Genomic DNA, 72,089 nt, shown 5'->3' on the forward strand with positions numbered 1-72,089 from the left:
TATCACCATAGGCTGGAAAGAGAAGGACCTTCCGACAGAGAAAACATGGGCCAGAAAAGCCAGAGAACTCTACGCAATGGAAAACATTACGAGGGCCATGCACAATATATCCCCTAGCAGGGAAAGGGAATGGGCTCCCTTCCTCGAAGCCTACAAAGGAATGAATGAATAGCCCGAGCCCCAAGTACACTCATTGAACAACTTGCCCGTGACCCAAGGACCAAAACGCACGGCCTGTCTCGTCTCCATTGCGGGGCAAGGGGGGAATAAGGGAGGGAGGTGGGAGTTAAAATCAAGTTACATTTTAAATGTTACCCAAACTGATACTTTTGCCGAGATTAATGTTTGAGCACTGTTCAAGAGAGGTGCAGTTACGTACGCTTTGAAAACAATCCATAAAAGTAATTTTGAAAAAAAAAACAGAACTGCTACAGTCTAGCTGCAAACATTATAGAAAATACCCTAGTCATTTACACGGGAGCCACGTTTCATATGCACATTCAAGAGACACCTCGCCTGACAGCAAGGGTAGTTTCTAGCAAACTTGGTGCCCAAGGCGAAACCTCAGAATGCGCCCCCACCCCACTGACTGGCACACGTCACTCCCAAACTACACCTCTGCTGTGCGACAAAACCCCTCCTCAATATGAATAAATAATGCTATATTAATGAAGCTGGTATCATTACATAGAAATTCAAGTACTTTACAGAAGAATTCTAACGTGAAAACACAGCTGTTGCTGCCCAAGTAAATGTTTTTTCTGTCACCTGCTCTTAGGGAAGGCCTTGTCTGAATGCAGTTTTAAACTGTCCGTACTGGCACACTGCGGTGTGAACAGCCTATAGGGGTCTGAGGGCCCACTGACCTGGCCCTGTGTTGCAGGTGTTGTGTTCGTACCACCTCACTTGTATTTCGCAAGGGGCAATACTAGACTAACCATATGAATTATTTTCTGATAGAAGGTTATAACTCCAAGATGGACAGTCTGGTACACTCTTATTGTGCTCTTTCAAAATACCTCTCTGAGAGTGGGAAAGGGGACAAATAGCACCAATGGGGATTCCTGTATACTTTGCATTAAATCACAGAGCCTTTCAGGACTATAACAGTGATCAGAGATCTCTACATTTGATAAACAACTCTGTGATAAAAGGATTGTATGTGTGAATCTCTAAATGCATAACTGATGGATGTCTTGGTGCTCACATCACGGTTCACAATACTCACCCTAACATTAAAATGTTTGTACCTTGAACCATACATGCTCATTTGGACAGCTTACGTTTTTGGATGCGAGTATAAAATGGCTGCAACATCAGCCACTAAAATGGGGTACACCGTACAAGGGCTCTTTTGCTTCTTGTTTAAGTGTGGGGACAGTATGGCATGGACAGTCAGAGTCACATACACAAAACAGTCTGGTGTGCTCCTATATGGACATTAGGCACATCACACAAAAACAGGTATATGTACTGTTACATAAGGGAGCACCACATAGACACCATTAACCAACAGGATCAGGGTGGTGACTTGTGCAGTACACAAATCATTGCTGCACACATCACTGCATTGATTTGCCATGGACTACTGTCTGCATGGTGACACACAATGAACTCCACTTTCCTAATCAAGGTGCCAAGTGACATTGAGTTGCCATCTGGTCTGTTGTGCGCCTGGGCCAAGAAACAGGGCTGCTGACAACCATAAATGGAAAGATTCCCAACTGACTAAGTTACAATTCTATTGTGGGAAAAAAGGCTCGGCAGTCTGGCTCAGTTGCACATATATCATCCAATAAAGTAACACCAGGTCAGGGTGCCACACACAGACACACTCTGCTTACCTCAGCTCTGTGAAGTGTGGTGGAAATAAGTATCTCGGCGCCGCAGGGCAGCACAGGTCTCCATCTCCTTTTGCAGTGCCACCAATCCAAAAATATTGGCAGCATGTTAACTTTGCCCCCAAACTGGCACTTCAGCTTAGCACCTGGCACTGCGGCCAGTTGCTAATAGCTTTACTGCCATGGACCTGCATGGCTTCTGGGCTCATAATAGCCTGTGTAGCTCTGAGCAATAATGCTTAGTTATCAACAACTTGTGAAAGAAAGCCTGGTCCTACCATCATTAAAGAAACACAATTTAGATCCATCCTGAGGGCCCATAAACTATAAGGTCATATCAATGTTTCATTTCACAGCTGCAGTTATTGATTCAGAGGTAATGGTTCTGAAGCTGTCATTATGGATGTGCATAGGGAATGAGTATGTCTTAGGGGTAGAGGTCATCCGCAACATAATTAGCATTTGACACAGTGGCATACATACAGTAGTCTCCTTGACTGGGCGATGGGGATTATTGAGGCGGCAATGCCCTGGATGCACTCTTATCATGAACAGAGATCAGGGTGCCAGCTAAATAGTTCTCTTTCTGCTTCCGTTGGTGACCGCACCCAAGTCAGTATAGCAGGTTAGCCATGGAGGGTTACTTTTTGATACGCTTCTGCCATTGCAACCATAGGTACAGAGATTGGTGAAATCCTCCCACTGTCTGTCTGTACACCATGTCAGATGTTAAGTAGGCAGCATCAAACATTCTAGTTACAGGCGGTCCCTTTATCTTGTTTTTTATACTGCTCTGCTATGTTCCTAAACATCTCCAAGAAGGTGAGCTTCCAGCTGTCCAAAATAGGGCTGTTTGCATTATGCTTGACCTCGAGAATTACGGCAATTTGTCTATGCATCGAAAAGCACCTGGCTTGTTACAGTCCATGTGAGTTTCCAGATGCAGCTTCGGGTTGCCAGCCTGGTCATGGCGTGAAAGAACACAGTTTGTGCTGCGCAGCCGGCACAACAACCTACATGCAGCCAGAACTTTGGAAACACGGAAATAAATACAGCCTGGGAAGCATGAGCCAATTGCCAAAGCAGAAATGCGCGCCTCCAGGCTCAGGCTGTATTTATTTCCGGGTCCGTCCACTGTGGGCGGCGGGCTGCGGCAAACCGCAGCAAAAGAGAAAAAGCAAAAAAATAAAATACTTTTTTGTTCGCACTGAACTATTGGGCATGCTATTTTCCGTGCACAGTTCAGTGCGAAGAAAAAAGAAAAAAAACTTTTTTTTCTTCAAATTTCACCGGGTGGCCGATGGGGGGGGCCAGCATTTTTATAAGGGTGGCCATGGCCCCCCTTGGCCACCCCTTCGGGGCGCCCTACTGCATCTATATGATGGATCCAAAATAGCTCTATCTGAGCCAATTTATTTTACCAATGTCACCTCCCCTAGGCAGGGGATGTACAATCTCTAGAACTACACATTTCATTTGGGCTACTGCATGTCTGTTGGCAAGGAGGTGCCTATACACTGGTGATTTGTTGTTTGCAGTCCTGATGTTAGATGTGTGTTCCGTCCATCTTTCTTTTACTTTAGGGATGGTTTGACGTGCATAATATTTGTTGCACGAGCATTTTATAGCATAGATTGCATTCTTGCTATCTATCACATGTTGCAAAGTCTCTTAGTGTTATTTTTTTGCCAGCGTTCGGATGCCTGATGTGGTCTCCCTTTAGAATGTTAGAACAGTGCTGGCAGTTAAGGCACACAAAGGTGCCCCATTTAGGTTTATGTAGTTGTCTCTGAGCTGGTTTCTTCACCTTTTCTGCTCTTATCAAAGTATCTCTGATGTTCCTTCCCCTTTTGTAGGCCATCTCCGAGGGGTTTGGGAAGAGTTTATATAGTATGGGGTCCAGTTTGACCAATTTCCAATTATTTTTTATGATCTTTGCCACCTGATACATTGTCATGGGCCCAGGGGAATGTGGGTGACTGTCCACTACGTAACCATCTTGAGGAATCTGTGATCCATTTTATGTTTTTCTGCCCCACAACCCGAGACCTTAGAACTTTATATCTGAAGCCCCTACTAAGATCTTCAGGTGTTCTACTACTAGAGAGGCTTTTGAGCTGTGTAAAAGACCTGAAGATCTGGGAACAGTATACAGAGTAGCAAAGTATATCTATCGTGCCTGGCTCCTTAGAATAAAAAAAACTTAATTGAGAACTATTAAGTTAATTCTTATGGTTTTAGTTTATCTTAGTATACTTGTTGAAGAGGGCTGCGAGTAATTGGCCTCCCACTTCTCGCCCCCTGTCTTCAACGAAATGCCTGTTGTTAGACTCTTTTAATTGAATATATTTTATGAGTCTCTCGGCATTCCTTGATAGATTTATTTTATCCAATGTATTTTTATACGTCTCTTGTGATCACGTTTGTTTTTATCTTCCTGTTTTATACTTATGTAGCCTGGTGCGTTGTATTAAAATGTATTATCCTGATCCCCTTGTTTGGCTTTGGGCCGAATACAGGTTATTATTGATTGAGAACATCAGAATTATGGCCTAAAGAGTGATACATGGGTTAGATTTGAATGAATCATCATCAACTAAGCACTTCCAGAAAATCATTGTAATACAAAACATTTGTTTACAAACTCTCATCATAATCAATTTCCCCAGTCCACCTGCATGAGTAACTAATGTGGCGAAGTATATGGTCTTTACATTTAAAGAAATTACAAATGCGCTTTCAGCACAAAAAAGGGAGAGCGCCCATGGCCTGGTTACCTGCCTATTGAACTATTTATCACAGAACCTAGAATATGGGTCCTCTTTTTACATGAACTGGTTAATTGTATACATAGCAACCTTTTGTTCCACCGGAGCTAGCGAGATGCCATTGCAGTCACAATTCATAACAAGTATTAGCAATGCCAACAGTTTGGGCTTTTGTGTAGGCATGGCAAAGGCACTTGCTAGGCACTGCTCTAGCAGTATTAACTGGCCATTGATGCTAGCAAGTGCAAAATGGTATGAGTGCCTGGGCATCCAATAGCAGTGCCTGGCAGATGCCTTATACATATACACAAGCCAAAACTGTTGGTTTACAACTCCAATTAAGTAATTGGGGCTCTTTACGGGTTTGCCAGTAACCCACTGATGATTTTGATCGGTTACCGGCAAACTCGCCTTACAGTTACCAGCGCCCAATATCCCTGTATTACCGGGACATTACGGGTTCTGGCAAAGGCGGTAAGTTCCCAATCCATGCATGGAGTCTGATAGGACTCCAAGGAATGGGTTTACCACAATCACCAGCACCGATAGTACCAGTGCAGGTGATTACAGCGATTATTTGTCGGTAGGGGCCCAAGCTACCGGCAGGACAGGCCTGCCGGTGGATCAGAGCCCCTACAGCAAACTGAGAGTGTGCCAGTCTGGTAAATATGCCAGAGCTGGTATTACCAGAATTTTTTCCGGCATTTACCGGACCGGCACACTCGTAATGGGTCCCATTAACACTCGTAAGACTGCTTTGACAAAACACTGGCAGACACTTCGAGTGCAGAGTTTGATGGTAAGGCCTGATTAAAGCAAACTCAAAGAGTCCCATTAGGAAGTGTTTTGGGCGGGGAGGTGCAGGAACTGGGTGGGGATGGCCATAGGGATTAGCATGGGCATGGGCAGCCAATGAGGGGCGGGGCAGCAAATAACGAAAATAACACCTACAAGCTGTGTCTCCTTCATATGCCATTTCTCCCTATCCCTACTCTAATGTAATACTTTGGGCGTTTAGGTGGCACTGCCACTTCAAAGTCCACACTAAAAAGGGAGACAAGGGAGATCCTTACACCTAGAGACCCGTTTATTTGTTGGATGCACTGGCAAAGATATATAGTGAGGTCTTACTCAGTTGGGTAAGGGCCTCGGGTGGCTGAAACCGGGGCTTGGGGGGATTGTGTATTCTTGCCCGCTGTTCCAGCCACCTGATTGGCTGAGCGCCCTTCCCAGGTGCGAAGGTAGACATAGACAGCTTCTCTAGCCTTGCAAGACCATTTCCCCACGTGTGGTTCTTTATGCTCGTCATGAAAAAAACAAAAAAAACTGAAGCACTCTCAAAATCTCGGAAACTTGAACTCAAGCTGATCAAGCAGTGCAACGCTGCAGCTGCGCTCTTCCATAAGACCTGCCTCCTTCCTCCCCCGACCCGCCTCCTTGCTCCCCCAACCCCAAAAAAAACAGGCAGCCTCTGCCTTACATCAGCACGTCAGCCAACTGCAAAATCCTTCATTAAAGCGAGCTCGCAAGCTCAAAGAGTTCCCAAGAGGAGGAGTTTGGGGCGGGGAGTGGCAGGGATCGGTGGGAATGGCCATAGGGACTAGGATGGCTATGGGCAGGCAGTGGGTGGCCTCATAACCAAACAACACCTATACACTGTGTGTCCCTCCACAAATGTCATTCCATAGTGTCCCTCCTCATATGACATTCCTCCCTATCTGTACTTGAGTCAGTACCCGAATGCAATAGATTGGGCTTTGTAGGTGTCGCAAGTGACAACTAATAGCCCAAAGTAAAAATGAAGTATTAGAACACTGCTGCTTGCATATACTCCACAACACAGAGAGGGAAACACATGGGCAATAAAAGCTTTTACTTGTGAACATGCGAATGTAGGGTACAGCATGTGTTGGAATGTTACAGGAAGTCCCCCAGTGTAACTGAGCGTAGATTTCAAACGCCACCCACGCTCATCACGCTCACTCACACTCAGCCACGCCCAACTGTTATCACTTCTATCACATTGCCAGAGCAGATGGACGATCAGGTAATATATATCGGTAAGTCCACAAAATGTAAGGAACAGAACGCCACACCTGTCAAAACATACGGTCATCATCCGATGTGAATGCGAGACTCACTTCCATCACTGTCTTTCTGCAGAAAATGGCGGAGCAGAATGCTGCCTGACACCATAGACGACCGGAGCAGTCATGTGGGTAAGTGTAAGGCATACGCAGTACATTATGCAGGGGTGGTGGGGTGGAGCGGGACATACACATTGCACTCAATAACAGGCGAGTGAAATGTTATATATATATTTTTTCTGTGTTGGTGTATATAGTAAAACCTTCCACAATTAAAATGTATACGTTCAAGAATAGAACAACAGAAAAGACAAAAACGTAGAAATTATTAATTACCTAAAGAATATCCTTAAGAGAAAGATTGTACATCGTCATCCCGCAGATGTTACTAATTTGATTTACAAATCTGCATAACTTTAAGATCAATTGAACATTATTCCCACATAAAAGACTTTTACAAGCGTTGATCGACCCCCCAATAGTTCATGTACATAAAATCCTTAAAGTGCAGTTCGGCAATATATCAATATATGTTTTAAAGTTTTCATTTTTGCATTTAGTTCACACCATCTGCAGAATCCTAGCGCATTTGGAATGCCGTCCCCTGATTTCCAAGGTAGGCAGTACGTTTAGTTTGAATTTCAAATAGAGGTATCGCCTTTCCTGACAGCGAAAACAAATTCAGTATTTCGGCCAAACCTCTCTTCTTCGTGATTTCAGCATATTCTGAGTACTGAGAATAAGATTGTAATGCACCAATCGTGTCCTTAGATTTTACTTACTTTGCGTACGGATACCCTTGACCGCATTCCTACATGTCAAAAAACACCTGCGTATTTGTGTGAGAATATTCATAAGGCACGACGACATTCCCCTTAAACACTTGCCAATGAAACATGTTATGCTGGTGAATTACACACTTACATGTGTGTGAAGGTCTGGTGTATCGCATGCAACTTGGGTATTGAAAAGGCTTTTACATGACCCATGCTGGGTGTGTATACTCTTACGTCTGTACATGTGTTCCAGCGGAGCAATGTGTTATTTTATTACCTACTTTGGGTTCGGTTTCAAATTCCATACACTCGGATTACACAACACATGTGTGTCTACAAAAGGAGGCCCATGGTGAATGTGTGTACAACGATGGCACAATAAAGCAACAGTCACGAATTATTGCACTTTTTGAAATGTAATACACTTTCATTTGATTTTTACGGAATATTCCATTCCTTCACCAACACCACAGCAAGCACTACAATGTGTGGAAGACCTGAGCACATTGGTTGTGTGACACTCTCTGCCTTAAGCCTGTTCACAGAGTGTAGTGCAGTGGAGACAAATACACCGAAGAGCTCCACTTTTACACGAGAATGCAGTTCGGGTCATAGAGAGTGTGAAGGGGATGGGGCAAACGTGATGGTCTGTGTCCTCGTCCTCCTCATTCGGACGTCTAGGAACACTCTCGTTCACGCGCTGCAAGGAGGTCTACCTGACTAACCCCTGGAGGCAGTGCTGGGATTTCTGCATTACATGGAGGGACTGTATTCTGATTCAGACCTTGGCCACCAGGTTTTCAAAATGAACTCTAGGAGTGAAGACCTTTGGTCCAGCATCCACTGTTGCTGGGATACACAGACGAAGTAAATCAACTTGTACACCATTGCACGCTGCTTGGACTCACGTACGGAAGAGGGCCGGGCCCATTTCTTTTTGTGCTAGAACGTGGACCATTGTAGTGGCCCGAAACGCTTGAGTCGACGACGGACAACTTTGGGGGTTGTTTCCCTATCCCGTCTCTGACAGTACTTTGTACTTCAACTAAATCGGTTGCTCTTGAAACATATTTGATAGATTCCTTTACCTATTAATTAAACTTGACATTCTACTGTATGTCTTGTATACTTTTCTATCGTTGTGTTCGGGGTTCCTTGTCATGCCCTGCAATCTCTTTTAGTAATGTTTTGATCGACTTTTTTTTTTTTAAGCATGTAATAGGTCCCATTGTTGCACTTGTTCAATGTTCTTACTTCATGTGTGTTGGCTCCCCGTGTATGTACACATTTGTACGATGGTATCTTTTGATTCCATATTTCTGTGTTTTCTAAAAACTGTTTTAGAGAACAATCTGTGCATGAACAGTAGATTTGTCTGTTCCACTATTATCATGTGTGCCACTGTTGAACATTTTTCACGTTGCATTAAATAACTATTATTGTATGCATCTGTACTAGTGCTTATATTTTTGTTTGGGTGCATGTAGGACTCAGGTCCAGACTCTGTAAACGACTGCTCACATCCAACTTTTGAACCCGATGGAGTTATGTGATACACGTATTCCAAAGCAGCATACCTGTGTTCTTTGCTAATAAAATAAATATTAAGGTCTCACTAACTTTGGGCCATATATGAACGCATACACGTGTGTTGAAAAATACACGCGTGTGTGTGTCAGTGTCTAAAAGGAGCAATGGTGTGTTTGTTTGTGCATTTATATAGCGCTATGAACCCTCAGGTATCTGAGCGCTCCTTATTTCCCACGGTGTGTGGTGCTCATTTATGGACCTCGGAAGGATGAAAGGCTGAGTTTGGCCCTGCTGGGATTCGAACCTGCGTCAGGTTCTGCACGGATGTCAAAAGCGAGCGCTCTACTCGCTGTGCTATCGGACCGGTCATCGCCTTAATCGTTTGCCAGTAAAACAGTTTGCTTTCTGCACCTGGCACATACACACATACACCTAGGCACATGATTGAAAGCTTTTCCTGGTAAAAGAAGCAATGGCCTTCAACTTCAAGAGTTTTATTTGTGTTCATATATTGCAACTGTTTTTATCTGCGGCATTATTCAGGCTACAAAAGATGGCCCAATAAAGCAAGAGCCTCCTCCTGGAGTCTTCACCCTTCTGGCTTCTCCCAGTCTCCTTTATACTCCCAGGTCTGTGGCTTGGGTTACAATCTCGCCCCTAATTGGTTATTCCTCATTGTCATTTGAATTCTTACTTGGGAATGGTTTTCATTGAAGATTTATTAATATTGGTTAATTGCTTTATGAGCTTTTGGGCGGTTGACACTGCAGACCTTGGAGGGTTTAGAGGTGGTAGCAACATGCAGTGCCACCCTGGAGTCCTCGGTGGCACAGAGAGCAGCTCTGCATTGCTCCTCAGGCAGCTTCTGCACGCTGATCTGGCATGGACCACGTTGGGCACCTTTGCGGTCTGGGCCCGCGAGGAGGTAACATTAGTTGGTTCTCTGTACGGTAAGACATGGCTTCTGTTTCTGTGTGTCCAGTGACTCAGCAGAATGGTTGTTCTTTGCCCATTACTGACTGTTCCTCTCATCTCTCGTTTACCACTGTGTCCCGCAACTCATACAAAGAGCTTAACAAAAATGCAATCTATTAACACTGGAATAAGGAAATGTTAGTCCCTAAATAGAAAATATCCCACATGTAGTACTGCACCCCGGAACTGTTAGAGGAAAGGAACTGATAGGGCAAGTGAACAACAACCTAAATTAAATAAGCGTCAGTGCCAATATGCACAGTTCCAATACTGATGATACCATCAAATAACTTATTTTTCTGTATCACAAGCAAACAGAAAACTTCCCCCCTGAACTGGCCAATTGCCTGAGGAAAGCATTCACTTGTCAAGATCATGTGATGCGTTTGTGATCGGTGAGTGCGTAGCTGCCAAGTTTCCCAGTTCCATGTGGGATCTTTGAGCCAGTCCTGTGTTTTTTCGCACTGCATGCTGGGCCTTGTTGGCCCACCCTTGTAATGGGAAAAACAAAACTACAAGTTCCAGCATGCAAATGTAAGCAAAAAGCAGGACTGGTTCGAGGTGTCACGCATGGAACTGAGGAACATGGCACAGAGCTAAGTGGTGCATTCAAATCAATTGTAACACCGAGTCACTGCTTTAACAGGAGACACAGGTACTTGGGCATTTCTGTGGTTAATTTTCTTTGAGACCATAGTAACTCCTGCATCAACCACAAGTCCACAGAAACGGCAGCAAAACCACAACATAATAAGATGCCCCATGGTAGCTAATCCAGTAAGCATTTAGACATTGGCTATCGCCACAAGCAGGAATGCGTATATTAGTAATGTTATACAAAAAGAGGGGCTTGGGTGTGTGGCAGGGCCGTGAACAGACACCTGTCATTGTCATAGTGGAACTGGGACAAAGTTTACTTACAAGGGTGTTTATTCAAAGGACCTGTCAGGATGGTGGCAAACTCATCAAGGAAGGTGCCGGGAAGGTAGTTCCAAATGTCAGAGTATAAAGTGGGGGAATGTGCCAGTGGGGTTCTCAAACAAAGGTCCAAAAGAATGTCAATCCCCTTTGCTCCAAAGGGGTTCACCAACCAAGTGCTCTGCATTCCAGTTATACAACTTCTCTCTCCTGCACACGATGGTCCGCATTTATCCCCCTCTCCACCGGCTCGGCCCCTTCTTCTCTCTTCTGATGGCATCTTCTCTTCTCCTCTTGCTCACGATACTATCTCATCGCAAGATGTTGCTTCTTCCACCTATTAGCCTCTTCCTAGCCGCCTTCCCTAGACACATTCCCACTCTGATCTCCTTGCCCTCTCTAATCAGAAAGTATCAATGTTCCTCCTGTCAACAATGCTCTCTCCTCTGATTGAAACCTTTCTGGCCTATCTTCAGAACACATCTCTCTTTGCTTCCATTGGTCTTTGAGCTAGGGTTTCTACCACCACTTCGAGAGCTAAGGCCTCCACCCTTTGTCATGCCAGGTGTTCTTGGGTCATGACTTCAGACTCCTATCTTTCCAGATCTTAAGCCTCTTCACGGTCCAGGTTTCCAGCCTCTTCTATGACCAGGACATCCATATTATTTCTGATCAGAGCTTCACTGCTTTCTCTGGTCAAGGCTTTAATCTGTTCTTGAAACTTCTCCCGGCTTCCTCTGGCAGGAGCCTCCCTATTCTTTCTGGCAAGAGGTTCAATCCTTTCTCTGCACAGAGCATCTGCTTTTTCTTGGGGCCAGAGCTACAGACTTCTCTCAGGCCAGAGTTTCAGCGTTCTCTAGGGTCAGGGCTTCCATTTTTACTCATGCTGGGGATTTGGCTATCCTTTGAAAAGGCCTTCTGATTTGTCCCATGCTTGGGCTTCTTTCTCCTCTTGAGTCCTGGTCCCGGTCTTTTCATTCCCAGTGTTCCCTGGGACTATGCCATTGCTCTCTTCCCTGTGACCTCTTGGAGGGCTAGGGATTCCATTCCCTTTGTTCTGGTCTGCACATAGGACAATGCTCAAAGTTGGCCCCTCTTTCCTCTCTTTGAGCTTTTCATGAGTGCTACGCTCTCAATGGCTACAACCATAGCACCTCCTCCGAGATGGCACAGGACTTGCAGAGAGGCTCTCTCCGAGCACCCCTGTGGGTCCGCATTTTTTGGTTCTCATTCCTGTTTAGCCCACAGGGGTGCTGGCTTCAGCTGTCCTTTCAGAATGACTCACTATGGCTGTCACCTCTTCCACCTCAACTTCATAGGACAGATCTTACTCAATTTCTTTGGGGACTTGTACAAGGAAGTTGTCTCTTTATTCTTTCTTCTGGCTTCCTCTCTCTGTGAAAGTCACTGAGTTTGAATCTTCTGGGGCAGAAGACCTCCTTTGCTCTTCCCCTAGGATGGTGGTGTCTGGTAGAAGAGCAGACTTCATGTCTGGTCTATGAACGTATCTGGTTTAAAGTCCTCTCAATCACCAGTTTATATGTTCCTCCCACCTTGGGACACCAGTGTTGTTAGTCATGACTAACATAGTCGTGCTGGTAGCCCTTTACTTTGCAAATGGGTGCCAACCAAGCAGGGCCAACATCTTTGTTTTAAAAAAGATTCTTGGGTTCTCTACTGGGCGTGACTGATGTGATTTGCCCCCCTCAGACCCGAAGGTTTCCCAAGATAACACACATGTGTAATGTGTCTGGTCTAATTTCCAAAGGTCAACCATCTAGTGTAGCATTGCCCCATCCCACATCTGACACCACATATGACAGACCAATGGACGACCTGCCTGTTACTGGGGTAGCTGAACTGGGACTAAGAAACCAACGTATATTGCCACAGGTGTTTATGAAATAAATATTAAAAGAAATACCATTTCAGGATGGTGACTTCACTCAACAAAGAACATGTCAGGATGGTAACTTCAAGCATCAGGATATAATGTCCTAGAAACTGGAGAATCCCTCCTTCTGCTTCAAAGAGGTTTGCCAGCCCAGTGCTCAGCATTCCAAAGTTCTAATATTCAAACAGCCACATGGCAGGTGCAAATAAAGCTCAAAGTTATTTTGTCCCATAACAATTACAGTGCCCAAAAGGTATCTCCAAACCCCCACCAAAGGAAATCCCCAAAACTGTGCACCAAACTTTTCTTTCTCCAAGGATGGCAAGTCTCCCATTACAGAAGTCTGTAGGAGAGGATGGTGTATTTCCCTTCGATCCTTTATTTTGTTCACTGGACATTGGACCCACAATTCTTGAACAGATAAGTGTTCTGAGGCCCTCCCGACTGCTGTCTTCTGGGCCTTAGCCTCGGGGTTCCCTTTGAGTAAAACAATGGGAGCTTCCTGCAAGCCTAGGTATAAGGTCAGCACATTCAAGATGCTCTGGTTCACTGTGGTCGGGCTTGGAAGAGAGGCATGGCATTACCCGCACCATTCTAGCCCTTTTCATCTTATCGTTCTCTCTCTCAGGCCCTCATTGGTCCTGGCTATCCTCAGGATATCCTTCCCGATCCCTAGCATAATGGCACTTGTGTGTTTTTCCACCCATCTCCACGCCCTGCCCTGAATCAACATGGTCCTCTGGAACCTACCTACTCTTGCCTTCTAGTTAGGTGGTCTCCCCTTCTCTCACTTGCCTAGAATTCTCTGGCTCTAGCGCACTCTCTAGCTGCTCAGTTCTCCCTTCGGATGGGGTTTTGCCTCCTATTACTCACAGTGCTTCCTCCTCCGATTATGTTGCTCCTTCCCACTATCATCCTCCACTCCTAGATCTTGACTCTCCTACTACACGAGACAAATTCCTATTCCAATCTCCTGAACCACTCGCCCAGTATCGAATCATCTTTCCCCCGCCTACACAAAGCATACATTCATGCCTTCTGAATCCGGCACTTCTAACATACATCCAGAAACGAACTCACACACAAGCATAACACAGAAAGGGGCCCCTGTCATAAACCCTTCTTACTAGAACAGATGACATTCCATCACAAATGCCGCCCCAACCTACAACCAAAAAGTGTTTTATAAAAAAAAAAAAGCAAAACACTTGAAAACATGCATACTGGACCTAGCAATCCAAACCATTATATCCTCCAAAAGGCAGGTTTTCCAGGAGGGAGACATTGGGCCTCATTATAACTGTGGCGGCGACGGTATGAATGGTGCCGGTGAGGCTCTGGCACCGTTCATACCGGGCCGCCGCATTACGAGTTCTGCTCACGGGTCCCTGACAGCCCGCCAGGTCTTACCTGCCGGGCTGTGCGGCACCCGCAAGCAGAAATCGTGATTGCACCAGCACCGTTACCAACGGTGCCGGTGCAACCATGCTCCCCACCCCCATTCTGCCCGATCGGGCAGAATGGGGATCGGGAGCCCTGCATTACCGCCACCCACGAATGGGCAATTACTGGCCCACTCATTTCGTAATGGGCCAGTTATTGCCCAATCGCAGAAGGCGGTGCCTGAGGCGAGCATGGCGGTAGCCGTGCCTGCCATACAGGCACGGCTGCCGCCATGCTGGTAATGAGGCCCATTGTGTGGGATGCAATTCCCCAACTACAGTTTTGCTGATCCAGAGAAATTGCTGGTAAAATTGCCAGTAATTCCGGCACCAGCAAATTTTTCTGGACCGGCAAAACTAAAGTTTGCTGCTGGGGGGTCACGGATTTACCACCAGCCAAGAGTTGGAGGTAAATCAGGCCCCTACTGGCAAATAAATACCAAAATTCATGGCACCAGTATCAGGCGTCATTCTGTCAATTCCCGCCATGGAGTCATATGGGACTCCGCGGAATGGGGATTTACCTGTGTTTATGCCACCTGGAATATCTCAGTAATAACGGGATATCAGGCAGCAGAAATGGTAGGGTCAGTTTGCTGGTATCCCCCCGGAATTACCATCAGGATACCGGCAAACTCATAATGACCCTGAGTTCCTTAATTTTGGTATTAGCTGTCTATAGTGCCTGAAGTTTGCTAGTGTTGTTGAGGTCATTTAGAAACTAGACTGGTTAAAAAGTGTCAACATGACTTCACACATAAGAAAGTTCAGCAAATATGTGACACTTTCCTATGGGACTATGACAATACTGGATACAGTGCATGCTATTGCTTTGCTTCACCATTTTTCATGTTTTTACAAAGAAGCATTTGAATCATACATACTTTAGTATACGAAATTGTCAATGTTGTCACTATACAACAATATCTATTATTTTCTTGTCAAATTGCCCCAATGGAAGTGATATGGGTGTTGTTTCAAAAGAGTGTACCACTAAATTGTGAGGTATTTTAGATACAAAATGTCAAGATTCACTGATCCATGACGTTTTCTACTTTGGTTTCTGTCCGGAGTGTAAATAAAAAAAATGTAAAAAGATGAAGCCCATATACCCCCAAAAGTTGCTACTTGCTCACACTCATATTGATACATAGGACGTCTCTGCATACAAAAAGCCAGTGTCAGAGAGACAGCAGTACTATGCTAGGCGATCTGCTGGGTAGAAACAGATTAAAGAGGGTCATCTAAAATTCGCCTGATTGAACAAACACCCATTGCAATTTTTTTGACAATGCACAAGTAAAATAAAAATCAGTAAGTGTGTAGTGTCATAAGGTGCGACGAGTGGGGGACACAAAACAAGAACAAGGGCGTTGTCAAAATAAGGAATTAATTCGTTTTTTATTGGAAAAGAGTGAGATTTTGGCAAGGCAATGGTCAGGGATAACTCAAAGTGAGAGAGGTATCAGTAAAGAAATCTAGACATGTGGTTTCTTCAGCAAGACCTGTTTAGGCCTCATACCCTCGGCTATCATTGTTCTTGGTTCATGAAACGAACGGTATATGATAGAAAGGAGATGTATAATCTGTACTTTCGAAATACATTCTCTTATTGAAAGTCAACAAACATCACATAGTCCCTTACAAAGTTGCAGGGGTTGGACTTAGTTTTGTCCTGTTTGAATAACCAACCAACAAACCTGGTCTTTGTCTTCGGTTGTTGATTTTCCAGTGTTACCAAACTCTATTTGGTTGAGTACATTGATCAGTGACCCTGTGACCAATGGAGAATGAGCTTGGGAACAGTCTAAAGAAGTCGTCCAGGAGATTGTCCAGGTGGTAATATCACTTCGGCTCAGATGTGTCTCGCTCAGGTCTCAGGATCTGGCTCAAGGTGGTCTCTTTTGATTGCACAGCTCCATGCTCTAGGGCTTTGTTGCATGGTCTTCAACTGTCTGTTTCCCCTATCATACTCTCCCTTGAACCATTATGGGATTGCACAGCCTGTTATCTTCTCCCACTGACTCTAGATTCTACCCCGTACCAACCGGGTCTGCTGGAATCTCCCTAATCTTTCTTTTTAGAGGCTGTGAGGAACTCATGGTGACAACTGTAAGACAGACACAAGTGATCACAGTTCAAGGGTGTTTATTTAACTGTATGCACGGTGGAAAAATGCTCACTCTAAACCAGGGGTGCACAACATGCGGCCCGCAGGCCGAATGCGCCCCTTCGGGACATTATTTATGGCCCTTCAAGTCACATGAGCTTAATGATATAGGGGCCGATTCATGGAACAAATGTGTGCCGAAAATCTTGGCGCAAGCGTGAAAAAGCAGGCGCACGCACGTGCGATTCATGGAAGGCCTTGCGCGTGTTTCCCTCGGGATGTGCGCCAAATCCATGCGTGGCGCACAACTTTAGCGCACACACCAAAAAGTGGGTAGTAACGCGCAGAATGGGGAACAAAGCGTGAAAAAGAAGGTGTAACTGGGGAAGTACTGCAGGGAACGCCCACACGCACACGAACAACACATATTCATGGAAAAGAAAATGGGAAACCCGCGCACGGCAAAATACGCGCACAGGCCTAAACACGTCTGCCACACGAAGGCAGGCGCTAGGGTCCCTGCGCATTGCAAAAGTGCGTGCAAACAACAAACACGTATATACAGCTACGATGAATATCCCATTCTGTGGCCCCCTAGGAGAAATGACATGTCACGCAACGCACAGGCATCCCACAAAAGCAAGAAAAAGAGATAAGCAACCCCTGTAGCCCACGTGCGTGTAAAAAAACACACGCAGTACGCTGTGGCAGCCAGGAACCCCAAAAATACATTCGCGATCAACATGCAGGCTAGTATGGTAGGAAGAACAGGGACACCCGCAGTTGGAAAAATAGCGTGTGTGACTCACCGTCTGCTTTGTGTGTAGAAGAAGAACGCGGAGCCAACACCCACCTGCTGTGAACTAATCGCGTGTGAACCTCAACGCCTGGAAAACACACGCACGCTTCCCACGAAAAGCACGTACAGAGCAATGTAATCCCACGTGGGACCCTCAACCCATGCCAGGGAAACGCCCGCGCGTGTTATGTCACATACGCGCTTACGCGCTAAGGTCCTTTCCTCGAATTACACGCTGACGTGCAGATTTTTTCACATGCCAAATCACTCTGTATCAAGCTGGCCACGCGACAATACACGGAAGACCACGCTCCTGCCCAGAAGGCCATTTTCCTGCCCCCCAGAGCCCTGAGCAGCTTCCCACGAGCCAACTGCTGCTGCCTGCCTGTCTGCTGCCACCGTGCCCTGCCATTTGGTGCCTGCACATCCGCCATCTGCAGGGGTCCAGCTGCTGTGACCACCCCTGCTGGAACAGAAGACTCCCGACTGGTGTTCCATCACTCCACAGCCCAGCCCCAGGACCCAGTTGCCCACCCAGACCCGCCTTGGGAGTCGCCATGTCGGGGCAAACACCATCAGAGACCACTGGCAACCCCCAGCCAGAGAGGCAGAGGGCTACCAGCTTCAGCGATAAGGAAGTTGGTAACCTGGTGGAGCAAGTTCTGGGGCATTATGATGCCCTCTTCACACCATCGCGCGCCGACAAGGAAAGACGGGAGAGGATCTGGGAGGACATAGTGGGTGCCATCAACGCAGAGGGGGTGGCACCCCGCAACATCAAGCACGTCCGGAAGCGCTGGGAGGACTACAAATCCAGGACCCTCAGGAAGGCCCGGTGTCTCTTGGAGGCAATAGATGCAGTGGGGCACCGGGCCCGGCTTACCACCCAGCAGATGAGGGTCCAGGAGCGCATTCGCCCAGTGCTTCACCACAAGATCCTCAGGATGCAGGCCCGTCTGGAGTCGAGCGGTAAGTGCCCATGCATTCACATTTGAAACAGTGCATGTTGAAGCGTGGTGGTAGTTAACTATTCGGCTGCATGTGTCACATGGGTCATGTATGGATGTGTGCGTGTGCAGGGAAATTATGGTGCTGCATGTGAGTCTAGTCAGGCGTGACCCACATGGATGGTGTATGTGTTACAATGCATCATGCTGAGCAGCATGCGGAATGCACACATGTATGCATGCCTGTGTCTGTACCGTGACATGTTTGTGGTGTGATAGATGTGTGCTGTTGTCATGGACATGCATGATGTACATGTCCGTGTGTCAGAGTAGTGTGCATGCCATGGAGGCGGAGCGAGATGCATAACCCTCCGGTCATGCATGTGTTACGCTCACCTGGCTCCTACAGGGGCGTCGATCGGACCCGGACAGCTGCGGACTCCACCAACGTGATGCGTAGTGCAGAGATGACAGACTGGACTGGCTCCCCTAATCTCGTCTGCTTGATCCGTAGAAGTATTCTCCTGCAAGTGGAGAGAGGAGTTTAGCCACCTGTGGATTCTAGCGTTGGCACCCCGCTGTTCTCCCCACCAATCACCTCCGAAATTCCCTTTCAGTAATCACACCTTATATTCTTGAAAGATGAGCTCTCCATCCAGCTTGGATTGCAGGGGCGCGCAGATACCAGTTACTTCAATGGTTCGAAGGGGTTGGGAGAGTTCCGGATGAGTATTGACTCTGAGGTTCCTGGCAAGGACCAGTAAGTATACAGTTCATAGAGTTCAATATGTCCGATGTTCACTCTTGTCCCATTCCTATCTTATCTTACAGCTGAGTCCGAGAGAAGTTGGTCTCATGGCAGCTGATGGCGTGCAGGTAAGAGTCTGTATTACCCGACGCTGTCCGGTAAAATGATGCATGTATTTGATGTGTTGTTTTCTCTCCGTTTACAGGTGCGGCGTATGAGGATGTAGAGAGTTAAAGAATAATGCCTCCGGTGGTAAGTCAGGTAAGTCTATGGTGGCAAAAGAGATTGTATTTGTTGGCTCTCTCGGCTCACCTTGTTGTTTCTTTTGTCCCCTAGGTGTCAGAGTTTGGCGAAGAAATGATGGAGGCAGCGCCGAATCAAAAGATGCTGTGAGGACTGGTGAGTATGGCGCGGCGCTGCAGCTGGCGATGCGACGCGTGCCGAAATAACTTCCTTTCCAGGTTCAGAGACGTGATGGATCCGGAATCAGGTGAGGAAGTGAATAATGTTCGTTTTCTAACCTTGCCTCTTCTTTCCTCTTCTTCTAGGAGCTCCTGATTCAAGACGGGCGTGGCTGGATGCTGACTGGCAGGCACAGTGAGCGTTACGCTGCTGAGTGCAGAATAACGCGAAGCGTGTGCTGCTGTTCGGGTGTGGCTTAAATAGCCTCCAAAGTAGTCCCAGGTAAGAAGTTCCCCAGAACCACACCCGAGTAAAAAAATAGTCCCTGTAGTAAAATAGTCCCATCCAAGCCTCACGTTGGCTTGGATTCATTTGCAGCATGGTTTGCATGAGGTAAGTAATGTCTATGAACCTGGCGCTTATGGCACCAGGACTGAATTCTGTTATGAGCCTGGTGCCTAAGGTGCCAGGACTGAACCCAGACAGCCCCCAGCCGGGGCTGCTGGGGTTTTAATAAATATCTGGATGCCTGCTCCCGGGGCTGATGGGCTTGATCCGGATGCCCGGGGGTAGGCATCATGACAGCATGTGCATGTGATCAGCATGTCCCATGATGCATGTGAGTTTCAGGCCACCATTGAATGTATCTACGGTGCGGTGGACATGGATGCAAATGATTGTTGCATGTGCCATGCCGGTTACTGCATGTGTGTTGCCTGCACTGACCCATGTGTTGTTGGGAGACATGATGGAAGTGACGATTGACAGTGGCACTCATCTGCTATTGCTTCCTGTCTAGGGGACTATTGTACAGTACCCTGATGCTTGTGTTCAATGTCTCCCTTTACACAGCGGCGATTGAAGAGGGCGGAGATGGCGCTGTGGAGGAAAGAGGCAAGGATGCCTCCACCGGCCGGCGACGCAATTCCCAGTCACCCTCCCAGGAAATTCTATCATCCGGGAGCAAGGGAACTGGTGCCGCATCTGCCACTACGGCTGCAGCGGAAGGGGCGGATGAGCCCCCACAGGGGCTTGCTATGGCGGAAGACGGTGTGGAGCCATCCAGGTCGGTGGTGTGTATAGAGGAGGAGGCCGCTACAGAGCTGGACATGGGGCCTGGTGGGGGAGGTACCACTGGTGCAAGTGGTGCAGTCCAGGGGCAGGGGCAGGAGAAAGCACAGGTCGCCGCGGAGGTGCCTGTGCATGTCTCTCTCCCTGACACTGTGACTGAATCACCATGCACCAGCAGCGATGCCCCGTCCCAGCCACGTCCGCAGGTAAGGGGGAGGTCCACGTCATATGGCACTCCTCTACCTGCGGAAGAGGGGACCTGTGACTGGATGGAGTCCGTCCTGATTGGTGTCGCATTGCGCACACGTGACATTCGTGATGACGTGCGTGGTTCCTGGGGGGACTACGCACGTCATCACGAAGAGCTGTGTGCCAAAGTGACCCATTTGGGAGGGGCCATGGTCAGGGGCTTCCTCCATGCGTCAGCCAGCCTTGCAGCCCTCTCCTCCTCTTTGCACACTGAATGCCAGTCGTTCTTCCTGCCATCTTCCGGCCCAGATGCCACCAGGGCCCCCTGTGGATCTGCCCCAACCAACGCAGCCAGCCAGGTGGAGATCACATCCCTGCCGCAGTCGGGAGTCGGAGGTCCAGCAGGGGTGGCCACCCCACAAACTGGACCCCAGCGGATGGAGGATGTGCCGGCATCATCGGCAGGGCACGTGCACGACGGCGCCGGGGGATTCCATCAGCCCGGATGTCATCGTGGTGGCAGAGGTAGTTGCATCGGAGGCAGCAGCAGGCTCAGCGTGGGAGGCATCATGGCTCGGGGCCATCAACACCCTGGGGGCAGGCATCAGCCTAGGGGCAGGAGGACCCAGGACTGGGAGTGTCTTCCGTGAGGCAGCGGTTGGGCCAGCAGATAGATGCGGAGAGGCGGCGCGCAGAGAGGGCACGGCTCAGGATGCTCAGGGCGGAGAACTCCATGCACCGGGCTTTGAGGCGGGTGGAGGGCCTCGAGGAAACTCATAGGGAATTGAGGGATTCAAAGGCTGCATCCCTGCGAGACCTCGAATCCAGGGAACAGGCCTGCCTCCGGAACATCGCCATGGAGTTCGATGATGCCCTGTGCCGGAACATCGAACAGTGAGCCGTGGGACTAGGCCGCCGCCTTTGTAAATAGTTATGTAGTTGTAGGTTTCCTTTTTTTTTTTCCTTTGGGGCGCATGGACTTTGCCCCGCCTTTTTGTATATAGTTTTTCATTAGGTAGGTTTGTTCTAAGTTTTTGTTTGGAATGTTGGGCTCATGGACCCTTGGATGTTCATTTGTAAACAATTTTTGACCTGCATTTATTTTTCTTTGACCCACGGTGGAATGCTTTGATTTTCCTGAACTCTGATTTTTGTTTGATGGACTGACCCATTGGAGCCATTTTACTTTGGATTTTATTGATTCATGCATTCATTTCTACCCCATCATTTCGCAAATCCTGGCTATTGTCGGGGCCTGTTGGCAGATGTCCATCACTGGGGGTGGGGTGGGGGGCATGAGGTGGGGCCTGCTGGCAGGTGCCCGTCACTGGGGGTGGGGTGGGGGTCATGAGTCGGGGCACCCAAGTGCACAGTGCAATTTGGGCTGCCTGCGGGCATGCCCAGGGGTGTAGGGTGGTCCCCTGTGATGTGGGCTGCCTGCAGGGCATGGGCAGGGGGGTAGGGGCACACCCGGGAGGGCCCACACTGCAAAATCACGTGTAATACTACACGTGCACCTCCAGAATACATGTTCCCCACTCGCGCTAGGCCTATCGAGTGTGAAACTAAACGCGCACCCCCAGAATACATGTTCCCTGCTCGCACTAGGCCTATCGCGTGTGAAACTACACGCGCACCCCCAGAATACACGTTCACCGCTCACGCTAGGCCTATCATGTGTGAAACTACACGTGCACCCCCAGAATAGGCGCAGGCAGCCCATCCACTCTCCCCATGCCCCGCAGGCAGCCCATCCACCCTCCCCATGCCCCGCAGCCAGCCCATCCACCCTCCGCATGCCCTGCAGGCAGCCCTTCACACCTGGGTATGCCCCGCAGGCAGCTCACTCCACAGGGGGGACTTTTCCACATTTTACACAAGATTTCACTGGCGCGAGCGGGGTACGTGTATTCCTAGGGGTGCACAGGAAGTTTTACACGCTATTGGCCTAGCGCGAGCGGGGTATGTGTATTCCTAGGGGTACACGGGGAGTTTTACACGCGTTTTCATGGTTGGGGGGCTGTATGCTGGTCCACTGGCCTTCGCGCCATGTACTGGATTTGTGCGATGTTTTTGGCGCACGGGGCGGGGTTGGGGGCGTAACTGGCGCTGCTACAGGGTCGCTGCCCCACTCTGCGCCACGGCTGTTTATGGATGTATGAATCCATGAATACGCTGTGCGCCTAAATGGATTTTGGCGCACGCGGCTTGTGCAGACTGCCGCATGCGTACTCTGTGCGCCAGCCGCGTGCGCCACTTGTGCGCCAAATTCCATGAATTACCCCCTAAACCTACTTTATAACAGTGTGTGTTGCAAGGTAACTATATGCATACTTCAAATGTAGTAGGAGGATAAAGCCTCAAAGGAAAATGGAATACTGGGATGTCACATCCATGTTATCAACACATTTTTGGAAATCATTCTAGTGTACTTGACAAAAAAAATGAAAAGCAAACTTCATGTTAAAATTAATTTCCGTATATGTGAACATGAAAGTCATAAAACTGTGAAAACCTATAAAAGAAATATTGGATTATATATAAAATGAAAAAAACACTACAGAGTTACCCTAATGAAAAAGCACAACGTGTCTCTTGGTATTGAAAGCATTAAAAAGACAACATCCCAGAAGTGCTGCCAAACCCACCGGTTGTTCTAAATGGTGACCAATTACACAAAAAACCTAAACCTGTCACATAAGAACAAGCGGAATTTTGGGTAGACACATTTATACTCACTTCCACTTTGTACTGCTTCTCATAAAATCCACTTCTCTTATTAATCACAGCCCTAAAAAGCAAATACGTATTGGTATACACAGTGTGAATGGAAAAGTAAAAGAGGTCCCTCTCCAAAATCACATTCACTTACAGTTGGTTAATCTGAATAGAAATAGCACAAATCGTCACAGAAAAAAAGAAATGCAGAGTGTTCTTAGCTAAAATCATTAATTTCAAAAATCTCTTGCAACCTATTTACTACTGTGCTATGAGTTTGTACCCCGTGTGATGTCAAGAATCATGCAATGTTCATGGGGAATGTGAAAGATGCAAGATTTTCTTGTAAAACCTGTCCAGAATGTGACTTCAAAATTGTGTGCAACACATTAGTCACACACTAGATAAAAACATACACCGCGTGTAGTCAAAAATGTCCAATTAGGAAAGATGATTAAAAACAATACATGCAATGCTTTTAATTTAGCAACAGAAAGGCATTCAGAAGCCCATGCATATAATTTCGCAAAATGTAAACTTATATGAAAGTTACAGTGCGCAGTGTTCATGTTTTCATGTCAACGCAGATTTTACTAAGAAGCCATGTTTGCCCTTGACACCTACAATGTCATAATACAATAGAAAACAATTGTATTGCATGTTCTACAAAACATGTACATTATAAAACGTTTTCATATTGATCCTACATGACAACAAAGACAGTCAACATAGTGAAAAATACAATTCTTTGTTTACATTTTTGAAAAAAACAAAATAGACACACTGAAATGAAATGTTTGCCTGACACTTTTAACTGGGCGTGGACATGGCAAAAGGGCCACAAAGTAAAGAGAGAAGAATAGCAACAAATTTAGGGGGTGCAAACTAAAAATTAAACATAATTTTAACATGAGTCAAATACTTGCAAATAGAAAAGAAGCAAACAGAACATGTGCGAATAGCACTACCCATGAAATGAATGTGGTACAGACAATAAACGCTAAAGAAAAGCAGATACTTCTGACAATGCAAACCTTCTTACCCAACATAGATCTCCCAAGAATAAGGAGTTAGAAATGTGTGACAGCCGTTAACTTCGACACAACTTCAATGTGCAAATGAAACAATAAAATATGTTAGCACAGCAAAAGTTTACCAAAAGAAGTTCGTAACCATTGTATTGTCTAAATGCCTTTTCCCATGAGCTTTCAATAGATATATGAAAATAAAAAATCACACCCAAGCCATAGGTGATAAAGCATGCAAAAGAACATATTTAAATATATGGCAAATTCACTAAAAGTTGTTAACAAAATACTTCTAATAGTAAAACCACCAATTAAAAATATGGGATGATACACATTATCAAAACTAGAGAAGTTGGGTGGAAAGTAGATACACACTCCCTCCACTGAGTGATACTAATCAGAGGAGAAATATAAAATAAAGGTGGACATTGTGTACACATTCACTATGGAAGAAAATGCATTCCAAGTAAAGCAAGTGTTAGGAAAGCCAACAGGTTTGGCATTTGTGTGGGATAGGCATCTGCCAGACAAATCATAATGATACTACTGGTCATAAGATGGCAACAGCTGGAAAATAGTGTGACTACCTGGGCATAATATAGCAGCACCTGACAAATGCCCATCTTATACCTATACACAATCTGAAACTGTTGGTGCTATCACTGCTTGTTTTTAATAGGTCTTTAGTGCAGGGAAACAGCTAAAAGTCAAGTGGCTGAAGGCACACTTGCTTAAGTCATCTTTATTACACCGATAGCATGTTAACAGCTGTGTGTAAACCGTTAACACTCAGCAGACTGCTTAGAAATAATACTGGCAGGTCCTGAAAAGCAAAAGGTTTGGTATGACTGCTTAATAGAGTTAGCTTATGGAAAGCACAAGAGGATGTGTTTTTGTCAGGGAGGGGCAGAATGCACACAAGCTGAGTGTTCCTCCTAATGCCCCCATCTTCCTCCAAGCTGTAATGCAATGCATTAGCTGCGGCTTATAGGTGTAATTTTAGGGCCACCAAATAGCCAAAACTAAAATATCTCCCTTTCACCATTGGTGGTTTCTACTGGAGGGAGCTCCAAACAGATACATGAGCCTCCTTTTGGTTTGGTAGAAGGTCAATTTGTATTGCCCTGTGTGCACATAGTCATTGTCATTTGTTCTGCCTCAAACTAAAACAGACAAAACCTGCATAAGATAATATATTTGGAAACACAAATAATTGCCACCAAAACGACAGTTTAGGGGCTTTATTACAAGTTTGGCAGTAGTGGAAGAACACCCGGTAAGTACCATTAGTGTGTGTTTTACCACTCTGCCTAACTACACTTCTGTTACAAAAGTCTTTTACCCGCCTGCTTTTGTGTGGAGGTTAATACATCCAAGGGAACGCATTAGTGGATGCAGTAATTATCGGGTGTGGTAACTACCAAATGCAAAAACTATTGGACTGCATGGAGTCCTATGGGACATAACAGAAAGGTCTGTTTGACCTGAAATCATGCAGCCTTTTCCAGGCACCTGGTAATTAACGCATGTGGTAACTGTAAATGAGCTTGGAGGTGGTAAAGGTCGTAATACCGCCAAACTCGGATGCATTTTACAGTATTCATGTTTGAAAAGCAGATTAGTTTGACAGTAACTATTAGCAAACATTTTAAGAATATAATAACATAGTAACAGACATCAAAGAAAATTGGGAAAATTCACAACATTAGTCTACTAAAAAGAAGAAAAAAAATCATTCATTTACACAGAAGGGACAAAACTTCAGAAGAACTAAATAGAATACAATTAAACTTTTGAAAAAACAACCCTAGATCCAGACAACCTACCCAACTACCAGCCCATTAAGAAAAAGCCTGTTTATTGGCAAAATCTTGCAAAAAGTAGTTGCTACACAACTACTCACCAGAATCGAGCAACTCCACCATCTAAAAGACCATCAGTCAGGGATCCGCCCCAAGTGTAGCATTGAGACAGCCACTATCCAGGTGGTGGATGATTCCCTCCTAATCATAGATAAGGGTGACTCATGCCTCCTCGTCCTAGTTAACCTCTCGGCTGCATTCGACACTGTCGACCACTGCATCCGTCTCTCCCTCCTTGCTGACAGGATGGGATTCTCTGGGACTGTGCTGAATTGGTTTACCTACTACCTCTCAGGCAAACACCAGCCTGTTCAAATTAACTTGTTGCATTCTCACCGACTCCAGGTCTCCTGCAAAGTCCCCCAAGGCTCCATACTCTCACCAATCCGTTTTAACCTTTACATGGAGCCTTTGGGCACTCTCCACAAAGATCCCAATATAGCCAGCCACCAATACACAGACGATTCTCAGTTTTATATGAGAGTAAATAGCACACAGGACATCATTCGGCTATGCGATCACCAAGTCATCATCCAGTCCTGGATGTCCAGGCCTACCTCAAATGAAACCTATCCAAGACAGAATTTGTCCTCGTCGGTCTATGCACTAAAAAACAACTTGTCCAACAATGGCTCAATGATATGCGCCTAGAAGGATTTGATCCACAACTCTCAGACTCAGCTAAATTCTTAGTCTTCACCATTGACAGCAGTCTGTCCTTCCAGAAAGTCCACCATGCTGCAGCATGTCTTATTACAGAAGCACAGAAACTTGACTGAATTAGCCCCATCCTACGCAAACTACATTGGCTTCCACTCCAGGCCAGGATACTGTTTAAGACAGCATGTATCATCTACAAAGAAGTCACAAGAAGCACACTAGCATACCTGGCGGCTAAGCTCGACATATCTGGTGGCACATGCTCGACGCGCAGCAAATCCACCAAATGGCTTGAATCACAACTTGTCCGCAAAGAGAGGACTTACAAACAATCCTCCTCTTGTCATGCACCCCTCCCTCTGGAACACGATTCCCAGTGTCGGCACGGAATGCCCCCACAATTCTCTGATTTCTCAAATCTCTCAAAACATGGCTCTTTCAACAACACATGACCAAGGACTCATTCCAATGGACGCACATACCAACGCAAAGAGACCTCACAGTACTGCGCTACTGTTGAAAGATGGCAGCCCCAGTGCTGGTTAACCACACTCTGTACAGCGCTCCGCTGCTCTCGAGCTGGGTCTGCGCTTTAAACAATGAATATATATATATATAAATAAATAAATAAATACAACAGCAGGGGATTCATTTCATAAAATGCCCCTGAAGAATTCTGCCAAATGGGTCTTCACCTGGCAGAGATCTAAATTGAATAGCTCATTAAGTAATGTACATCCGAGTGCTAGCTCAATAAAGTCCATTCTGCTTCGGTGTGTGTCTGCAGGCCGGTGCCCTAGTAACACTCTTACCCACCCATCTCTAATGCTGTGCTGGCATGTAAATCCCTGTGTGTACACAACAATATTTGGGCCTTCACTCCTTTTTTTATTTTAATTTTAACTATAGATTTATATTGCACCGAAAGCCTACAGGCATCGGGGCGCAAACATATACACAATCAATACAACATGTATATGACGGGACAAAGGCCCTACTTAGGAGCATCAAGTTTGACTAAAATTCCTCACCTCACTGAAAGAGGAACGTTTTCAGCTTTTATCTGAAGGTTACATAATTTGGCTCAAGTCTGAGTCGTAGTGGAAGGTTATTCGATTTTTGTGAGGCTAACACAGGATATGCTCTTCCCAACCCGTTGGAGCGTCTTTGAGGTACGACTGAGATCAGACCCATAGCCTCTGATCTGAGAGACCGCCTGGGAACATGTTGAGTGATCCTTTCCTTTAGTTATGTCAGTGCTTTCCCATGAAGGCACCTGTGGACCAAAGTCATGGATTTGTACTGGATCCTGTTCTCGACAGTCAGCCAGTGTAGCGCCTTTCTATCAGCAGTAATGTGACCGCTTTTAGTTTTGCTTTTTATTATTCTTACTGCATTGTTTTCAATGACTTGACATTTTGCTATGTAGTGTTTATTTGCGCCAAGAAATAGTGCATTGCCATAATCAAGTCGGGAAAGGATAGTGGCCCTCGCAATAGTTGCAGCATTCTCTTGTGTTAGATATAGTCGGATGCCCTTGAGAAGGCGTAGATGGTAAAGGCAGTTCTTGTTAAGATTCTGGACCTGAGCATCTGCGTCCATTGAAGCTTCCAGGACTAGTCCTAGGGTTTTCACTTTCCCTGACACCTGAATGGGGGAATCTTTGATGATGAATGATTTATATTCAGGTCTGAGTTTGGCTTGTGCCTGCTGGGATCCGAAAATCATCATCTCAGTTTTAGTGCCATTGAGGCACATCCAGTTTGTCTCCATCCATGCCTCGATGATGTTGTATAATGTTGCCACATTAGGACTGTCCTCAGAGCACTACGCAGAGACACCTGAGGTAGAGGTTGAATAACAGGGGCAACAGACTTGTGCCCTGTGAAACGCTGCATAGTATGGGTGCCTCTTTGGAGAATTTTTCTCCCCAGTGTATTTTAGATTTCCTGTCTGCTAGAAATTAGACCAACCATCTGGTGGAGCAGTTGGTGACTTTCTCTAGTGCCCATTGGAGTTGCTGGTGAACCAAGAGGTCGAAAGCTGCACTAAGGTCCAGGAGTATGAGTAAGCCTGTCTTACCTTTATCTAAAATACTTAGCATGTGAGTTTGCAAGTCTAGCATTACCGTTTCCATACTGTGTGCTGTCCGAAAACCTGACTGTTGGCTGTGCAGTATGTTATTAGATTCTACATGTTCTTGCAATTGTGCAGTGGCTACCTTATCCAGCACTTTGAGTAAGAAGTTGCAATTGGTAATAGGTCACATATTTCCATGGTCCTTTTGATCCAAGCCAGGTTTCTTTACCAATGGTGTGACGGTGACCGTTTTAATGCTGTTGGGTATAATTCCGTCTCTGAAAGGCGCATTTACCATTTTGGTGAGCACGGGTGCAAAAATATATTTGTTTTCCAGAATAAATTTTGGGGGGATGACATTTTCTTCACATGATGTGGGCTTCAGGAAGGACAGTACTTTTATCATGTCCTCTTTTGTGATGGAATGGAAGTTGAAATTTCTTTACCGGGTCTGTGATTGTTCCGGGTACGACCCTTCTGGCTGGGTATTCAATATTATTTGGGCTACTATTATTTTTCTCCCTTGCTTTCATGATTTTGATGATGAAGGCATCATGAACCTTTTCACAGTCCTCCTGGGACAGGGTTAAAGGTGGGGATAGAGTCTTGGGTTTCTCAACAGATTTAAGGATATCAAAAAGCTCACTGGTTGAGTTGGTGGCTACCCCAATCTGCCTGTTAAAGTAATCTTTCTTGGCTTTGTCAATGCCCTTCTTATAGAGTTTCTCAGTTCTCTTCCAGCTATCGTTATTGGCCTGCGAGGGTTGTTTCAACCATCTGCCCTCCTTTCGCCTCTTTTCCCTCTTAAGTTCGGCCAAATTGATAGTAAACCATTTTTGATGGTTGTTATTGGTTCTAACAAGTTTGGCCCTGAACGGTGCCAATTGCTCCACAAGCTCATGTGCCCCTTGCAGATATTTCAGGATGATGTCCTCACATGAGTCACTTTCTTTATACTCTCCCAGGGCCGTGTCTACACACTGTTTTAATTTTGTGCTGTCCTAATTTTCTTGTAGTTTCTGTAAAATACTTTCTTTGGTTCGTTCTTACATTTCAATTGGTTGTTTTTTTAGGTGTACTGTGAAGATCACATTAAAATGATCTGACCAGATACACGGTGTAGTCTCTTTCACCCGGGTATCGAAATTGTAAGTAATGACCCAGTCTAATTGATTTGCTTTGCCCGTGGTAGGTTCCTCATTGATTACCTTGAAGTCAATATTATTTAGGGCTTTCTCAAAATAGATGGCTTATTTGTCCTAGGGGTTACCTCTCCATCTGTTGAAGTCTCCCAGTAGCAAAGTAGCAGTGTTTACACTTTTTAGGTTAAGTTGTTGAATGATTTCATCTGTGAAATCCGATGTTAATGAAGGCGGTCTGTATAGAACAATGATGTTGATGCAGCTGTTCTCTGTAGGGGTGTGCTTAAGATGGAATACCTCGCAACCTATGCAAATTAACAAGGGGGGGTCCTGGGAGTCCCTCTGCCAGACATTAGTCCTGGTTACAAGAGACTTACCCAGATTCTTTAGGCATGTAGTTGTGGCTGGGAACATGTGAACTGAGTCCCTAGCTATAACCGCAAATGCCCACCCACCCCCGATCACGGACTCTCTGTTTTTGTGAAAAATAGTAAAGCCCTCTTGGTGGTCGCAGGTTGGGCCAATGGGGTCTTGGAGCCATGTTTCGGTGAGAAGTAATCGGTTTGGGTGCATGAGGTCATACGCAGTGAGTGTGGATTCACTCAGCTGTTTGCAAAAGTGTAGTGCCCCCCAGAATTTCTTTGGTCTGTTAGTCTCTCCTACCCACTTTATAAAGGTCTCTCCTCCTCCTGAACCCACCAGAGAGGGGAGGTACAAAAAGGACACCTTCATCTTGATGGTGGGCATTGGGTGCACCTCTATGGATGAAAAGCTTTTGACTGGGGAACCTCTAGAGAAGCACCCAAAAGTGACACACAGTCTCAAACTCAATCCTTGACTACACAAAGCTAGACAAGGGGCAATAACTCAAGTGCTTTTATTGCAAAATCTTTGCACTAGTCCAGTGCAGTTTGCACATCATTTGAACACAGATTCAACATTACAAATGTGAAAAATTGCACTGAATGAATGCCTAGTTGCCAGGGCAACTTTTGGTATCGTATTCATGCGTGTGAAAAGTGCTCTACGGCAGTGAAAAGTCTCTGTAATGCGGTCCAAACAGACCACTTGCACATGCGCAGTGATGCACAACTTCTCATAGCACACTAAATGCATGGCTATGTGGACATAAAAACACACACACATAGCTCTCAACTCACACGCTTTTGGCGGGTGTCACCCGCCTTGTAAACAGCTGACTCACCCGCCAAGCCGCCTGCACGCCCACTTGTTTCAATGGGCCTCTCACCCGCCAAAAATAAAATCGGGTGTTTTCACCCGCCTTTGCGACATAAATGGTTGAGAGCTATGCACAAACACGGGAAGTATCTATCCGTGCGAAAGAATGTGACACGACGATGAACCTTCTGAGGAAAGAGGCACAACATGTGTACGCAGCAGTTAAAAAAAAACACGTATTCTGTTTTCTCAGCAGACTCTTGCATAATGCTCTATTGCTTTCTCAAGAGGTAGGTTCACTCCTTTACCACCTGCGGATGCCGCGCCCGGCCAATCGGCCCCTCCCTTTATTGAATAACCAGTCTACATAGAGCTTCTACCGCTGTTGCGTCATTAAAAGTAGGACACGCCAACCGCCCATTGACTCCGTCTGGTTTCTGCTCTGATGATAGCCTTCGCAGCCTCGCCTGCGTGCCAGCAGCCGGCTGCAGCATGGGCCCTGTTTTCAGCACTAGTAACCGACGGGGAAACGCAGACTGCCGATTTTACAGGCACTGACGTTCTGCTGAGATGAGTGAGGGTAGACGCTTGGGCGGAAATCCCATTACACAGAATCTTTCTCTCTTCCTCGTCCCAGTCCAAACATATGAGGCACCCTTCCTTAGGGACAATCACCCCATTTAACGGCCCATACAAAACAAATATCGTGTAGGTCTGTGAGCACCACCCTAAACGGGGTCGACTGGGAACCACAAGAGGCCCTGGAATTCATTTTGAAAGTGGCCCCATATTACACATTTTCAGCAAGCCCGATGTTTTTCCTATGAGAAAATTTGGAAATAAAATAGGATACCCCACACAATAGAGGACCAGAGTGCAGAGGCCTACCAGGAAATCTCCAGAGTTCCCCATAGTCCAGTCCACCCCTGGCCCCAAAGGTCAGGGGTATAAGGATAGACTGGCTGCCCAGCAATATATGTCAGTCTAACCTGTTATCCGCTGCAATATCCATCCCAGGAAAGGCAAGTGGGTTGTAGGACTGGGACAGGAAAACAAAATGGGGGAGTACCGTTAAGTAATCTAGGCATTACCTGTTTGTCCCTATTCCTAGTCCTAACATAATGAGGTCTCAGAAGCAGCACCCCAGATATTGCCAAGGACTAGCCATCCAAGGAAGTGGTGCACACGTGACAATTATTACTGAAACATTCACAGAGGGCAAAAAAGCTCACCCAAAGGAGGACCCAGATATATCCTGTAGTGGGTGTCGAAAGTCTCTAAGGATGACCACGAGGCTGGGCAGCCCTATAAAATGTCTTCAATGGTGACACCCTTCGAATTCTGTCCAGGATGCTGACACCACCCTTGTAAAGCATCCCAGGACCCTACCTGTAGGGTACAGCAGCTCAATCACATTCCCGATCCACCTGCTCAAGGTAGCAGTAGAAGGCTTCATTCCTGAATGGCCTTGACCAAAGAAGACAAAGAGATAGTCCCCTGCCTGATGGTTGCAGTGCGGTCCAAGTATATTCGGACCACCGTGCGCAAATCCAGAGGGTTAGAGGAAGAGCTGGAGGTAGGGTTCAAGATAGGAGGCCCAGATCCTTTATAGCATGTTGAAGTCTCAAATAATCTTGGTGCGGAACGGGGGTGAAGGCCACAGGATAAGCCCCTTGAAAAGGCAGGAGTGAAAATAAGAGCCGCAAGTTCCCGAACCTCCTGGCCAAGGCAATGGATGCAAGGAAGAGACACTAGTAGAAGAGAAGACACATGGAATGGATTCAAGGGGCTCATACAGCTCTGAAGAAAGGACCACAAGAACAAGAGAAGGGTCCAAGGTGAGAAAGGGAGTACTGATTCGAGGATGGGAACTCCTAAATCCCTTGAAGAGGCAGGTCATCACAGACTCAATGTAGTGAGGGGGTGCCCAAGGCTCCCACACAACAGGCATAGCTGCAAGTTGTGCTCTCAGGGAGGAGACGGCAAGGCTAAGGAAGAACCCTTGTTTCAGGAACTCAAGGGCCTGCTCACATCAATTGAAGAAGGACCTCCAATGCTGAGGATAGATTGCAAGTGTGGGGGGGAGGCTTCTGGAGCCTTGGAAAGCGAGAGCCAGCAGCAAGGAGAAACCCTCCCTCTCCAGGTCTAGCCTCACAAGAGCCAGGCTGTCATGTGAAGACACCTGGGGGTTGTTAATAGGTGATCCAACTACATCTGTGGCTGGCGACAGTGGAAAATAAAAACTGGTTTAGGAAAGTTGAATCAGCAGGGGAGACCATGTCTTCCTCAGCCATCGGGGTGCAATCAGAATGATCCTTGCCTTTCTCTCCTTGACCTCTGAAGAAGAGGAAAGACTGGGAAGGCACAGGGCTGGGGGGAGGGCCAGACTAAGGATAGGACATCTGTCCCCAAGGATTTTGGCCCTTTGCTAGGAAAAAACAGTGAAGAAAGAGTTTCTGGTAGGGAGGCAAACAGATCCACAGTGGGGACCCCAGGTAGGAGCAGACACGCTGGACAGTCGGAACTGAGAGTGGGTAATCCACTGATGGGGGAAACTGTCAGCTGAGTGTATCCGCAATGGTGTCCAGGATACCTGGGAGATAAGCTGCTCTCAGGGATAGAAGTTAACTCTCTGCCCAATGCTATATCTGAGATGACACCTTCTGGAGTGAGGTGATACTGAGTCCCCGCTTTCCAGTTGATGGAAACCTACTTGCCTTTGTGTACAAGGACAACCTTTTCTTAGAGGTGTTAAGTCAGTGAGTGAAGGGTTTCTCAGATTGCCAAAAGTTCACTCCAGTTGAAGGATATGTTGCTGTCTGACGTTGACCACTGCCTTGGATTGGATTGCAAGCTGTGAAGGGGCCCCTAGAGTACCCTCGCGTAGTGGAAACAAGGCAAATCACCACACACGAACTGACACGCCAGACACGAGGTTGTATTCCCAAATGCTAGGGTTTATTGCAAAGCAAACAGTCTCAGTTGGCCAACTCGGTCTCACGCCCGCGACGTGTGTCTCCAGACATTGAGGGATGCAAGAGAGCAAATAACGTACATCAGTTACATATATACAAAATGGACATCCTGCTCTCAGTCATGACATGTTCATTACGCCCATTGTACAGTTTCTTTGAACTGGGTCTGATGATTGACAATTTTGATGAATATGACACCTTCAAAAATCTATTTTAGCAACAATATGCAACATTGCGAGTCTAGAGACATATTTCTTTGTTGAACAGAACACAGTGCTTCCCCCCGTACGGGGGAAGAGTCGCATTCCAGGCCTTGCTATCTCCTATTTGCTATTCTTGTCCTGGGAGTCAGCACGCTCTGCTGGGCTTAGGAAAGGGGGGCTGTAAGAAAAGCATAATTCAAGCCTTTAGCTGTTTCTTTCTAGCATTTCTACCATATTAACAAGACTGGCTGGCATCAGTGAAATGATTAAATGCCATGTTGCTCTCCTCCAAGGCTATATGCGGGAGGGGATTGGGCATTCCTCTCTGGGGCTGCCTACGTTATGTTTCAACGAATAACTCCCGGCCTCGCGGCCTTGCTCTTTCACTTTGAACAACAAAGTAATCAGTGAAGCAGAATAAGCAGAATAAGCTTTCGGCTAAGCAGTTTTGAACAAAAAGCAATGAGCAATCGTTAGTGAACAAAATGGCGATTCTAGCTACATCAAAATGGCCGCACATTGGTCAAACTTATGAGTCTATATTTCTGACGTTTAGTGCATGAGATGGTTGGTCGTCGGCCAATATGATACATTGCCATTGGTCGTAAGAGGTACCTATTTTTCTAGACTGACAAACACCTCCTTTTGGCCGATTGCCAAACGCCTTATCCATACATTGCATCCTCCTCTGATGATGTGTCTGAAATATCTGAATTTGAATTTGAACCTGAATCTTGCATGCCACTATATGCGTCTTCATTCTCACCAATATTTATGGCCATGAATTCTTCTATTGTTTTCATTTCATGAGTATCTTTATGATCTTGGCCATGTTTGTTTTTGGATTACCATATGCATACACTCTTCACTTATCTCAGTGCAAACTAGGGGCAGTCAGTGCATGCAACAACAGCAAGTCATAAATATTCCGAACACTACTACTAGTATTGCAATTAACTTCCATCCCCACGCACATAATATCTCCCTGAACCAGGACCCTGCCTCCCAGTTCCCATTTATGGTATGGAGTTCAGAACTCAGGACGTGTAACTTTCTTATCGCTTCAAAAATCGTAGGGGAGGAGTCATTTACGAATACGCAGCTGTAACGCTCACCTGGCTCCCACTGAGGCGCTGACCTGATCTGGATTGCTGTGACCTCTTCAAGCGTGATGATTCAGGATTCGAAACACCGACTGAACTGGACCCCCAAATCTGGCTTGTCTGGCCCATAGAAAAATCTTTCTGTAGGTGGAGAAAGGGGATTAACTGTCTGCAGAGTATTGTGATTGCTTCCCACCTCCCCTTTTCTCTTCTCTGACCACCTCCGAAATCCCCAATCAAGGCTCACCTTAATGTTTGAATGGATGAGCGTATTTGACCAGTTACTTCACTGGTTTCGGAAGGCGAAATGCCGTAAGTATGCAGTTTAAAAAAGTTCCAGAGTAGAGTCTTCTCTTTGTTTGCTTTTCTTAACCTGCGAGCTGTCCTTATTTTCAGGTGCAGAGTGGAAGTGATGCTTCGAGGGATATTGCCGGATATAAACTCAGGTGAGTTTGTGATAAAATGATCCCTTTAAATGTCTTTGAATCCCTCTAGTAATGTCTTTCTTTTTTCCCCTTAGGGGCCGGGGTGCGGTACCAGGCCAAGAAGTGGCGCCGACCCGAAATGAGGAGTGGTTCCATCAAACATGGCCAGGTAAGTCTTGTGACGGAAAATCAGGCTTTCCTCATTTGTTCCTCCTGCTCACCTTTTGTCTCTTCTTCTCCCCTGCAGGTGCAGAGATGTGGCGGAATGCCCAGAAGGTCGCGGTGGATAGTGAAGAGCCCACGAGGCAGGTGAGTGATGCGCAGCGCTGCAACAAGTAGCGCAATGCTTTTAAAGAATGTCTATCTTCAGGATCGCTGGCGTGATGGTTCCGGACACAGGTAGGAAGTTAGATTAAGTTCTTGGTTTTCACCTTTTCTCTTCCCTTCCTTCCTTTCAGGTATCCCAAGATCGAGGCGGGCGTGGCTGGAGGCAAGATGCAGGAGCAGGCACGGTGAGCGTTCAGCTGCTAGATGCAGAGCAACGCGAAGCACGTGTGGCAGTCCAGGCGTGGCACAATAACAAGTGGCTGTGGACGCCGCAGCAGTGATGCAGATTTCGTTTTAGGCAGTGGCACAATGGCAGATGCTGGTGGGCGCCAAAGTGGTACACACTGTGTGTCGGCCCGCAGTGATGCAGATTCAGCTGGCCAACGTTGGGGCACTCTTTGCCCTTTCTCCTTTATAGCAATCCTTCCAGGCTTTGCTTCAAGCTTCACTTCAGGTTTAGGCAGATTCTGTAGTAAGGGACTGGCAACAGTTTCTTTCGATTCTGGAGCTGCTGTTTCTTTCTGGTCGTCTCGGTCAGGCAAGTCTTTCAGCATCGGTGGGATCTTTTTAGCACGTGTGGCATGGATCCACGCCTTCCTCCCATCCACACGAATCGCCGTTTGCGTTGCCAGAAGTACTTAATAGGGGCCACACCATCTGGGTGCTAACAATGTCTTTCGTTCAAAGTTTTTAAGTAGCACCCAGTCTCCTGGCTCCAGCGCGTGCCCCGGACCAGTATACCTCACGGGTAAAGCCTCCTGCACCTGCTGATGAATCAAACACAATTTTTGTATTAAAAGGCCACAATAAGTACTAAGCACAGGATGCTCAACTTCGAAAAGCCGCTTAGGCTGAGGTGCGCACCAAACATTTGCCGGCCTCCCCATGACAATTTCGTACAGGGAGAGCCCAGTCCTTGCCTGTACTGACGTGCGCATGCACAATAGCGCCAATGGTAATGCGTACACCCAACTCAACTTGCTTCCTGCACATATCTTACTGATCTTAGATTTTAAGATACCATTATGGCGTTCAATTAGACCGGCCAACCTCGGATGTGCCGAACTATGGAATCGCTTATCAATCTGGAGACCTGCACATATCTGTAATATCACTGCGCCTACAAAATGTGGACCGTTATCTGACCATATGACACGTAGCAGGCCGAACCGGGAAAAATATTCCTTTAGCATTACTTTTGCCGTGCTCATTGCCGCGCAGTCCTTTAAAGGATATGCTTCCACCCATTTGCTGAATGCACATATTACCACTAGAACATATTTAAAGTTTTGGCATCGCTCCATTTCTATGAAATCAAAATGGATTACCTCAAAAGGCATAGAGGGAGGGCCAAAACTTCCTGTCGGAGTCACCGTTCCCTTTCCTACATTGTGCTGTAAGCACGTGATGCAGTTCTGGACCAACCTCTCTGCATTCTTTTTTATGTTTACATTCTCCTATACCGTAGCTAGATGCTGGATTATTTTCTTGGCACTTATGTGGGTAGGGCTGTGGGCCATTGTGACCATTGCATTTACATAGGAATTCGGCAACATCCAGTTTTTAGTTCTCTTGTCCACCCAACAACCCTCCAAATTTAATTCAGCAGAGCCCTCAGCCCACCCTTGTATCTCATCTGCAGTAGCTTCGGCCTGCATTTCTTTGACAGTGGCAATCCCATCTTCTATCATGCAAGGCACTTCCTCAGAATGTACTGTCATCATTTTGGTATTTAAATCAGTGGCAGTTTGTTTCGCAATCCTGTCTGCAAATGCGTTTCCCTCTCCCACTTTACATGTCACTCTTTTATGCGCCTCGCATTTCACTATTGCTAGCTGCTTTGGAAACGTGAGTGCAGACAGCAATCGTACAATCATAGGGCCATGTTGGATTCTGGCCCCATGTGATGTCAAGAAACGCCTCTCAGCCCAGAGTCGGCCAAAGTTATGAACCACGCCAAAGGCGTACTGGCTATCAGTATATATGTTCACTTTTAAATTCTCAGAAATCTCACAGGCTCTGGTCAAGGCTATTATTTCTGTGGCTTGTGCCGAGTTGTAGGGGATTATTTTGCTTTCTACAATGCTCACTAGGGTAGTGATAGCGTAGGCGGCAGTTGATGTGCCATCAGGTATTTTAAAACAGGAGCCGTCACAAAATAACTCTCCACCTGGCTCTTTCTGTGGGGTGTCACTTAAATCAACTCTCCCCTTTGTTTCTTCCTCAGTAACCATTAAACAATCATGGAGAGGTGATTCGTTGTCACCAAGTTCTTCTGTGGGCAGTGGCATTAATTCTGCTGGATTCAAAGCGCTACACCTCATAATTTGGATGTGGGGTGCTAATAAGATGATTTCATATCTAGTCAGTCTAGCCGAGGTGAGGTGTTGCGTCTGTGTTCTATTTAGTAGAACGTCTATGGCATGTGGCACCATCAAATTTAAAGTGTGCCCCAATACCATCCCTTCCGTTTGTTTCAATGACGCAGCAGCCACCGCAACAGCTCGCAAACATCGTGGCAGTGCGCGCGCTACAGGGTCCAGCGCGGAAGAAAAATAGCCGCACGCCCTATTTCTTCCACCTTGTTCCTGTGTCAAAACAGCCAATGCACATCCTTCACTTTTGCATACAAACAGTCTAAAAATCTTCTCATAATTTGGTGTGCCCAAAACTGGAGCAGAACAACTCAAATGCTCTCTGACATTCTTTATTCCACTGCAAAGGCATCACAGCATCCTTTTTCGTCAATGCCACCATTGGTTTCACAATTAACGCAAAGTTTCCAATCCACTGCCGGCAATAAGAAGGCATTCCTATTATGGCTCTACTCCTTTCTGTGTTTTTGGAATAGGCATACCAGAAATGCTCTCTATTCGCTCTGGCATTAGTCTTCTCCCTTCTTTCGAAAGTAAGTAACCCAAATACGCCACTTCCTTTTGACAATACTGGCATTTTTTCAAGCTGGCTTTGTGGCCTTGCACTGCTAAGTGTGTTAATAGTATGGTACTTTCTTCACAAATCTTCTCTGTGTCTGCAGCGATCAACAGATCGTCTATATATTGTAACAATACACAACCTGTTGGTAGCTCTAGCATATCTAGTTATTCCTTCAATGCCCTGCTGTAAATACTCGGACTTTCTGGGTATCCTTGTGGAATGCGCATGAATGTGGATGACCGTCCTCCTAAAGTGAACGCGAACAAATATCTACTGTCCTTGCTCACTGGAATGCTAAAGAAAGCATTCTTTAAATCAATCACGCTAAAGTATTCCGCTGATTCAGGTATCATTGTCAAAATGGTGGTGATGTCTGGCACTAAGGGAAATTGAGGGTTGACTACCTTGTTTAATGCGCGCAGATCAATTATGTAACGATAGGGTACCTCGTTATCTCCTTTTTTGTATACCGGAAGAATGGGGCTGTTGCATATATTACCCGCAATTTCCTCAATTACCCCTAATTTCACCAAATCTAAAACAATCCTTTTCAATCCTTGCTCTCCGTCAGCTGAAATTCTGTACTGTGGAATACGCGGCAGCGTGACCCCTTCTTTCAAAATCACTTTTACTGGCTCTATCTTTAAGCATCCCACATCATTGTCATTTATTGCCCATATACAGATTGGCACCTTACTCAACTCTCCTGGCATAGGTTTAGACAAAAATTCAGACACCTGTGCATCTTGTGGCCAAATTGTTAAAAGCACACCATCGGGAGTGCAATGAATAACTGCACCTAGTTTTTTCAATAAATTTAATCCGAAAAGGTTTTCTCCACAATTATCTGTTAAGAGAAATGGACAATGCTCAGTGAATGGACCTATTGTTACTGGGACTGATTGGGACACTTGGTTAATTACTGGTGTACCTGCGAACCCTACAGAAATATTCTTTTGCCCTGACAGTGGTATATCTGGAACCAAGTGATGATCTATTGAACACTTCTGCGCTCCCGTATCTACAAGAAAACGGTGCTCTGTATTCCCAACTCTCATCTCTACATAGGGTCCTTTCTGATTCACGGGAATAGACACTGGTTCCGACCCCTGTCTTGGGCTGTCCTATTGAGGGAATAACACATCGTCCTATGTGTAATCACTGCTATTGCTGTAATACGCATTGTCTTGTGTATCAAAAATGTTCCCATCCCTTCCTCTAGCCCCCCCCCATTCTGGGTATTCCCATTTTGTTGGTTACTCTGGCCCTGACTCTGGTTGGTAGTGTTCTGATGCTGAGCTTGATTCTGACCTCCTTGGTTACTTTGGTGCTGCTGCATATTATTTCTATTCGGTCCATTTGCTCCTGGGTGCCCCCGGTGCTGTCTTCTCTGACCACCTCCAGTTCTATTTTGCAAATGTGGGCATTGCGCTCTCCAGTGCCCTTCCTCTTTGCAGTATGAACACTGATTCTGCCCCAACGGTCCTCCATGCATATTTGAATTACTCCTTCCATGTGCGTTCCCCCTCCCTCTGTTGTGTCCCGCTACTTGCTGAAGTAGCACTCTCATCTTCAATAAGCATGCTCTCAAATCCTCCCCCACCTGTTTTAACAATAATAACTCATCAACAATCGCCTTTTGCGTCCTCCCTTTCCCAACATCCTTGCTTCTATACCCAGGTGGGGTAAACATTTCAGCATATTCATTATCAAGTTCATTTTTAAGCTCAAAATGTCCATATACATGTTCCCTTACTTCTTCATCTCTTTCTCTACAACGTGCTAATGCAGTTAAATCTAACAATCATTGTGGCGGTAATTTCCCAATTAACTGTTTCCATCTTCCCACTAAATATTCACCCATGCATTCCAACACTACCTGTCATTCATTGCTTCTTCGGAAGTCATACATCGAGTCCAATGCTGTCATCCCATCGGTCCCATCTATATACATCTCTGCCTGAACTTGCAATTCCCGCTTCAACTCCTTGCTGATCGTACTGCGGGTCACTCTTGTGCATCCACGTTGTACAGTCCCATCTCTCGCCTCCATAGTTTCAAGTTCAACCGCGGGTGGGACGGACGGGACTGTGTCTGTTTCTAGGGCGGGAGGTGCGGATGGGATAACAGGAACGGGAAGTGACTGTTGTGGTACTGGCTGGCTAATGGGAGGTGCTATGTGCGCAGTCTGCGGCTGTGCTAGGATTTGAACAATTGGGAGGGGCGTGAGGGTTTGGGCAACAGGAGGGGGCTGAACAGTGGTTCCTGACGCGTTTGTTTTACTTTCTGGTCTTGGACCCCGCTTTGTATCGGTCAACATTTTTTCTATGAAATTATCTGCTATATGCAATTCTCGTTGTGGATATATTCTTTCTATGTTCAACTGTTCGCGTCTACCTGTCCTTCTCAGACTCTCAGTCCACTCCTCCTTCTCCTTTTCTTCCGCTATTTCAGTTTTTGACTTATGCCTGCGCGCATGTTTCTCTCTACTTCTCCAACGAAGCACAGCTTCCCTTCTTCAGTCCCTAAGGATATCGAATACTGCGGGACGTGCTTTCTTTCTTATCAACACCTTCTCCAAGTTATCTATTCTCTCAATCTCAAAACTCCCATTAATCGGCCACTGAAAATCTTCTTGGTTTCTGGTTTGCTTATGCCAAATCTCACAGAACATTATCGCACCCATACCATACTTTACATACATCTCGTAAGCCGACGTTCCCCCAGGTGGTGTAACTTGGCCATCTTCCAAAGATTGTCTACCGCAGTGGAAAACCCCCGCTAGGGTGGACAATACCCCAGGCATGTTTTAACCTTACCCTCGGCTAATCAACCTTACACTGGGCGTTTGATTTTGCAAAGTCAACTCTCAACCAATATCAGGGCTATTTCGAATCGGGGTACGACTCACCTGATAAGTCAATTTGTCTTCCAAGACACAATTCGTCCATATACTGATGCAACCAATGACGTCGTGTCTGCGTCTCGTTTCGGGACCCTCGCCTCCTTGTTCTCTGGCCGGGTACGCCGATCAGGGATCAGATGTGTGCAGATCTGCATAGGAGTCTCATCACTTACACAGGGGCGCCCCGAACACCTCTTGATCACCTCTTGATCCCGGCTCGATCGTCCCGCCCTCGCCGTTCTCTCCACCTTTCTTAATTTACAACGTACACGATGGAACAAGTGGGGGAGGGTCCCTATTCGGGTGCCATCTTGAAGGGGCCCCTAGGGGACCCTCGTGTAGTGGAAACAAGGCAAATCACCACACACAAACTGACACGCCAGACACGAGGTTGTTTCCCAAAAGCTAGGGTTTATTGCAAAGCAAATAGTCTCAGTTGGCCAACTCGGTCTCACGCCCCGTGACGTATGTCTCTAGACCTCGATGGACGCAAGAGAGCAAATAACGTACATCAGTTACATATACACAAAATGGACATCTTGCAATCAGTCATGACATGTTCATTACGCCAATTGTACAGTTTCTTTGAACTGGGTCTGATGATTGACAATTTTGACACCTTCAAACATCTATTTTAGCAACAATATGCAACATTGCTACTCTAGAGACTTATTTCTTTGTTGAACAGAACACAGTGCTTCTGTTCTTGCAGGCAAGCTGCGTACGAGGGAAGAGTCGCATTCCAGGCCTTGCTATCTCCTATTTGCTATTCGTGTCCTGGGAGTCAGCACGCTCTGCTGGGCTTAGGAAAGGGGGGCTGTAAGAAAAGCATAATTCAAGCCTTTAGCTGTTTCTTTCTAGCATTTCTACCATATTAACGCGACTGGCTGGCATCAGTGAAATGATTAAATGCTGTGTTACTCTCCTCCAAGGCTATATGCGGGAGGGGATTGGGCATTCCTCTCTGGGGCTGCCTACATTATGTTTCAATGAATATCCCCGGCCTCATGGCCTTGCTCTTTCGCTTTGAACAACAAAGTAATCAGTGAAGCAGAATAAGCAGATTAAGCAGAATAAGCCATTTTTCTAGACTGACAGCTGATCACAGGTGGCTCCAGAGCCCTTGTGGCTGGTATTCATTGTGAGAATGATCGGGCAGGTGGTGATAGGGGAATCCAAAGCAGGAGACTGGACACCAACAATCGCTGTTGTATTTTTCAAGCTAGCTCCCTGTTTGCCTGACCTGGCCCCCTGACCATTGGCTAACTCTTATTCATATTCCCATTGGTTGGTCCGGGAGGCGGGAGCTGGCACTTTATTCAAAGGCCCATTTCTGGCCCCAGATCCTCCATTACACTCCTGCTCCTCCACGCTGCCGATCTTGCGCTGTCTGCGTGCTCAATCAACTTTGATCAGCTGTTTTTCCTTTTGGTTCCTGCCTCGCGCTCTCCGCGCGCAGTCATCTTGTAAGCAGCTGTTGTTTCAAAGGCTTTCCGGGCCTCGCGTTATCAGCTCACACATTCAACCCTCAGCTGTGATCCAAAAGGCTTCTTGATCTCACGCCCGCAACGTGTACTTTCACTATCAGCTGTGTTTGAAAGGATTCCCAATGCCACGATAGCAGCACAAGTTCATTTCAAATTGGATCAGCTGATCCTGAAGTCCCTTCTCTACGATCTTGCAGCGGAGCCACTCATTATGAGGTAAGCCGCGTGGCAATCATTTACCACAGGCCCCTTTTTTTCGTTTCCACGTGTGCAATTTTAAATTGGGCAGAATTTGAGGAATAAGATTAAACAAAAAAAGGAAGTTTAGCTTTTTAATGTGCTCTTTTCATTTAACACAGCCGCTTGCCTAAGAAAAGCATGAGTGCAGAAGCACCTGTTTTTCGTCCTTCAATAACTGTGTGTGCTCCTGATTCTGGTGGACTTTTGATCCTTTGCCTAGCATTGCAACAGCCATCAACTGATTCCAAGATGGCGTCTGGATTCATCATGCTGTCTGTTGCCTGACCTGGCCCCCTGACCATTGGCTAACTCTTATTTGTCTTCCCATTGGTTGGTCCGGTAGGCGGGAGCCGGCCCTTTGTTCAAAGGCCCATTTCTAAGCCCCCTGTCCGCTCCCTGTCCGCTACCAGGATGCTACATGATATGATATGATATGGCATTTGTAACGCGCCTATACACAAGTGTTTCAAGGCGCGGCGAGGCAGGGAGGGGGAACAAAGGGAAGACAGACATCCTACTAGGCCAGGTGTCATTCAGATCACGCAAGTGCATGAGTGGAGGGAAGGGAAAAGTGCAAGGAGAAAGGGAGGGGGGAAAGTGCAGTACAGGGAAGTAGAGTAATAAATAAATAATAGGGCCAGCTGGTGGCAAGTGCAAGGTAAGTGCAGACAAGTGCTGGAAAGGGGGGGCTGTAGGGATTCAGAGACAGTCCCGCAGTGCAGTGGTTGCCAGGGAGGCAGTGCAAGTGGAGAGTGGCTGGGCCAAGGACCAAGATCGGTGAGAGTGGCCCAGTTGCAGAGTCAGTAGAGTTTCAGTCAAGAATTTAGCAGGGGAGAGGGGGAGAGAAAGCAGAAGCAAAGAGGAAGGTTTTGAGGTGCTTCCGGAACTGGAGATGGTTCTCCTCAAGTTTCAGGGAGGCAGGAAGGCTGTTCGAGTGGGAGGCCCCTGCCGAGGAGAGAAATCTACCCCCAACTCGTTGCTTGGAGAAGCAGCTGACCCTGAGGGAGTTGGAGACGGATGAGCGAAGAGCTCAAGAAGGAAGATATTTAGGAAGAGAAATGACATGACATGAATCTACTACCACAACCTGACCTTCCCAGGGGCTGCCAGTGACTCAGCTATAAAACTGGACTACCAAGACTCTCTGACTTCCCTCACCGTGGGTTAGTTCTCTCCTTCTGTTTGCCCTTTATTTTCCTTTCTTGGACCTTGACTCTCCCCTCTGCTCGTTCCAACTGGTCTCCCTGTTATTCTCTCTTATGCTCTTGTTACAGCACTCACCTCTAACTCATACCTCATTTCTTTTACCTATGGTGCCTTGGCATTTGCCTCTGAAAGTCCAATTTGGGTGGTTTTTTGAAAGTCAAATTTGGGTGTGTTTTTCATTTAACTTTGAAAGTCAAATTTGGGTGCGTTTCATTTAATTTTGTCCCTCAATTGTAACCTGCTCGCCCAGTGACTGTTCCATACCGCTGTACTTGCATATTTCTCCCACTGCCTCCTCTCTCTTCCTGCCCATGGCTTTATCTGTTTCTCCTATCTACTCCAACTGCTTCTCTATCAATTATCCTTCCCTACTCACTAAGTCTGGTAAGAAGAAATTTAAAAAGGACATATTGGCCTCGAACCCAGGTCTCCCCATTGCTGATACCTATTCCAGCACCTCTGCCAGACAAACCCTCACTGATATCCTCTTAGTTGTTCCTTCACCAGATCGCTGGACCCCTCATATGATCTCTGAGCTCTGTCCTGTCTCCTCCTCTTCCATTAATGGTGGAACCCGCTGGGAAGTTCTCATGGATTCCTTCGACTCCTCCAGAGTCATCATTATTGTCTACCTAAATGGCACTGTCATGGTGCAAGGCCCTCAGGCCAATGTCCTCCTCTTTGATAGGCGGTTCTCTTGCCTCATCAACTTCCTTTCATCTCCGGCTGACCCCTACTCTCCTCCCTTGGCTACCTTTCCCTCTTTTCCTTCACCCTCTGCCCTACCTCAAGCTCGCTCCACACCTCAGCAGGGCGTACCTCTGATTTTTACCCCTCCCCGGAAGGTCTTTAAGGCTGGCAACCTTCTTCATCTTGCCACACTCAACTCTTGCATTGCTGTCATACACTCCTCTGACATCTGCCACCCCCTAGAAGGACTTGACCTTGATGTTCTCGGTCTTACCGATACATGGTTCACGCCAGCTCTGTCACAAGCTTTGACACTCTCCTCCCTGATGGCTACACGATCCTCTCTGCCCCCAGATTCACTCGGCCCAGAGGAGGTGTAGCCCTGATCTTCCCTGAGTGGATTCCTGCCTCTATCATCCCCACTCAGACTTACTCCTCTTTCGAATGCCTTGTCTGCAGGCTCTCTCTCCTAGCCACTCTCTTACTGTTGCTACTCTCTACCGGCCTCCTGTCAAATAACCTCTTTTCTCTCTGAGTGGGCAGACCTCTCCTTCTCCCTCCTGGCCTTAACCACTCAACTCCTCCTCCTTGGTGACCTCAACATCCATCTTGATTCTCCCTGTTCCTCATCTGCGCTCTTTCGTGACCTCTGCGATTTATCTCTGCCTCCCTATCCTCCCCTCCGACCCGACTCACTCTTCTGGTCAAACACTTGATGTCTTCATCTCCTCGGGCCTCCCCCTCTCGATTCCCCTCACCAGTCTCCTCTCTCCATCTCCTCCCCTCAATCCAAGCCTACCCCAAGATTGCCACCCACCTTGTCAGACATCCGGCCCATAAAGAGTGTGTCAGTCGAGGCCTTCACTGCCACCTTCTCCCCCCTCTACCCTGGGCTGACTCACACCCTGACACAGCCCTCTCCCTGCCCTACTCCTCTATTTCTGCTACTCTTGATGCTCTTACCCCTGTCATGAGGATCCGTTTGAAGTCCAAAGCCAAGTGCAATTCTTGGAATGACTCTGACCTGGCTACACTTAAATGTAAGTGTGGGGCAGCTGAGAGGAAATGGAGGGCTTCTTCTTCATCCTCTGACAAACTGGCCTGCCGCCTGCTTCAAAGGCAATACCGACTCTCTGTCCGCATCAAGAAGAGAGTCCAAACTCAAGCTTGTGTCTCTGCTGCATCTAACAACTCAGCAAAACTCTTTAAAATCTGTAAGGAGCTGGCCAACCCTCCTGCAGTTTCCACCCCTCCTCTCACCTCCCAGGCTCTTTGCAATGCCCTTGCCTCTCACTTTATCTCTAAAACCCAGGAAATCTTGTCCACCCTCTCCTCCACCACCCACTCCTCTCCCCTCTTCGTCTCTGCTTGCTGACCCTCCTTCAGCCACCTCCCACTCTCTTTCTCCACCTTTCCTCTTTTCTCCCCTGATGAGGTCGCTAGACAAGTCTGATCTATGAAAGCCTCATCAAACAGGTACATCCCTGTTTCTCTAAAACCATTAAGGTCTACATTGATACCCTTGCTCTGGCCCTTGCCGATTTCTGCAACCTCTCCTTTGCCTCTGGATCTTTCCCATCCCCTCTGAAGCACTCCCTTGTACATCCTCCCCTCAGTAACCCTCAGCTGATCGTTCTTTTCCGGCTAACTATTGCCCAATTTCCATTACTCCCTTTTAGGGTAAACTCCTGGAAAAGCTGGCCATCTCTCAGCTTAACCTTCATTCCAATTCTGTGGGCTCTCTCTATGACCACCAATCTGGCTTCAGAGCTGCCAGAAGCACAGAAACTGCTCTCCTGAACATCTGTGAAGATTTGCTCTCCAACCTTGACTCGAACATTCCCTCTGTCCTCATCTTCTCAATCTCTCCTATGCCTTTGACACAGTCAACCATACCAACCTGCTCAACCGTCACTGTGACAACCTGGGTATCACTGATCAGGTTCTGGCCGTGGCCACCTCCTCTCCTTCCCTCATCTCTGATTGCCTAATCACCATTCAAAATTGGTGTGCCGCCAACAATCTTTGTCTAAATGCCAACAAGACTGAGATCCTCCTCATCGGTACACCTTCTCCATCATTTTCCCTCACTCTCTAGCCGGCCTCCCCTGGCCCTCCTCCTACCCCTACCTGCAAGGCTAAGAACCTTGGGGTCACCTTTGACTCCACACTTTCCTTCTCCACCCACATCTCTGACGTCTCTAAAAAGTCAAACTTCTTACTGAACCTCCTCAAAGGTACTATGCCTTTCTTCTCCTTCCCTCAGAAGCTCACTGTCTCCCAAGCTCTTGTTCTCTCTAGGTTGTACTACTATAACAGCCTCTTTCTAAATCTACCTGCCTCCACTCTCTGCCCTAAACAACTAATCCAGAACAGGACTGGGAGACTTGTCATTGCCCTCAAGCCCTGGGATCATATCTCTCCAGCTCTGAAATCCCTTCATTGGCTCCCAGCAGATGCAAGGATTGCATTTAAAACCCTGAGCATTGTCCACAAGGCCTTCTGGGGCCTGGGTCCAAAATACCTTCAACTATCCCTCCATAAATACCTCCCCTCCCGAGCCCTTCACTCCTCTACTTCTACCTCCCTCAGGGTCAGTCGTTTCTTCAAGGAAACAAGCTGGGGGTAGATCTCTGTCTTCGGCAAAGGGCCTCACTTTGGAACAGCCTCCCTGCCACCTTGAAACTTGAGGAGAACCATCTCCAGTTCCAGAGCACCTCAAGACCTTCCTCTTCTGCCTTTGCCCCTCTTCTCCCCTGCTGATCTGTTTTCTATCTCAGCACTGTGCACCTGGACACCCTTTGTCCTTCGGGCCCAGGTACCTGCTCATCCTGCCACCCTCCTGCACTGCCTCCGAGCCACCCCTTGCACTGGGGTCTGTATCTGTACCCATACAGCCCCCCATCCACTTTTTTTCTGCACTTCAGACATACCCTATCTGCTTAACCTAGCACTTGCCACTTACTGGCTGCACTACCACTGTTTATCGCCTTTATTTTAGTAAAATGTATTTTACTTATTATTTATTCTGTCTCTCCTCTGTTCTGCACTTTCCACTTCTCCCCCTTCCATACACTTTCCCCCTTTTCCCTTTCCCCTGTTTCCCCTGCACTTGCGAGTTCTCAATGTCACTGGGCCTAGTAAGATCGTTGTTTTTGTTCTCCCCTGTTCCCCTTCCCTTTGCCTGGTTGCGCTCTGAAACACTTGTGTACGAGCGCAATATAAATAAAATATCATTTCATTTCATTTGCTAGATACCCATTTACTATATTGCTGGGAGGTCACCCACCAGATGGCAAGGAGATGGTTCATCAGAGCCTGAGATGATGTCTTGCCCAGGGAACAAGGAAGACCATTGCGGTCACATCCTGTGTACTGTCAGCCAGTGAAGGGGCCTCATTAGAATAAAGCAGAACGGAGAGTCTTGTCTTTAGCTTGTGTGCCAGAAGAGAGAGAGACTTCACCCCTCACGGTTTTGAACAATCCCTGCACATACTCCAGTTTCTGGCTTGGAGTCATTGATGACTTCCGGGTGTTGAGATCTTCCAAAGTAAGATAGAGTGGAGCATACTAGGGCAGCATCTGATCCTGCGATGGGGCAAGGATCAGCCAATCATCCATCTACGCATTAGGAGAAATACCCTTCTGATGGAGAAGGCATCCTTAAGGTCGACTGAAGTAAGCGAGTTTCCCTGAATCACTATGGTAATGATGGACTAGAGTGTTTCCATCCTGAATAGCAGGCTCTTGACACAGACATTCACACTCTTGGGGGCTATGATGGGTCTAAAAGATCCTGAGGCTTCTGAACAAGGAACAAGATGGAGAAGATTTCCTAGTTCTCCTCCTTTTGAGAGACTGGGAGCAATGAATTCCAATTCTTTGCTACAGCGCCTTTTTCTTCAAGGGTCCTTGGGCCAAGGTGAAACCACCAGCCCTGAAACTAAGGGGAATGAAAGGAACTTAACCCAACAGCCGTCATGAAAAAATGAGCTGGACCTGGGCATTGGAAACCTCTATTTCCTAGAATGTGGGAAAGTCCTACAGATGCTCACCTATTTCTGAGCATTCTTGTAGGAGAAGAGGGGGTACGGGCAGTGCCTGTAATAAAAAAGGTTGTAGAGCAGTCACTGTCTTAGGTCTAGAGGGAATAGGCATGAGGTACATCTGCCTTGGAACCAACCCCTCTGTGGTCCTATGGTGGTGTCATGCCGCCGTCCTTTGGTGGCCGCTGGCGGTTATGGAAGGCTTGGCGTTGGCGGCGCCATTAGTTGTTCAGTGTGTTTTTTCCTTTCACTTCCTGGTTTGGCGGTCTAGTCTTTTTCTTCTGTGTTACTTTTCCTTCCGCTTCCTGGTTTATCGGTCTAGCCTTTTCTCTTGTTTCCGTATTTAACCACGCCCCTCTCTGGGCTCTGTGCGTTGCAACTTGTTTCTTTCGCTTTGTTGCCGTGCTACTGTGTTTCCAGTACTTCCCCTATTACCTAGTTTACTCAGTAACTAGAGCAGTGATTCTTTCTACTGCTTCTTTCCTTCCTTTTTTGCCTGTTTACTCCATTCTATCGATTTCCCGTGCCTTTCGGGGCTCCTCTATTCCTTCCTGTTTTCCGGATCTCGTTCCGGTATCTGGCAGTGGTGTGTTTTCCTCCATCCCGGGTTCCCCGGGCTTCTCATGCTACAACTTCAAATACTACAGCTTGACAGCTTCGGAAAGACTTTCCTGCCTTTCACCTACACTCCGGACTCTCCAGTCAACTCCTCCAGCACGCATTTGTTATCAACAACATCCGGCGAGAGGTTTTTTTTAAGCGGCTGCTTTTTGGAACGAGCTTTGTCATCCGGTTTCCACCCACAGACCAATGGACAGACAGAAAGAACGAACGCCACTCTGGAGCAATATCTTCGGTGTTTCGCTAATGCCCAACAGGACAATTGGGTTAGTCTGTTGGTTACTGCAGAATTTGCCTATAACAATGCAGAGCACAGTGCCACTGGTCTCAGTCCTTTCTTTTGTTCCTATGGTTTCCATCCCAGCTTTATTCCTTCTCTCTCTTTTCCTCCTTCTACAACTCCATCTGTTGATGCCCTACTTACCAGTATCTCGGATGCTCACAAGTCTGCCACGAGTTGCTTGCGAGCTAGCAGTCTCCGGTACCGATCTTACTGCAACCTTAAGCGCCAGCCGGTTCCGGCATGGCGTAAGGGCACCAAGGTCTGGTTGTCTACTAGGTTTCTACCTCGTTGGCTACACCCCTCTAAACTTTCACCCCGCTATCTGGGTCCTTTCCCTATTCTACGCCAGATCAATCCTGTGGCTTTTCGTCTCCAGTTGCCGAAACATATGCACCGTCTCCATCCGGTGTTTCATTCCTCCCTCCTTAGGGAATACAAAAGTGATCCCTACCTTCGCACTTTGCCGCATGATCCGGTTCCCAAAATGGTTCCTTCTGATGAGTATGAGGTGGCCTCCATCCGGGACTCCCGCTATCATCAGGGACGCTTGGAGTATCTCATCCACTGGAAAGGATATCCGCACTCAGAGGACTCCTGGGAACCGGTGTCTCATGTTCATGCTCCGGCATTGATTCAGCGGTTTCACCGTCTGTTCCCGGGTAAACCGGGGGGGGGGTGCCGCTTGGGAGGGGGCATACTGTCATGCCGCCGTCCTTTGGTGGCCGCTGGCGGTTATGGAAGGCTTGGCGTTGGCGGCGCCATTAGTTGTTCAGTGTGTTTTTTCCTTTCACTTCCTGGTTTGGCGGTCTAGTCTTTTTCTTCTGTGTTACTTTTCCTTCCGCTTCCTGGTTTATCGGTCTAGCCTTTTCTCTTGTTTCCGTATTTAACCACGCCCCTCTCTGGGCTCTGTGCGTTGCAACTTGTTTCTTTCGCTTTGTTGCCGTGCTACTGTGTTTCCAGTACTTCCCCTATTACCTAGTTTACTCAGTAACTAGAGCAGTGATTCTTTCTACTGCTTCTTTCCTTCCTTTTTTGCCTGTTTACTCCATTCTATCGATTTCCCGTGCCTTTCGGGGCTCCTCTATTCCTTCCTGTTTTCCGGATCTCGTTCCGGTATCTGGCAGTGGTGTGTTTTCCTCCATCCCGGGTTCCCCGGGCTTCTCATGCTACAACTTCAAATACTACAGCTTGACAGCTTCGGAAAGACTTTCCTGCCTTTCACCTACACTCCGGACTCTCCAGTCAACTCCTCCAGCACGCATTTGTTATCAACAACATCCGGCGAGAGGTTTTTTTTAAGCGGCTGCTTTTTTCCTCTCTTCCTGGCGTCTTCGGGACGGGGCCGGCTGTTTTCCTGTTTATCAGGGAATCAGGGTGGCTTCTTCCCGCGGACGACCTTATCTCTTCACAAAGAAGAAAAGACCAAGAGACAAGTCCTACAGACGAGGAAATCTTCTGGAAGAAACAGGTGAGGAGAAAGGGGAGGAGGACATAGACTTATCTGATTTGGAGGAATCTCCGTTATATCCCAGCACTTGTGACAGGTGGGCATGGTGGATCGTTTTGACTGGTATGTATAGCTTCCCCTGTGGGTAGCTGTCTCTTTTGGTGTGATGATTATAGAAAGCTTGTTCCCATCCTGGGCCTCCATGACCAGTTCCTCCATCTTTGAACCAAACAGGATCTAACCCAAGAATGGGAATCAGAGAATGGCTGTCTGATGAGCATCACCGTGCCATGTTCTTGGCCAGAAGAGTTAATTCACTGTGACCTCAGACACATTCTGGAGGGTGACGGCTCTGAGATGTCGGGGGAGATATCTCAAGTGCACAAACATTTCTTCTGCAGGATCTGCAAGACGTCGACACACTCTGCTTCCTCCTCCAGGAGGGAGACCAGAAGCTGGAAGTCCTTAATCCAAGAGTGAGTGGTTTACCCCAAGCATGTGGTGGCTCTGAGAGCAAAATGTGCAGCCCCATGAGCTCTCTTCAGTGCTTCGTCAACTGTCATATCGATGGCGTTGGTGTGAAGAGCTTCCCCAGTGGCCACAGAGGTGTAACCAGCAGAGCATGGACACAGACAGTCTATTATGGAGGAATCAGTGTACAATGTCCCTGGGCCCTGAATGGGGTACAGTTTAGCCAACCACTAGGAATGGCCACCTTCTCAGGCTCCACCCAATCTCTGTTTATGGTGTTCCTCCTGCTCTGCAGGAAAGACAGGTCCGAGGGGGGAGTAGTGAAATACTATCTGTAGGCATCCTAATCCACCTCATCCTGCTGAGGGACTCAATCCTTGAGTTCTAAATTCGGCAAAAAGTGAGCAGTGACCTCATCCACAATGTCCTTCGTTACATATTTCACAGTCATAGTGCGCTCTGTCTCTTCTGGGTTGCCATCATGTGCCCCAGTGTTTGCGCATCATGTGCTGTTGCAGGGGCCACAGGTGATGGACAAGGGACTGGATTTCTGGCGTTTCTAGCAGTGGTTAAAGTGTCTGTGTTTACGTCTTGTCCTGATAGAGCGGTGGGGACAGGGGGTGGTGCAATGAGAAGTGAGGGGGATTTTGGAATCAATCATTACTTGGACCTTTGGGAGAATGGTATCTTCTGTGAGTAGGAGACCTACTCCTGATTCACCTGTACTCTATGCTTCTGTGTCCTCTTCTGGAGAGAGTGCAGGAGTGCCTTTTTCCTGCTTTCTCAGAATATAGTTGTAAGTAATGATCCTACTGGCGGAAACACACATACCGCACTTATCACAAGCCTTAAAGTTCCTCCATTGTGTAGGGGGTGTGGCCATTCCTGGAGCTTCAGAAGAACCTGGTGTGCTGGGCAAGGAGCGGGGCCCCTATTGTGGCTGTGAGTGCAAGGCCGGCACAGAGAGGACCACGGAGCAGTAAAAGGGGATCAGAGTCAACTGGCTACACAGCCCCTGCAGTGTTCCCTAGCAGCATCTCCATTGCTAGACTCTGAGTAGGAGGTGAGGCCTGGTGCTCTGGAAGTACTCCGAGCACCAAGCCAGGAGGCGAGTCCCTCGCCAGAACGTGAGTGCGGGACGGGAATGGTGAGGACCACGAAGCACTCTGCAGGGATCGGGGACCAGAAAACATTGTCTGGTATTTCCCCGCTCACACTATTCCCCAGGAACGCAGCGCGACCGGCACAAGGCAGGTGCGCTGTTCTCCAATGTTGGATAGCAGGGCCTGCACGAGCTGGAACCACTGGGTTCTGCCTAGAAGCAAAGGTGGGAGAAAAGAAACGCAGCATTAGTAGCTTACCCACCTTCAGGGTCCCTGCCCTGCCTAAGGACAGGAAAAAAACAGTGCCTGTATCCGGCCTATCGTTATGCCCCTCCCCTTAGGGGCGAGTCCCATAGGCCTAATATGGATTTTTTTTAATTATTAACCATTACGTGGGGTGCTTGTCCCTGAGGCAGGATGACTCATTGCGTCAGAACTTGGGCAAAGGGAGAACGATGAAGAGGCAAATGATATGTATGCCTGAAACCTGGCAGAACTAATAGGATAAGACACAATGCATGGCGAGGCAGGTTTTTTTTTAACAATTTCAAAAGCTAATCATTGTGCTTGGTGTACAAAAAGCTCTGAAATGCAGCGGCAACATACCGATGAGATGTTTTAGGCTCACAGCCATTGGTATTCCAGCACTTGTATACTTCCCTTGATGACGAAGAACATGGGGCCAGAATCATTCTGATTTTGCATGTTTCAGTAAAGGTCTATACTTTAACATTTATGTCTACAAAAAGGGGGGTTGTTTTAGTTCATGAAGGTCAAACACTCACAAATAATTGCACCTTGATCTATGACAAGAACTAGAAAACAAAGAGGTCAATTTGCGGAATTGCAGACTGGTCTTCTAACGCAGCTTCACCACTTAATCAAACTGTGTGAACCTGGGCAACTCGTTTAAACTGATAGTGCCTTACCTATTAAAATTAATAGTCACCAAATATTTAAAAGTCTTCAACACCTAAGGTTGATTTAGTTATTGAGGTGTGATTTTCAAAAAAAGCTTCACTCTTGGTTTAATCAACTATTGTGATGTTTCATGTACAACAATAGTGACCATTGGTACACTGCACACCAGAAAGTAATATGAATATTTGCTCGCGGATGGCAACACTTTTCAAAACCATGGCCCTTTCCTAATATGTTTACATAAGTGCACCCTGAAAGGTAGCTTCTAATCCTCCATCTATGCAAATGGCATGACTATCTTCCGTGTTGCTTCCAGCCTGCCTTCTTTGTCCATGATTGAGCGCCTGTACGTTCTGTGAAGCTGCTTATGTGAGTTCTGTGTTTACCCGTGGTATGTTTAACTTTTTCCTACGGCTACCGACGTGTATCCTGCATGGGTACTAATGCCCATATGCCTTCCCGTGTCCTGTACCTGCTTGTGAACTGCTAAAGCTGTGCTTGAATGTCCACTTATCTGTTATTCTGATGCTACTGAGGAGGAATAAGGTGCCGGGAATTGAATGGGGTGACCTGCTTAGTTTGATCATTTCAGAGCAGCTTACTTTGGCTTATGATCACGATGAGGGGGCGACCACCAAAGATTCTGGGTCCCTAATTTCAGTGGCTTGTCGGGTATCGGGCAGCAAATGTGTCTGAACCCGAAATCCTTTAAAATGACCCTGCTCCAAAGTTAAAACTAACTCTGTCAAAACCCAGATTGACATCTGAAAAACCACAACCAATTCCAACAAATGCCAGCCTCCCTCCCTCTCACTTCAGCCTTGCTTATGCTAACCTTCCAAGCAGACTAGGGTCTGGTGACCCTGGGTGGGGGCACACTACGCCTCGGACAAGGTTTTGTGTTTTGAACATACTAGGCTGCTGATCCTCCCCAGTACAAAAGCAAAGTAACACAACAAAACATAATATAACAAAACATAACAACTAGAAATATTCTTCCCTCCCTCACGGCCGTACCACATCTCCGGGCGTCAACAGACTGGCACTGCTCTTTTAAGACCAACATTTCCAAGACAGCACATACAATTCCCCCTTTGCATTCACCTTGACCAGAATGTTCTCCTAATGCTCCATTTTAGTTCGGGCCATTAGGTGTCGCTTGCAACACCTATGAGCCTAAACCATTGCATTAGAGTCCAGATGAGGGGAAATGGCATATGAGGAAGGACACACATCCTGTAGGTGTTGTTTGGTTATTTGCCCACCCATTGACTGGCCATGGCCATTCTAATTCCTATGGCCATTCCCACCCAATTCTGACCCTCCCCGCCCAAAACACAGCCTCATGGGAACTCTCTGAGCTTGCTTTAAACAAGCCTTACTATCAAACGTTGCACTTGATGTGCCTGCCCGTGTTTTCCAAAGCAATCATCTTCAAAGCAGTCGCCTGAGAGTTGATGACTTAAATGGAGTTGTAAACCCGCTTCTGGTGTGATAAAAATGTCTTAACCACGTCTGCCTTCAGCCACTCGATTCATAAACACTGCCCGTGTCCTTCACTGAAGTCCATTAAAAACAAGCATTGGCAAAGCCACCAGTTTTGGCATGTGTATAAATAGTAAGCATTTGCCAGGTACCGCTATTGGATGCCCAGGTATTCGCACCATTTCTCCCATCAATGACCAGTTAATACCACTATGGATGTGCCTGGCAAGTGCCTTTCCCATACCTACACAAAAGCCACAACTGTTGGCATTGCCAATGCTTGTTTTCAAGGAATCCTGCTGGCAAAAAGTAGAAACAGAGAGCAGAAGCAGTGCTCGTCCATCTGTTGCCCTGAGGAATGATTGGGAAAATAAAGGTTTGTGAGACTATGAACAGTATGCAACCAAGATATGTATGCTGATTATACGTGAAATTTAGATGTAGTGTTTGGCCAGTGGGTGTATTCCGCAATGCATGGAACCCTATTGAAACACATTTATTTATTTTGCATTTTTAAAGCGCTCACACAGCTTGTGGGCATTGTGTTTTTTTTAGTTGCGTAATTGTTTTTTGTTGTAGTTTTGTCTTAGTTGCTTATTTATTATTTATAACGTGCTAGCGCGGAACCAGGGATCGAACCTGTGCTGTTTTGTGTCGTCTTGCTTCCTAAGCAAGCATGTTGCGGTGAGCTATCCTCCCGGGACATCGAGTGGCCGTCCTGCATGGACAGGGTCGAGCATGTTGAGCATTTCCTTCTTGCTGTACAGAAGGAACTATTTGAAACCAAGGTTTCCAGAGTTTGATATTAGGACTGTTAGTGAAGCCATATCTCTCTGTAGAGGAGCTGATAATTCTGCAGCGACATACATTTCCAGGGCATGGTGGAAGAGATCTGCTTACTCGTCCGAGAGTGTATAAATGCTATGCTTCTCACCAACTTAGAGATACAATTACGAGGAAGGTGCTGTTCTGATTACTACTGGCTTTTGAGATGTAGATTGCATATACTGCCTGCAATTGTAGAGAGTTTGGGATGTGCATCCGCGTATTCATGTTTTTAACCTAACCTAAGATCCTGGGATGATAGCTCAGGGGCAACGCGCTCGCCTTGAAAGCAAAACGTCACGTGACACCACAGGTTGGATCCCTGGGTCCACGCTTAGAAACCTCTGGGTATTAAGCGCATTATGAATAACCTATCATCATCTTCAAGCATTTTATTGTATGTGTATTCTGTTTTAATGTGATTTTATTATCTTGTTGTGTTTCGCTGACTTTTATGGCCGATATCATGTATGCTCGATTTTTGACATGGCACCCACATATGCGGCCTCCGCGCTAGAGACCAGGTTTTCCATTTCTTGGGAGCTGCACCATGACTTTTGTTTCATTCCATTGGCCTCATTTCTACGTCCTGTCATTTCTGTCATGTGCTTTGTTCGATGTATGTAAAAATCCAGAGCTCAAAATGCAGAACAGTCTGAGCTCATTTTTGAAACCCCATCCCGCTATCACTGGCTCTAGAACTTGGGCTAGGTCCCCCGACCACTATAAAATGGCCTCCTGCCCTCCCGAACAAATCCTGCTCTCCCAACTCCAAAGTTGGCTTAGCGTGATCTGATCTCCTTTCCCATAGCATTGGCAAAAGAGGGGGCAAAAGGGGGAAAATGGCCCTCCCTAATTGGTGCGCTACCCCCTTTAATAAAGGACACTTTTCAGAGTAATAAAGGCGCTCCTCTGCCCAGCAGCAATCATGTTTCTAGAGCAGAGGTCTTCAAACTGTGGGGTGGCCCCCCCTAGGGGGACCTGAAGGGTGTCCGGCGGGGGCGCGAGGCACTGTAAAACGGTAGTACAGTGAATGAGTTTAATAGAAAATACAAGCAGATATGACACCTGAGAGAGCAGCAACAATATTTTACTCAACAGGGGTTCGCCAAAGAAAAGTTTGAATACCACTGTTCTGGGGTCTATTTGTTTGCTCAGCCTTCCTTTCTCCTATCCTGAATCAGACACCACCGGAATGGAGGAGCCGTTAATATCAATGTGATGGGAGCCATCTGTTTCATAAATGGAAGTCCTCATTTTGGTGCGCTGTCTGAATGCAGGAAGGGCTGCCTGGCCTGGTTAAAGGAGGTGGGTCCTAGTGTGGAAACCTTATTGTTGAGACCGGACACTGCAAAAAAGGCGTTATGGAAATTTGACTGGTGCCTTACGATTGCTGGGTGTCATAGATATAAGATTTTTAAAAACTATGGGGGTCATTATGAGTAGGGCAGTAAGGGATACCGGGCACCGGTAAAGAGACCGGTGCCGGTAATCCCCTACCGCCCTATTCCGAGGTCCCTTGGAGGGAACCGTAAGGAACGTGTGGTCCGACCACACGTCCCTTACACGTCCCGCTAAGGGATCAGGGCGCTAATAACGGGCTTGCAAGTCGCGAGCCTGTTATTAGCGACCTCCCCATTCCCATTGAGCCTTATGGAGGCTCAAATGGGAATGGGGAATGGAATGTTCAATGGGGACTTACCGGTCCCTCCAGGGTCCGACTACACCGGTAAGTCCCCATTGAACTACACTGGTGCTGGACCCCTTATTGGTGGCAGTCATGGCGCAAATAGCGCCATGATTACCACCAATCTCGGAATGAGGCCCTATGAATTCTAATGGAGAGCTTTTAACTGCCTCTGAAGTACTTGTGCCGATTCCTGTACACAATAAAAAGTCAAGGGTTTTTGAGATTGCCTCCCAAACTCAGGACCACCTGTGAAGTCATGGCCTCAGATTGAAACTGGGGGAGCTGTCAAAGTATGTTGTTTCTGTGGTGAAAAAACTGAGACCATGAGACACTTAATGACAACATTTATAGAATTGAATGAATTGAGAAATCTGCTCTTGAAGAGGGATTTTAAATTTGGTAGAGATACTTCAGAGACTAAAGCTTGGGCGTTAATTTTTTAGCGGGGTCAATGTCTCACTGATTTTAGATACTGTTAGATATCAGGAATATATAGGTTTAAAATGAAAATCGATGTGATGAAGATGTGTGTAAATAGTGTAGTTTTTTTCAAAAAATTGTTAGAGAGATGAATGTGATATATTTTATTTGTTATTGTAAGATTATGAATGTTATAACATTGAAAGGTTGTATATCAAATAAATAAATAAATAAATAAATAAATAAATAAATGGACTTCCCACATGTTGTGCTCACTGTGTACATGCGCTGCTTACAACTTAATACGAAACAACAAAAAATACTTTTTTTCTTTTTAAACTTTTATTTTTGGTGGCAGAGGTTCACAAGGCACAAACCTCAAGGCAACAAGCATATCAACCAGGCATAGCATAGAACATCATAATGATTACAAAATATAGTTCCAACAGTGGTTACAGAGCATCACCATATAAAGAAGGACACAACAGAGATCACGATGCATGGATGGAGACTGGAGACAAGCCAGATCCGGGCGTGTTCTCACTTTGGTTGTTGAGATACGTATTAAATTCGCTCCAGGTGTTCCTGGGGCAAGATTGGGCGGGCAGCATAGTCAGGTATTCCTCCTCACAGTTCCGTGATCATGTGAGCATACCCAGCCATTTCTGAGAGGCCGATGGGGAGGAGCGCTTCCAGCTCTGGAGTATACATTTTTTGGCAATCATGCAACTTATATTCAAAAACTTTTTCAGGCGCTTAGTTTTGTCCGTCCTCCAGACCACAAACAGAACTGGCAAAGGATCGGAATCAATTACAGTTTCAGTTACTGCACTTAGTGTATGTAGAACACCGTCCCAAAAATCGGACAATTTGTTACAGGTCCAGAACATATGTAAGTGATCAGCATCCACTGCCCTGCAACGCGGGCAGAGGTGCACCTCAGAGCGAGCAAACCCCAAAGTCCTGCGTGGAGTGTAGTAGAGCCTATTAAGAAGCTTATATTGCATGGCACGAAAACGGAAGTTGAGGGAGACTTTTTGGGTGTGGCAGCACATATCCTCCCACAATTCATCAGGTATTCCTAGGCCCAGTTCAGCCGACCATCCGTCGCATGCCCCGGGAGCCAGAGTGGGGATGGTGTCTTGTAGGATTTGATACAGTGAAGAGACGACGCCCCGTGCACCGCCCGAGTTAGCGAAATATGCTATTGCCGGGTTATCTGGGGGCTCATCAGGAAAGGAGGGCCACATGGTGCGGAATGCGGCGTAGAGCCTGTAGTATTGAAGAGTCTCTAGGGGGGATCTGGTGTGCCCCCGTCTCCAAGTTTGGGGATCTATGAATTTGCCTTCGGGATAGAAGTCGGATAGCGCCCGATACCCCAGTGCACCCCAGTGTCGGGCCAAAGCAGTATCCAGCGTGGGCTCCAGGGAAGGCCCATACAGGAAGCCATTTGTAGTATGGGGAGGGCCCACTTGTCGAGTATAGCAGACGTGACCAGGCATACAGAGTCGCAGCAATGGGGTCGATGGGGGAATCAGGTGCATAGTGTCGATGTAGTATTAAGGACATTAAGTTGATACCAGCGGACGCAAGCCGATCCAGTTTGACATGTGGGCGCACTGGGGAGCCAGGGTACCAATGAGTAGCATGCTGGGCCTGGGCCGCGATCCAGTATAGTGCTAGGTCCGGAGCAGCAATACCACCCCGTTTGTATGAAAGTGCCATGTCAGTCCACTTCTTGCGCACTGCAACGGAGTGCCAAAGGAATTGTGCACAAAGCATATGCAATTTAGTGAAATAAGCCCTCCCAGGCCATATGGGTATATTGCAAAAAGTGTATAAGAGCTTGGGGAGCAAGATCATTTTAATAAGAGATGGTCGGCCAGCAACGGACAACGGAAGAGTGCGCCATCGTGAAATTTTGGTTTCAACTGTTCGTGCTACAGCTGAGTAATTATTGGTGAGCAAGGTGGGTTTAGTGAGGGATATCTGCACCCCAAGGTATCTAACACCCTAAGGGGCCCAGCGCAGGGGATACTCGGTGGTGGGCTGTAGGGTAGCTTTAGTGAGCGGGAAGATCTCCGATTTGGAATAGTTCATCGTAAATCCGGAGTGGGTGCCGACACGGGTGATGTCTCTCAGTATGGGATCTAGGTGGGTTGTGGGATCTCTGACGTATAGTAGGACATCGTCAGCATATAGAGATATTATTTCAGGATCGTCAACCAGTCTTATTCCTTTACGCGAGTGTCGTGCATGGACAAAGTCCGCCATTGGTTCTATCACCAAAGCGAAAAGGATCGGGGAGAAGGGGCAACCCTGTCTGGTGCCTCTGAATAGCGTGAACATCTCGGATGTTAGTGAGTGAACTCGTACCCGTGCAACAGGGGAAGTGTATAATAGTTTAATGAACCCTATCATGTTTGGGCCAATGGCCATTGTTTCGAGGACCAGCCACATGTATTTCAAAGAGACCATATCGAAGGCCTTTTGAGCGTCCAGCGTAACCGCTACGGCCTGGACCTCTTGATCTATACGGGACATGACATTGAACAATCTCCTGATGTTATGGGAGGTGGACCTGCCGGGAACAAAGCCTGCTTGGTCTTCTTGTACCAAGTGCGTCATAATAGGCAGAAAGAGATTAGCAATGATTTTAGCAAAGATCTTTGTGTTGAGGTTCATGAGGGAGAGAGGTCTATAGGACCCGCACTCATCATCAGGTTTACCCGGTTTGAGCAGCACTGTGATGGCCGCTTCCCGCATCGAAGGGGGAAGGATAGAGGCACAGAGTGCCTCATTCCAGACCTCCAACAGCCGGGGGGCCAGAATAGCTATGTGCTCTTGGTAGAAGTCCGCAGTGAGGCCGTCAGGTCCCGGTGCCTTGCCTTTAGGTAAGTCTGAGATAGCCGATACTATCTGGTCTAGCGTAAACGGGCCATCCAACTGGTCCCGGGTCTGTGGGGAAATTTCCATAGTTGGGATCTGGTCGAGGAGCTCTCGCATATGTTGTTCGGTGCGCTCTACGGGCTGGGAGTAAAGGGATCTATAGAACTCGGTAAATATATCCAGTATTTGTTGGTCCGCCCATTGAGCGTCATCATTTCGATCTTTGATGGAAGTGATCTGCGTTCGGCCCAGTTCCCCCCTCACAAGTGTCGCAAGCGTTTTCCCGGGTCTGTCTCCCTCTCCATATTTCCTGGCGGCCTGCGGGCGGCTGAAGTAATGAACTTCGCTGGTAGCTAGTGTGTTAAATACTTGGAGTTCATCCGAGATTTGGGCAAGAGTGGTGGGGTCAGTACCGGAGGAGCAACATTGCTCCAATCTTTTCAGTTTGGCCTCAGATCACCCAAGAGCGGCTCTAATAGCTTTTAAAACCCCAGCCTCCCAGGAGATAGACATACCCCTAATGTAAGCCTTAAAGGCCTCCCATCTAACCGCGGCGGACGTGTCCTGAAGAGAGTTAAGTTAAAATAAACGACTCAATGTCAGCTAGTATCTCAGACTTAAACACAATGGCCCTCATTACGACCCTGGCGGAAATCGCGGTGCAAAATGCACCATGGAGCACGGCGGAAAGCTGCCGATAGCGCCATGGGGGTTGGCGGATTTTCCGCCCCATTCCGACCTTGGCGGGGCGGTAAATCCCCATTCCTGTCACGGCTCGCTCTATTCGCTCCCGTTCTCGCTCCCTTCGTTCCCGTCCCCGCCACTTGGGGGCATGTTCTGGGGTTTAATCCTTACTGGACATTTCCTTCGAACCCTATGCTACAGTGTTCTGATGAATTGGGAGCGTTAAAACCTTATTTTCCCAGTTACTTCCCTTCCGGATCCATTCCTGGTTTTTGGCAGCCAGCATGCTATTTAAATGAAATGACTATGTTTCCCAGAATGCCTTGGCTCACTGCTTCACCTCCTGCTTCCCAGAATGCCTGGCTCACTGCTTCACCTCCTCCCTGGCAGCCAGCATGCTACTCAAATCAAATGACTATGCTTCCCAGAATGCCTTGGCTCACTGCTTCACCTCTTGCTTCCCAGAATGCCTGGCTCACTGCTTCACCTCTTGCTTCCCAGAATGCCTGGCTCACTGCATCATCTCCTCCCTTGCAGCACAAGGCTGGGAGGAGGATAGGCAACACCTGTGGCTGCAGGTGCAGCAGGCAGCACGCCTGGGGGTGTGCTCGTTAAGCAGCTTTAAAAGCCTCAGTTTGCTTCAGTCCGGCGCTGGTCATTGTAGCAGTGTTCCTGTTGTGACTAGTCCCTGTTTCCTGTACTTGTTCTGTGCCTTGTACCTAGTTCCAGTTCCCTGTTCATAGATATTGAGCCAAGTATCTATATCCAGTTCCTTGTTCCTAGTTTCTGTGCTTTGTACCTAGTTCCAGTTCCTTGTTCATAGATATTGTGCCAAGTATCTAGTTCCAGTTCCTTGTTCCTAGTTCCATGCCTTGTACCTAGTTCCTGTTCCTAGCTTTGTACCCAGTTACTAGTTCCTGTGTCCTGTTCCTCTGTCCTGGATTTCGGATTTATGCGCTTATTTGATTTATGCTTTCTGAATTTCCCTTTCTGTCTTCCTCTGTCTGCAGACAGCCTTTCTCTGTACTTTACTATTTGATGCAGCCCAGTTTGCCGGTGTTTTCTGTCCCTTTATGCTGTCCTGGTTACTGAAAAGCATGATGTATTACTATTTACTTTCGTAGAATTAGTTACTGCCTTTTCTCCTTGGATTGGGTGGGAAAGGTTTCCTTTTGTGATATCATTTTCCCTGCTCCTAATCCAACTTTATTGAGATTCCACTCCATGTTTTCCATTGCACTTCTGCATTCATTTTCCATTGATTATTAGGTGTGGGTTTGTTGTTACTAGTTCCAGAGTGTTTCCCATTTAGTTTTCCTCACGATTTATTATTCCACTCCATGTTTTCCATTGCACTTCTGCATTCATTTTCCATTGATTATTAGGTGTGGGTTTGTTGTTACAAGTTCCAGAGTGTTCCCCTTTTAGTTTTCCTCACGATTTATTATTCCACTCCATGTTTTCCATTGCACTTCTGCATTCATTTTCCATTGATTATTAGGTGTGGGTTTTGTTGTTACAAGTTCCAGAGTGTTCCCCTTTTAGTTTTCCTCACGATTTATTATCACAATTCAGACTTGCCTTTTACTAGGGTTTATGTATTTTGTTATCTTTAACCCTTTGCTTTTACAGCCTTCTGGGTCCCTGTTTGATCTACAGGGTTCGTGAAATTACTGACATTCAAGTGGTCTTTCCGGTCCTCGTGAGTACTGTTTATAATTGCCTTATTCAGTATTCTACAGATTGTCAGTTCACAGAATCTGTCCTTGCTTGCCCGCTACGTGGGTTTAGCGCTGTCAGTATCTGTAAGAGCATAGTGGGTAAAGAGTTTGCCGACTTTCCTTTCAGTCATAAGGAGGTCCTAAGTGTTTACCCCACATCCCTTTTCCTATATTGGTAATACTGTTTTATCTTATTGACGTTCCTGGGTTTTACATATATACACAAGACTTGGGTATTATATACACGTTGTTAGATTCAGAGTTGTTCACAGTGCAACTGTGTGCACTTTCCCTTTTGCCATAGTATGCCTTCTTCCTTTCTTAACAGAATGACCAGCCCTTCTTCCCGTTTGTATACGGCCAGATCAAGAAAGAAGGGTAGCAAGGCTACTAAAAAATGTGTACAGAAAGTTTTGACTACGTTTGCCTGTGATAACCAAAACACTGATCCAGACTTAAATGAACTCCTTGACACGAATGGGTATTTACGTGCAAGATATTTTACCCATCGCCTGGCCCATCATACATTGCCTGATCCTAATTCTGTTTTTAATTTTGATCCAGATATGTCCGCACAAGCCTTAGCAGCGGAAAATAAAACACTGTTAGATTTACTAAATATGAGTACATCTGTTGTTGAACCCCATGATTCCGGTTGTGCTTTACCTCAGATTGAACAGTTTCATGATTCAAACATAAAGAATGAAGGGGTTCATTACATAACTTCTGTTTTCAGCCCTCAGCCAACTGCTTACTCCTCTGCACAAGTACTTACTGTAGTCCCTAATGTCAAGAGGTCTGATGTCAGTAGTTTACTTAAGGGTAACACAGACCAAGTCGGTAAGCGAGAGTATAGATCACAAGACCTGCAAGCAGTAAACGATGTACAATCAGTACACGTCCAGATGACTAGGGCAGGTTCCAGCCCCGATGCCACCATGTCTTCCCTTGTGACTACTGATAGGGATGTACAGTTAAGCCTGGGCATGTTAAGAGTTGAATTTGAGGAATTAAGACGAGAATACATCAGTTTATTAGAGGAGAATAAAACGTTACGAATTTTTCTGACTACACCTCAAACTTTATCCGTTGATGAAGTGAATACTGTTCAATCTCTGAGTGAGGAGGTTTTAGTAGGTCATGATACTTGTCAATATGAAAAACCTATTGGGAGTGAAAGTCCTCTTTCTTGCACAGCACTTATTCAGAGCACAGATTCTGACAATTGTTCTACCGTTTGTCAGGAATTGCTGTTAGTAGAAGATTTACAAGTCACTCCTTTGCCTAAGAATTCCTCCGTAGCAGTCAGTCATAATTCAGAGTTTGAACACATACATGCTTCTGTATTTCAAACACAATCCACAATGGTTGCGTTCACAGAATCAGTCATTACTGTAGGCTTAGGTTCAGCCCTTGATCCAGCTGCTGAGACTGAAGTAAACATTCAAGCTGATGTGGAAAACGATGCTACCTCTGTGTTCACTCCTCCTTCTGCCAAAGTTTGTCACAATGAACAATCAAAGACAGTACATAATTCTTGTTTTGATGGACTCATTCCACAGTATACTAAAACAAGGACCAGGCAAGCGCTTCCTGAACTGTTGATTGATAATCTGCCACCTTCAGAAGTTAAGACAAAGAAATGGACACTTGACGAAATCCTGATTAACAGAGACTTTGGAAATGACTCTGTGTCATCCACTAAGGAAAGGTGCGGCATGGGTCCAGCTCAGTCTTTGGTTAATGGTGTCATGGAGTCAATCGCCCTAAAGGTGCTTTCCATTCCTGAGCCACAAATATGTCTGTCGACTTTTGGGACTTCAATCTGTCCTTCTACAACTATTGACTTTTCGACTACCCAGTCCACGGCTCTGCAGTCATCATTGTCAAACGTGTCTTCAATCAATGAACAATTGCTATATCTGCCAGTCACTCAAGAGCCTTCACCATGTACGTGGTCAGAGCCAAAGACCTTGACAAGTTTGTCTTCAGCTAACGAGACGGCTCCAGCTTGCATGCCCTCAGCCTCTGAATTTCCTCTGGCATGCCTGTTTTCAGATACAGTGACTCATCCAGCAGTTTATCCTTCAGCCATGAAGCCTCCGGTAGCACATCCTGAGTGCCTGTCTCCGGTCCCAGAGCCTACTGCTAGTTTGGCTTCAGTTCATGAAAGACCTGTATCCTGCTCAGCCTCGCTGCCAATATCGGAGGTGAACCTGTCTGCTCTGTTTGATCATGTTGCAGATTCTTATACTTCAGAGCTACCTCCTAAATCCCAGCCATTTATTACGGATGAACATCCAATCTGCCCATCCTATGCTTCAGGAGGATCACCAGAAGGCCTGCCTTTTACACAAGCTAATTCCCCCAACTGCTTGTCTGTAGAATTAGCACCTCCCGCATATGCTACATCTGAGCCTGAGACTTCTGCCAAAAACATCAAGCTGGTTCATGACTTGGGAGAGCCTTACATGCAAGGCCATTGGACTTGCCTAGAGTGTTACAAGAGCGTGACGGATACCATCAGCCATGGCCTATACATCGAACAAGCAGCCAACCAGGATAACGGGCCGGACGGTTCACATTTGGGGGCCGGTTTGGATAAACCGCTTGACAGCCCTTTTGTTGCCGGATCTCACATGAGCCTGAAGGAAGGGACGGGCACGGTTCCCCAACTGCTGCACCATTCGGGTGCTAGTAGCCAAAGGGAGGATATGACTGCTGCAGTTCAAGATGTGTCTGTTATTGCTCCAGCTTCAAGTGTGCCTGATGTACCAAGTACTGCGTCTATCACTCCTATCGGTATGCCAAACGTCCCTGTGGTTGTATCCCACGTGCAACAAGGTCGCCATTTGACTGACATCAGGAATACCAGCCTTGTACAACCCATTGGACTTCCAGGCCCCCAAGGTGTGGAACAAATGCAATCAAACCTTGGTCACCCTCAACCACAGGCCTCGAACCAGTCACCACCTTCTTTGTCTGAACATGAACATTGTCTGAAATCCGCTGTTTTCTCACCTCCTGTGTGTTCGCTCTCAGCAGGGGGGCTACCAGAGTATCTATCATTGTCCAAAGCATGCACCAGCCAGTCTCCCTCCTCAATGATGTATGAGTGTTCGCTCCCAGAGACTGAGCTTCCTGGACTTTCCAACTCTACTTCGGGTCCTGCAAGTCCTTCATGCCTTTCTTTAACCCATGAGTCCTTTCCTCACCGAAAACCTGCCTATGACTCTTATAGACTGCAGCCTGATTCTATTCATTCCAGTCCTTCTGCTTCTGCCCGTGGATCATTGTTTTCGTCAGTGCCACCTCCGAAGACAAAGCGCTCCAGTCATGGAAGGAAGATGTTTTGTGCGAGTAACGGCCGCCTGGAGTCGGCCGTGGAAGGGGGTATAGTGTCACGGCTCGCTCTATTCGCTCCCGTTCTCGCTCCCTTCGTTCCCGTCCCCGCCACTTGGGGGCATGTTCTGGGGTTTAATCCTTACTGGACATTTCCTTCGAACCCTATGCTACAGTGTTCTGATGAATTGGGAGCGTTAAAACCTTATTTTCCCAGTTACTTCCCTTCCGGATCCATTCCTGGTTTTTGGCAGCCAGCATGCTATTTAAATGAAATGACTATGTTTCCCAGAATGCCTTGGCTCACTGCTTCACCTCCTGCTTCCCAGAATGCCTGGCTCACTGCTTCACCTCCTCCCTGGCAGCCAGCATGCTACTCAAATCAAATGGCTATGCTTCCCAGAATGCCTTGGCTCACTGCTTCACCTCTTGCTTCCCAGAATGCCTGGCTCACTGCTTCACCTCTTGCTTCCCAGAATGCCTGGCTCACTGCATCATCTCCTCCCTTGCAGCACAAGGCTGGGAGGAGGATAGGCAACACCTGTGGCTGCAGGTGCAGCAGGCAGCACGCCTGGGGGTGTGCTCGTTAAGCAGCTTTAAAAGCCTCAGTTTGCTTCAGTCCGGCGCTGGTCATTGTAGCAGTGTTCCTGTTGTGACTAGTCCCTGTTTCCTGTACTTGTTCTGTGCCTTGTACCTAGTTCCAGTTCCCTGTTCATAGATATTGAGCCAAGTATCTATATCCAGTTCCTTGTTCCTAGTTTCTGTGCTTTGTACCTAGTTCCAGTTCCTTGTTCATAGATATTGTGCCAAGTATCTAGTTCCAGTTCCTTGTTCCTAGTTCCATGCCTTGTACCTAGTTCCTGTTCCTAGCTTTGTACCCAGTTACTAGTTCCTGTGTCCTGTTCCTCTGTCCTGGATTTCGGATTTATGCGCTTATTTGATTTATGCTTTCTGAATTTCCCTTTCTGTCTTCCTCTGTCTGCAGACAGCCTTTCTCTGTACTTTACTATTTGATGCAGCCCAGTTTGCCGGTGTTTTCTGTCCCTTTATGCTGTCCTGGTTACTGAAAAGCATGATGTATTACTATTTACTTTCGTAGAATTAGTTACTGCCTTTTCTCCTTGGATTGGGTGGGAAAGGTTTCCTTTTGTGATATCATTTTCCCTGCTCCTAATCCAACTTTATTGAGATTCCACTCCATGTTTTCCATTGCACTTCTGCATTCATTTTCCATTGATTATTAGGTGTGGGTTTGTTGTTACCAGTTCCAGAGTGTTTCCCATTTAGTTTTCCTCACGATTTATTATTCCACTCCATGTTTTCCATTGCACTTCTGCATTCATTTTCCATTGATTATTAGGTGTGGGTTTGTTGTTACAAGTTCCAGAGTGTTCCCCTTTTAGTTTTCCTCACGATTTATTATTCCACTCCATGTTTTCCATTGCACTTCTGCATTCATTTTCCATTGATTATTAGGTGTGGGTTTTGTTGTTACAAGTTCCAGAGTGTTCCCCTTTTAGTTTTCCTCACGATTTATTATCACAATTCAGACTTGCCTTTTACTAGGGTTTATGTATTTTGTTATCTTTAACCCTTTGCTTTTACAGCCTTCTGGGTCCCTGTTTGATCTACAGGGTTCGTGAAATTACTGACATTCAAGTGGTCTTTCCGGTCCTCGTGAGTACTGTTTATAATTGCCTTATTCAGTATTCTACAGATTGTCAGTTCACAGAATCTGTCCTTGCTTGCCCGCTACGTGGGTTTAGCGCTGTCAGTATCTGTAAGAGCATAGTGGGTAAAGAGTTTGCCGACTTTCCTTTCAGTCATAAGGAGGTCCTAAGTGTTTACCCCACATCCCTTTTCCTATATTGGTAATACTGTTTTATCTTATTGACGTTCCTGGGTTTTACATATATACACAAGACTTGGGTATTATATACACGTTGTTAGATTCAGAGTTGTTCACAGTGCAACTGTGTGCACTTTCCCTTTTGCCATAGTATGCCTTCTTCCTTTCTTAACAATTCCCCATTTTACCCTTCCCCATTCCCATTTTTGCCCCATAGGGTATAATGGGAGTGGGGAAGGCGTTAATTACGCCACCGTAAAATACGGTGGCGTAATTAACAACAAGGTCCCGTAGCGCCATGGATTTCTCCGCCCGGAAAAACCAGGCGGAAAACGCTCCATGGCGCTACGGGAACTCGTAGTAGGGCGGACGGGTCCGCCGCGAATAACGCTGGCGTAAACCCACTCCGCCAGGGTCGTAATGAGGCCCAATGACTTAAAGCGCCAGGTGCAGAGTGTTGGAATGGGAATTCCCAGTCCTATGGACAGTGTAATTGGAGCGTGATCTGAAAATGTGTGGGGCAAAATGCATGTATCTTCCACCCTACCCATGACCTCTCGAGAGACCAAGAACAAATCTATCCTGGACGAGCTATCGTGTACAGAAGAGTAATAGGTGTATTCCCGCTGCTGGGGGTGAAGTGTTCTCCAGGCGTCACAGATGTTGAGCGACTGCATGTGGCCATGCAGCCTGCGCGCCGCACCAGACAGAACTCTGGCAGCCGTGGCAGTTCTGTCCAGGACAGTGTCCAGAATAAGGTTCAGATCACCCCCCATATGATCTGCACCCCTACGAAGCCCAGCAGTATGGTAGTTTTAGTGTCAAAGAATTCCGGAGAATCTACGTTGGGACAGTAAGTGTTAACCAGCAGATACTCTTTATTGACCAGTGTGCAGTGTAGTATAACATAACGACCTTCAGGGTCGACGTAGCTTTTATGCAGCACAAACTTGATTGATCTGTGGATCATCGTGAGAACGCCCCTAGATTGTGTGGAATAGGAGGTAAAGAACCTGGCAGAACCCCATGACGGGGCAACAGCCCTCGGGATGAGTCCATTGCAATGTGTCTCTTGTAGAAGCAATATCTTGCAATTGTGTCTGTTGGCATAGGCCACGATTTTACGGGCCTTAGTGTGATTGCTCAGCCCCCGATTATTCCAGGATATTATGACAGTAGCCATTTCAGAGGTAGGCATCTACACATACAGTACCCATATTTCAGTGAACATCCCAGCTCCAGTGATGGTATGAGCTCCCAGAGTTGGAACAGCAAGTGGGCATGTGGCCCTTCAGCATGCGCGCCGCAAAACCTTGTGTGCCTTTTTGAAAAACCACCCCTTTCCCACCCTCCACCCTCACCACTAACCATGGATCAGCAGTGTAAACATCGCCCACCCTTAACTGCGCGCAGTTGGGCCGTCCCCAACCTGGCCCAAACTGCCCTGAGGCCCAACTGGGGCCAACACGTACCAAAGGTTTGAAAAAAAACAGTGCAATCGCAATGGGGTGCGCCGTTGCCGTGCGCTAGCACGCTTGGAGACAAATGGCTCTGTTGCAAAACGAACAGTGGTGGCGGACACATGGCGCAGGCCTCGCCCGCGGAGCGGGTAGTCGGGGACTGCGCACGAGCCACTGCGTTTCCGAAACAAACCAAGACATCCCTATGTCCCATATATGGGGAACGGGGCTTATCGCAGAGAGATTAAAGACCTGCATTTGAACAACAGGAAGACAGAAATTGAGGTAGGACAACAAAACAATGCAAGATTAGCTCTGTGGAGTGCCTCACTAACACGCCAATAAGGATGTGCACATTAACGCTGTAGCTCGTAAGGACTGCAGGGACGTGATTCATCGCAGGCGCAGAACGTTACAGTGAACAGAGCAACCTTACCAGTAATGCATTGCAGATTAAGTTAACAAGTTCAATAAATGTCTACAATCCGTGCCATTCGCAATCAATTATCATCAACACAGCCGTCTCCAGAACCCTGAAGCTGTATTTGCATCTCGATGAATTTCACCGCCTCGTCAGGGACGGTGAAAAATTACATTTTGCCCTTATGGGTGAGTTTGAGCCGTGCAGGGAATAAGATGGCATGTGGGACATTGCGTTCCTTGAGCATTTTCTTGACACCAAGGAATTGACGTCTCTCCTGCTGCACCGCCACCGAAAAGTCTCGGAAGATTCTGATAGTGTGAGACTCCAGTCGCAGCTCCCCCTTCTCCCGTGACAGGCGAAGGATGAGGTCCCTGTCACGATAATTAAGAATCTTGGCTATAATGGGTCTGGGGCTTTCGCCAGGTCTCGGTCGCAGGGAAAGGGCCCGGTGAGCTCGCTCCACCGTGAAATAAGGGGAGAGGTCCGGATCACCCAGCAAGCCCTTGAGTAGTTGTTCGACTGCGTCCTCCATGCGCCCCTTCAGGGCAGTTTCAGGGACCCCAATCATGCGAAGGTTGTTTCTACGGGAGCGGGACTCCAAGTCATTGCATTTTGCCTTAACGCTCTTCATGTCGTGCGATAAGGTGGCCACAGTGTCCTGAAGTGCGTGTATCGCATCTTCATTGTTGGAGATCCGGTTTTCAGCTTCAGTAATTCTAGATCCAGCCTGGTCTACACGGGTTTT

This window comes from Ambystoma mexicanum, chromosome 6q, assembly GCF_040938575.1.
Source record: "Ambystoma mexicanum isolate Mex_15411 chromosome 6q, UKY_AmexF1_1, whole genome shotgun sequence".
Taxonomy (NCBI): domain Eukaryota; kingdom Metazoa; phylum Chordata; class Amphibia; order Caudata; family Ambystomatidae; genus Ambystoma; species Ambystoma mexicanum.